Genomic DNA, 72089 nt, shown 5'->3' with positions numbered 1-72089 from the left:
TCTGTCAGGATTACAACTTGAGAAATATGTTGATGTAATGCATCATATTTGACAGTTTTCCACGTTATGTTAATGCTTTTGTGTTATCACAATTAAAAAATGTCATATTTCACCTCATGAATATCATATATTAATACTGCAAAATGTTGTTTCCAAGAAAACATTAATACACAAAAATGTGTGTTAATTATTTTGAACTATTTCTTAAAATTGTATGTAAACTTGATTTGAACTCTGCATAATCTGTACTCTTTCTCTAAATTGAAACACACATTGTGCCACAGAGATAAGTAGTTGACATTTGTATTTTCTTTATTCAGTACTATCCAGAATGCTGATGGAAGTGCACCAGTGCCAAGCTTACTTACTCAACTGAAGGTAGTTCACATTTTTGTTTTCATTTTTTGTCTTTAAAAGTGAAGCATTGTTCACCACTAGTGACTATTGTCAGTCCCATTTGTTTAATGCCAAGCAGTGTGCAAAAGATGATGCAAAAAAAATGCTTTTGAGTATCTTTTTTTGTGATGTTATCTCAACTTTGTATGTCTTCTTAAATGAAAATGGCACACAAACACCACCAGATCTAGATTTGAATCTTGATATCATCACATGAACATGACACACTTGAGCCTGTTTTCACTACTTGCCACAGATAGCATACATATTTATGAAGAGAACATTGCTTATATTTACTCAAGAGATGACATTGTATCTATTTGCATTAGAGGTCCTACATAAGCCTTCACTTGTGGTTGTCTTATTTTAAATTCTAAGCAGATGTGCAGATGACTGGTATATTTGTAATGGTTAAGCTACTCATTCCTTTCACAATAGCAAATAGTGTTTGCAATACTACAGTTTATTTTTCTGACCTTTCTTTTGTGAAATGATTACACTTTTTATCTTTGTCAGACATGAATTAAATATCATTTGGATTTATTTTTATATGTGTTTTTATTATACTTCATGTGAATTACAGACAACTTGCTACTCAAAGGTACATTTGGAATATAAGCATTTAGTAATACAAATGTTATAAAGTGTTTCTCTGCTGAGTCAGTCAATGTAAGGCCCTAACTTTTTTTAACATCTATTCTCCATGACACACCCTTCGGAAATGCAGGATAGCAAAACACTTAATTATTTCTGCAGTAACACTAATCATTTAGACTTGCAAGCTAGTAACACTTCTCATCTCTCAGTTAGAGACATCTAAATGTATTTGGACTTCAGGCAATAGCTCAAGGAATACCTCTTCATCTAAAGTGGAGCTGCACTCACACAAGTCATGTTACATGAACCCTGCAGTTCTCATACACCCCTTTATCCCAACCCTTTATACCTATTTTATCCTTGTTTATCACATCCATTCATTCATTTCTTCATTTAATGCCTTTTAGTCATTCTATCTCCCTCTTCCTTTTGCTTCTCTCACACTTCCCTCCTTTCTATTCCTCTTCCCTCTGCATGCCTATTTCTCTGTTACTCTGACTTCTCCCCATGGCACCCTGTACTGCAGCTATTTTCCCTTACCTCTTTTAATGTCTCCACACCTCTGTATATAACAATATGCTGATATTCTTTTTGTATAAGCCACCTCAGTTATTATGGCTACATCTTATCCAAAATGCTCTGCTAATCATAATTCTATTTTTCCATCAACATTTTGTCTTTGTAAACTGCTTCTTGCACTAAACGTTGTAGCATAGTTTTGCATCTGTGAATATGAATATGTTTTATAGCATAATCTTGTATCTGTAAATATGTTTTGTTGACTTCTTATGTGATCCTATTCACCCAGGCTGTGTCTGCAAATGCTCCCACTGAGATCAGTGTACTACACCAGTAAACAAATGTGGATAAATAAATAAATAAATAAATGCACATTATTGCTCTGCTAGAGCACATACCTGGAACGGTATAGATCCTTCCACCATGTTTACCTGCCCATCACTTAGTGAAGATTATCTTATTCATGATTGCTAATACTTTGATGCCTGATTTGCATATTCACAGTGCTCATAGGGATGAGTCTGTACTATATAAGCTAATCATATAGGTAAGGCACATAATATCATAATAATGGAGACCATTTAGATCTACACACTTTTTAATACAGCCATTTGGCTTGGATTACTTTTGTCAACATTCAGAGCTGGTTTTCTATAATGCATGTTTCAGTTTCTTTCAAAAGTATTTGTTTTGACATTACTGATGCATAAATTTCATAATACCGTTGTTTGTAGTCTACCTTGCTTGTCCATTGCTGTTGTCACTGCCATGCATATCAGTTATTTGTTTTAATTAAAAAAAAATTATTCAAATAAATGATACCTGCCATTATAGAAACATTTCTGAAAGAATCTGAAACATGTTTCAAAAATGAGTTGTACCAGTATTAGCAATGGCAGGGTTTTTACATTTGTAATCCAACAACTGTATTAAGCCTATGATATGTATTTGTCTGCCATCAATACAAGTGAGTACCCAAATAACTTTATTACTTTTTAATTAAGTAGTAATTTCTTTGTAATACTGGTATGTGGCATGATGTCACACATTGCTGTCATCCTTACAGACTTTTGTCCATGCTTTTAGTTTACATAGTTTTTGGGATGAGGGTTACATTTCTGTATTACCTTTGTGTGTACTCCTAGAGAGCCTTACATTTTAATGTATTTTGTGTAAAATGTCTGAATAAATTCTTACATTTTTTGTTTGCTTCTTTTTATGCTTCGTCTCATACAGGGCTTTGGCCTTGAAGACATCTGGTTCCATAAAACTCCATACATAGAAACAAAGAAACAAGTCATCACACAGGCACCACTGTAACATGAGCCATTCCTGCGAGATGGGCCAGATCTGAAAAGTCCTCCCCATGACTGTATCTGGGAGCAGGTTGTCAACAGCATTAATCCAGTTGGAAGACATGAGCATGATTACCGGAAACTAAGACTATGTGCCAGTAATATGACAAACATAGGGCAGCTGCAATTGCCTGGGAATGGATAGCTATAGGTGGTGGTTCTGGTAGCAAACCACCCCTGACTGAGACAGAGGCATTCCTATCCATTGGCAGAGATCCAGGCAACTCATCAGTAAGTTTACAAAGAGTCATTGATGTTGGTGCATAATGATGGAGGACAGCCACATTGTGACTACTGCTTAACTTCCAGGTATGACATAGATGAAATATTTTCTCTTATGTGTTTGTGTGTGTGTGTGTGTGTATATACACGTGTGTGTGTGTGTGTGTGTGTGTGTGTGTGTGTGTGTGTGTGTGTGTGTGTGTGTGTATCTGTCTTAAATCAATCTCTCTCTGTATATATATATATATATATATATATATATATATATATATATATGTGTATATATATATATATATATATATATATATATATATATATATATATATATATATATAAAGATATCTATATATATATATATATATATATATATATATATATATATATATATATATATATATGTGTGTATATTTATCTATATATATAAATGCATATAGTGAGTAAGAAGAGTGGGGAAGAGGAGACACTATGAGACAGAGAGGGAGACAGAGATAGAGTGGTTCATAGGTACATAGGTGTGTACTAGGCTAATGGCCCTGGAGTCTTTACAAGCCTAGCCCATAGAAGTGCCCTGGCATTGTGCCACCTGACATTAGTTCCTAGTGCCTCTATCAAGTAGAACCACTGGAGTGATCCCCAGGGTAAACATTCTATTTGCCATCCACTTATCGAGATTTCTGTTGAAAAGGGACAGTTAGGTGCTCTGCTTGACATGTATGGGAAATCTAATCCAGAGCATGGGCAGTCTCTGAGATATGAACCTGTACCTCCAGCATGTTCTGTTGAATGTAGTAATAAGATTGAGGTCTCTGCAGTGTGTGGTGTGGAGGGATTGGGATTTCTTTAGATGTAGCATTTCTAACAGAGCTGGGTCAGACATGGCTTTGTAAGTCAAGCAGAGATCGCCTCTTAGTAGATGATATGAGACAGAGAATAGCTGGAGTTTTCTGAGTCTGTCCATGTAGGACATGAGTTTAAGGCGTAGGATCCCCTTCAAGAGGTACTTTTGTGGTCTTTGCAGCTGCTGCTGCAATATCTAGTGAGGTACATGCCAAATGGGGCATTATACTCAATGATTGGCCTAATGAGGGAAGATTAGAAAGAGATGATGACCTCTTTCTTCCTGGATACAAATCCCTTAGTAATGAGATGTGCCACACAGAAGGACTTTCTGACCACAGTGGCAATGTGGAGGTCAAAGGAGAGGTTGCTGTCAACCTGTGTCCCCAGATCTCTTATAATGCCTTTGGTGTTCAGTGGGCTCCCATTGATGTGGTAATTAGTGGGAACTGAGTTTTTCCCAAAGGGGATTATGACGCATGTTTTGGCATTAATCTTAAGGCCATGGTTTTGACACTAGTCATTGATCTCAGTGATGTCTTTCTGTAGGAGGTCTACATCACTTGGAGAGTTATTAATGGCTCCCAGCTTGCAGTCGTCTGAGAACTTGGTCTGCCAGAGTCCCTCCCTGTTGGCCTGGACTTCTGAGAAGTAGATGCCAAACAGGAGAGGAACCTGGACAGATCCCTCTGGGACTCCACTTGTGACTGGTTGGCAGTCTTACTTGGAGTCCCCTACTTTCACACTGTGGGTTCTATCTGTGAGCTAATCTGCAACCCATCTAGTGATATAGGGGTTGATGCCTAGTTTGGTGAATTTATCAATAATTCCTGAGTAGGGAATGGTATCAAAGGCCTTGGCCAGTTCGAGGTAGGCTGTATGAACTGCCTTGCTATCATCCACAGCTCTGGTGACTGACTCAAAGAAGTCAAACAGGTTGAGCAGGCATGATCTACCTTTCACAAAATCAAATTGTGTGGGATCTAGAGTTTGGAGATTCCCTATATCCTTGTTAATTAGATCCATGATGATTCACTCCATAGCCTTACATATCAGACTCATCAGGCTAATAGGATGATAATTCCCAGGGTCTGTAGTCACTCCCCCTTTATGGAGAGGGATGACTGTAGCAGTGCACCATTTGGTAGGGACAAAGCCTGAGGTGAGGCTGTGATTGAACAGGGCACACAGATGTGGTGCCAGTTCACTTTGTAGTTCATGTAGAACACATCCAGGAATATTGTCAGATCCCATGGAAGCTGTATTCTTGGCATTGGATAATGCAGCTTTAACCTGTGCTGCAATAATGCTGGGTGCCTGGCATTCCCCTCGTATTGTGATTGGCCCTTTGGGGGGGGGGGCAAAGTTGGCACAGAATCTCTCGGCCAGTATATTGTTCATATCTGTTGGCTCAGTATAGGAGGTACCATTGTGCAGTAACTCAGATCAAACCTGGGTATTGCCATGGACATTTTTGATATAACTATAGAAGGTTCTGTGGTTGTTTTTAGTGTCTGCCACAATTCTGCCTTCATAGCTGGCTTTAGAGGCTTTGAAGAGGGACCTTAACTTTTTATTGAGGCTAATAAGGGAGTTTTTCCAGTCGAGACTTCACCTTTTTCTGCAACAGTTTCTTCCATCTATTGTAGAGTTTATTAATTGAAGGAGACCACCAGATTGGCTTCCTTTTTTTGGAGGAGAGTGTCTAGGTTCTGTTGGGTATGGCTAGTTCCATGCATTTATGTACGTGTTCGTACAGTGCACTGGTGTATGATTCTGCAGTCATGCATTTATTTTCCATTGACATAGGTGCTGTGAAGTTAGCCACCTCTGTTTTTAGGAGCCCAAAGTCAGCCTTAGAGAAGTTTTTCATGGTGGTTACCTTTGCAGGGGGTGTGAGTGAGATGTGGATTTCCATGGTAATTAGTTTGTGGTCGGATCTAACTAGGGAGGAATTGACTATTGGTGTAGAGCAACAGTTGCCCATGTTAGTAATAACCAGGTAAAGAATGTTGCTTCCTCTAGTGGGGGTAAGAATGAGCTGGTCCAGGGCATTGGAATTGATGAATTCCAGGAAGCTTTGGGCTAGTGTATTGGTCCATGAGTAGTTTTCCCAGTCGATGGAGGGGTAGTTGAAGTCACCTAGTATGAGAGTATTGGGTTGGAACCTAATAGTTTTCAGGGTGCTTAGAAACATGGAGTGAGAGTCTTGGGATATGGTTGGGGACCTATAGCAGGCTACAACCTAAATCACCATCTTACCCAATGTAAGTTGTAATTGAAGTATCTCAGATGCATTATGCTGGGCTACTAGTCTGAAGGTGTGCATATCCTTTATGAATATGGAGACACCACCACCTTTGGAGCGTCTGTCCCGGTTCTGAGGCTGGAAGTTGTGGAATGAGTTATAGCCTGGTAGTGCAGGGGTGCTATCTGCTGCTTTAAATCAGGTCTCCGTTACAGCACAAATGTCAATGTTCTCTATTTTGTGGAGTGCTTCAAGCAAGTGCATCTTGAGATTTAGACTTCTATCATTGAGCAGCATGACCCTCAGAGTGCATTTATTTATAGCTGTTACAGTGGTAATTTGGCCATTGGAACAGCACCTAAAAAAGGCACTGTAGGAGTGATAAGAGCCTTAGCCAGCATCCGGAAACCCAGGAATGGCATGGAGGTCTATCGATCATGTCATCCCAATCAGACAGATACTGGATCCCCTTAGAATGACACCAGATACTTAGCCAGTTTGTTGAAGTCAATCATTTTCTGCTTGTACTGAAGTATCATTCTGGGCAATGGTAGGATGCTGCTCAGGGCTAGGGTCATATCTGTCTGGGCCACATAATCCGAGAGCTCCTCCATGTCTCTTTTCATGTAGTCCAGGGAGGTGCATTTCATGTCATTCACACCCACATGGACAGTGACAGAGTCATACCTGTACTTGTTGCGGAGTGACCTGAGTGCATGTGTTATGTGTCAGATTCTGGCACTTGATAGACAGCTAACTGTTACCTTCTCCTTATTCATCCTAGTGAGTGGGACATGATGTGCCTCACTCTCGAGTCACTTATTATTAGTGTATTGTGCAAGCTGTTTTGCCTTAAGGGCTTAGGTTGAGGGGCACACTGTGTAGGTAAACTATATGTCTTGTGGTTTGTGCTGTGTTGTGGTGGTTGAGTGCATTTCTGCCTTGGAGGTCTCGGCTGTTTGGGTAGATTTCTGTTGACAGCCTCCATGAAGGTGGGTGTGTGGTTTGTGTTTTTATGTGAGAGCTGTGGTGGTGGGTGCTCTGAAGGGCTATGTGTTGCATGTGGTGTGGTGCACATGTTGATCTTCTCCTCTTGATCAGCTATTCCAGTCTTCGCTTGAGAGTGCATGGCTTCCAATTTGGATTTATAAGAGCATCTCTCACAAGTCTGAGGGCTGGGAGGTAAGACGAGAAGGTTGTCTGTGTACATGAAGCAGTTGATACACTGCCTCAGAATGCCCAAGTTCACTAGGTTAATAGGAGAAAGCACAGAGCCTGACCTTTAGACATGCCAGGAGGGATGATCATTATTACTAAGTACTAGAGCTAGTTCCTTATATATTCCTTTTACAGGAAAAATGTCACTCGAAGTGTCTGAGTCTGTACACAGCACTGCCAAACACTTTAGGGGAAAATAATACATATACCCTGAAAATTTAAGGCTGAAGTATTTAGGCAAATATTCTGAAGTTAGAAAGAAATCAAGCAGTACTTACTGAAAAATAAAGAATTAGCTTGTCAACAATGATGAAAAGAGGCGAGTTGCATGAATGGCTACTGCCTGGCTACTACTAATGCTGGTCTCAGCACAACATCACTCTGTTGGGATACAGTACTCCTTTGCTTCTTCTCTCACCAGAAGCAAAATGTTAGCACCAATCCCAAGAAGAGAAGCAGGCCATGGCCTGTTTAGTGATCCACAGTCTTGTTCAAGATGATGCAAGGGTCTGCAGGCTTGTATCCTTTTTCTGATATATGTCTCAAATAGCAACCAGACCAATCAGGTACATTAAGCAGAGACACTTACCCTCCAACCCGAAAGAGTCAGGAATCAATGCACTCTGCTCTTGCCCTCACTAGGATCAGAATATAAGCACAGATTCCAAGCTGTGACCTATAAAACAGTTATTAAGCTTGCTGGAGATCAGCAGTCTCTAGGAAATAATGTAACTGCACTCCTTCTCTCACCAGGAAAAAACAGAAGCACTAATCCCAAGATGACTACTGAGAGGCAGAATGTGTGCTCTCCAATAACTGGCAGTCTTGCAATAGATGCTTAAAGGTAAGATGAAAAAAATGGTTTATCCTAAACATTGCAGTGTGCACTAGAGAAGTTAGATGTGAAAGTAGGTAATGTAAGCTAAAAAGTTAAGTTTTAGTGGAGAGTCACTATTTTTAAAACACAAGATAGACTGAAAGGGAGTGGTCACTTCTGTATTCTGGTACTATGGAATACAGCAGGATGGCCAATAAATTTAAATAGTTGAAGGGGAGTGATGTCACAAAATGATAATTGTGTGCTTACTCACACCAGTTAGTAAAAGCAGAGAAGAAATGACATATATGGTCAAATTAACATAAGGGACAGGCAACTAGAAAGACAGTGGTGTTTAAGAATACAACAGTAACAGAGTGGAAGGGTGGGAATCATTTCTGTCTGAGTCACAAGAGACAGAGCTGTGGTCTCTTTTTAAGTTTTAACATGCAGTTAAAAGCAGAATACAAGTAAAACACAGTGTAAAGAAAACAAATCACGTTATACAAAAATAGAAAACGTCAATAAAGTAATACAAAATACAACAAATAAAAAGCAAGCTAACCTTTCTCTCACAGCAAACTGTAGAAGAGTCTGGGTGAGCTTTTCCAGTGGTGGGGAAGAAAACTGTGGAAAAGATATTTGTATAAGATGTTTATTATTAAGCAGATGTAAAGTGGATTGGTTTCTGGTTATTGTGTCATTTGCATTGTAATACTTATCATCTGTCTTTCATCTCAAGTTCTTCTCTCTAGGTACCTCTGGTACTGATTTTGCATGACCTGCTGCACAAGGTTCGCACTTTTTTCTTATTGCTATACATAAAGTAGATTTATGTATACATTAAAGCCCTGTTTAATTGTGATTGTATCTACTATTGCTTAAATTGCATTTTCCATAACATTAATTTGATCAGTTTTTATTCTTTTTCTCTCTTTGTTGTTAATTACTTGTTGTCAAAGGTAATTCTTCCATAAGCAACATGGAATTCTTACAGCCTTATGTCAGAGTATCAATAGCTTCTGATTATAATGGTGATAATGCGGGACAATCTTGGGGTATAGATGATCATATTGTGGCTACCACATCCCCTGTCCATATTTCAGGCACAGTCAGTATGCATATTCATAACCATAACATGGAGCCCTCAGAGATAGTACAGGTTGATGGTGACAGAGTTGTTTAGGTGTTACTCTAGTTGTAAACCTCAATATGTCTCCTCATAGCCATTGTGAAGGTGAGGTACCACACAGTGTATTGGTAGATGTGCTTGATGGAGGCCTACTGTTTGCTGTCTTCCCGATGTTGGTGTGTCAGTAAGTGCCACATGACATATGTGTGTGGATGTCATGGAGGCACAGGTACATTCCACCAGGGCCTTAGAAGAGATAGTATGAGTACTAAATGTTGTTCTTTGACTTGCATGACTGTCTGAACCATGTGCATGACACACAGGACAGGACGAATGACATTTTGGATTGCGCAGTATCTCTAATGGAATGTCGGATAGGGCGGTTATCACCATCCACATGGCTGGAAAGGAGCTTCATTATCAGGTGTTTACTGACATGACCATGGAAGATCGCACTCCCAGAGTGGCAATACTTCCACTGCTCTGTCAGTAGTTGAGGTGTCCACACTCAGACATGGTGGACCATGTGGTCATGGTCCTGGATATTGTCATGGTGGCAGGTTATCCAGCAACCATCATTCACAGTCACTTAGCACCCAACTTTTAGCTAGGGCCATGGAACAAGCAGTGCAAGTCCTGGCAGAGGTAGTTCTCATGGTCAGGAAAGATGATGGTGTATTGACTATGTTACCATGCATGTCTCTCACCTGTCCAACATGTGGGCACGTAGTGCTAACATAGGCACTTTGACTGTGCATATGCAGCCCTACATGAATTAAAGATCATCTTGCCCATACCAATACACACACATGCACATACACACACACACACACACACGCACACTTTATCTAAACAATTGCTACAGAATGATAGTAGTCTGTTGGTACTGGCCCAGTGAATTGTACATTTGCTGAAAAACTGATTTCTTGCACAGACTCACTTCTTTGGTATCAGGCTGTTTCCTCCCCTTTGCACACTTCTTTGTGATTTTGGGTTGCCTGTGTCTGAAGCACAGAGAGGATAATTAATGCTTACTTAGTCAGATACTTTCTTCCTTCATATGTATCGCAAATCGTTTCATTAATATTACTTTTCATGCTCAATTATACACTATTTAGTATTATTCTTACTAATTCATTATTACTAGTTATGAATTATTGCTTGCTCTTAAACTTGAGTAAATGATGACTGACACTGACTTGCTCATTGTTGTGATCTACATGGGTCAAATGTAATGCATGAGGCACATTACTGGGCAAAATCATAGATGTATATTACATAATCACTCATGACTTACTGATACCATTACTGCAGAGTTGAGACATGTTTCATCTTATTGACAAATAAGTATTTACATATGAAAGTCATTACTGAGAATTTTTTTACATGTTCAACACTTACCCTGGATAATACTGTGGCTACAAGATGTATCCTTGGGGTTGAATCTGTCTGATGCTGAAAGAACACAACCACTGCATGGTTAAGTAAAGGCTGAAGACATTTTAATATTTATTTACACTTAGGAGCTTCATTTTTCAGTTAGGTAGTAATTGTGTACTCTGTTCTTTGTCTCTTAGCCAGATCCATGGTATACTGAGTATGCCTACATCTACAAGCACCACCTGCAGCTAGTGATTCTTCCTTATACCCCTCACATGTATCTACTGGAGCTGTTGGTCCTGCCTGTGGTCCTGAGAACTGTGGTCCTAGGCCTTGCTATCCATGTTGAAACTGTTCTCTGAGAATTACATTCTCCAACATGACACAGTATGTGAGCATTTTGGCAGAGGTGGCTCAGCAATGCATCTCTTGATGTGCCTAGACAAAAGAACCTTAATTTGAGCAAGACAATTACACATTCTATTATATTTCTAATTTGAGCACGGGCATTGTTGTATCCCTGCTCAGTGGGGTTGCATAGGTTTATCCTGGGTGTCATGAGTCAAGTATCTAGTGCATAACCTGCATTTCCCACTTGATACCCCTGTGGAAAGTCACCCTTAATAAAAATGTGTGTACAGGTCCCAGGTGTGCCATATGTTTGGATCTTGCAAACTGCTAGGGTTACCTGCACACATACTGTAGAAGATCCTATGGGCATTATAGGCAACCTGGCAGTTAAAAATAAAGTCACTTTCTCCCATTGGTTTCATTCTATCCTTACAAAAAGAAAAAAAAAAAAAAAAAAAAAAACATGGTTACAACTTCTTTATCATAAATTAGAGACTTCTGTAGTTTTGTCATTATAGTCATTGATCTGTCCTTAACACCATCGATCCAATAATGTACCTTAGAAAATGGGTGGATTGCAAAATCAATAACCTGTTGGAGAACAGACATTCTCAAAGAGGGTATTAATATATAAGGACAACCCTGAATCAGGTCTGCTGCTTTTCAGCATCATATTAAGTCCTCATGAATTGTGGATTGAACATATATACCTGCCATATTCTTTCCCTCACTACACATGTCCATTTAGCATACATCGGTGAAAAAAAAAAAGCTGCAAATAAGCAGTTACAAAGAGCTGCCACCCCCCCCCCCCCCCACACACACACACACACACACACTTGCTCTTCAGGGCATTTAGCAAGGGAGGGGCAATAAATAAAACAAAGCTAATGCAGTATTAGATGGACATGTGTGAGAATGAGACATGGAGTACATATTTATGTGAGTGACAGAGATAGAGACACTGTGTGTTTGTTAGTGTGTGTGCTTGTGTGTTTAATTAAATTAGACTTTATCCAGAACTTATTTGCTAATTAATTTCAGATAAAGCTAACAGTAATGAGTAATGTAATTCAGATGGTGTAGTGGTGCAGCAGTAGCACTGTCACCTCTCAGTAAGAGGTTTTCCGGTTTGATTCTTGGCTGTGGTGGAGTCTGCATGTCCTACCTATGTTTGTGTGGGTTTCCTCCCACATTCAAAGACATGTGTCTGGAGCATTGCCCTCTACTGAAAATTAGCTTTGTTTCAGGTCAGACTTTCCTCGTTAACAAATAGTAAATAAAAATAATCAGGGAACATTTTAAATATTTCCCTAAACCATGCTTTTTCTGAACAATAAGAAATATGAAAAATCAGAGGTTTTAAAGCACAAATCAGAAATATGAAGCAAAATCACATACATTCTACAATATCAGTGATGGTGAGGAGGTATATGAGGGAGAAGATGCATTCCTTTCAACTGTATGGCTTTTTTATTATGTTGGATACAATGAGACATCTGAAGTGTAGACAGTCAAGAAACTGGCTGTAAATGATGTGTGTGTGGGAGTGGATATGTCTTTCTGTGTGTATGCACATGTCTATGTGTGTGTGTGTCTGTGTATATATGTGTGCATTTGTCTGTGACTCTGTATGGGTATGTAATAGTTTTTCAATATGTGTGAGACATTGTCTCTCTCTCTAGCTCTACAATTGTTACTGTGTGTATATATAAAACATAGTGTGTGTGTGTGTGCGTGTGTGTGTGTGTGTGTGTTTGTGTGTATGTGTGTATAGATATTAAATACATATTTTATATTCTGGATGTAAAAAATGCCCTTCAACAGCAATTACATATGATCTGCAACTATAAAATATTAGATGCAAGAACTATTTTGCATCATAAGTATACAAAATAATGTACTGATAGCAAACAATCATAAGCCAGTTTAACGGCCTTTTCTCTAAGCATAATAATGCCCTTCAGGGTGGGCATTATTGGAAAAATAATTGACCTTTCAGGGGTGAAGAGGCCTGATGCCACCCTGAGCAGTCAGTTACTTCCATAATAATGTCCACCTTATTGAGCATTGTTGCTTGCTCAAAACCAAGGCAATCAAACTTCACCTGGCCTCTCCCAAAATTAAGCCCACTCTGGACTGACATTAAAATAAATCTATTATAATCTACTGGCAGTGCAAAACTTCATAATGTTGTCATCAATCCAATTTATCTATTTTTCTATGTACATATCTATCTAGGTTTCATGAATGAAATGTAAGCCATTTGTTGCTGAAACTCAGAAATCATATAACAAAAAATTGCACTTATTGAAGACCAGTAGCATCCAATAACTAACTAAATAAATGAAATGTGAAAACGTGAATTTGAAGGGCTGAGCCTCCTGTGCCTGTACCTACCTGCTAATTTACCATACTAACACTGAAAACTGTAGATTAGGAAAAGGAGAAATGCTTGTGATATCATATTCTTGATCATACAGTTTGCAAACTTGGAATTGCATGTTACTAATCAAACATGGTGATGTGATTCACTATTGTGCCAGTTCTAAGCCTGACACCACCTGTCTGCCTGTCTGCCTATCTATCTATCTATCTATCTATCTATCTATCTATCTATCTATCTATCTATCTAGCTATCTATCTCTCTATCTTTATGTCTGACTTTCTCTTTTTTATATTTGAAGATAAGCAGAATGGCTCATAGGCCTACTTTCTGCTATGTCCCATTGTAGTAAAACCATGTACCATGAAGATCCCTACACTGACACAGACAGTAACTCAAAAACTGCAACAATAGAAATGACTGTGCAGTGAACAGTAAATCAAAAACAAAACATGCCGGGACTGACATTGAACCATCAGTGAACATTTACTCTGTGTTACAGGTTAATACACTTAGACATACTGTAAAAACAGAAACAGACAACTTGTACAAGAAGCAGAAATTGTGCCATAAGCATTTTAAAGTGTTTAAAAATCAAAAGAGCTTCAAAAGAATGACTACACGTGAGTTCCATATTATGAGCTCAAAAGAGTAAGAGGTGTCTGCTGCAGCATTCCAGAATGTTGAGTTATTGGATCAAGGTTAGAGGACCCATGTTGATTAGCAGTATAAAGGGATATGAATGGCATGTTTTTCAAGAGTGAACCTATGTCCTGCAGTGCTTTTGGTTTAAAAGCCTATAAAAATAAAGGTACATTTAGGACAATGATGTTTTATACAATGAGAAACAGACTTGTTTTACTTACATGAGCAGAATAAAATTACTTGGAGCATTCAACACAAATGTGTTAATTTTATTCACTGGTAGTTGCAATCTTTTGGAGCTAATAGTATTGTCAGCTAATATAGCTGTCAGGATATTTTATTTAATTTATTTATTTCATCTATTTATTTAATTCTGTATGTAGATATGTATGTATGTATTTATTTTTCTATATCGCTTTGTTTTGTCTACCAGCAAAGTTCATCTAAACACAATCCCCCTCTTTCGTGGAGGCCTGTGTAGAAAAGCTTTACATACATAATGTTAAAGAACAATACATTTGGCTATCAGATTTTTACATTTTATGCAAATACTTTAGACATTATATGCACATGATAGTAATACATAAGAAACTATATATTTTATACTACAGCAAGACATAGTAATACAAAAAGATTCCAGTTACCCTTAGTACATATTAAATACATTGTAGGAGTGGTTTAACAATTCTACAATTTCAGTACTAAGGCAGCATTCAGCAGAATTGTAAGCAGAGTATATGTAATGGTGGTAGTCTGAGATGGTAATCATAGTCCAGAATGTAACAACAGCATAGACAAAAGTCAAATAGGAATTGTTTTGGTTTAGTTTTGAAGATGTGTGAGTATTCATTGAGTCAGTTAGGCAGTGAGATGACGTTCTAAGCCTTGGAGGCATGGCTAAAATAAAGGGCATCTGCAGGTATGTTGTTGGACTGTTGAACCATGAGGACTTGTTTATCACTAGAATGGAGCTGTCATTTGCGGTGTACCTTTGTTAAAAAGAGCCTAGTACAGGGCACATCTTAGGGTGATGCACTACACTATTTTCTACATGTAGTTGAGAGAGAGAGAGAGTAAAGTAATGGGGTAAGTCTAGCCTCTAGCCTGCTGAGGTGCTTAAGGACAATGCAGTGGTGGGAATAATAAGCTTTGTTTGATTCAGATTTGTCTATTTTACTGTAATATTGATCTTCCTTGCTCTTCTGTGTGGACTAGAGGTAGGTGAAAATTGGTGAGGCATATAGGAGTGTGGAAAGACGATAGAAGGAAGTGAGAGTTGGCATGCTACTTTTGCTGATATAGTGTTTAACTGTATAAGAGACACAGCTTTTTGATAGCTTGTTGAATTGACAAGCCATATTTCAAGTTATCAATAGTAACAGCTAGCAGATTAGTGTTTGAGACAACTTCAATTATTGTGCTGTTAGATGAGGTGATTTTAAAGGGTCTATATTAGATCATCAAAGTGTTAATACTTCAAATTGTCTAATATCAACCTGAAAACAGCGAACACTGAAAATAGCAAAGCAGCAGATAACCAAATTTTTTTCCTAGGGAAAGAATTTGGTTGTCCGTTTCTGTGGCTTCACTATTTTCAGCACTGTGGTGGAAAGTTACGGGTTGGGTTCAGGTAAGTGTGCGATTGTGCGGATGTTAGGGTTACGGCGGGGTATGTGAATTAGGGTTAGGGCGCGGGTGAGGTGAGTGTGCGGTAGTGATAGACTTTATGGTATGTGAGTTAGGGTTAGGGCGTGGGTGAGGTGAGTGTACGATAGTGACAGACTTTAGGGTTAGGGCAGTGTGTGTGAGTTAGGGTTAGGGCGCGGGTGAGGTGAGTGTGCGATAGTGACAGACCTTAGGGTTAGGGTTTGGGTTAAGGATAGTGGCTAGATAGTACTGTATGTACAGTTTAGTATAGGATTATATGTAGGATTTTAAGTGTGTGTGTGTGGATTGCTGTTTTTTTTTTTTTGTGTGCTTGTGTTGTGTGTGTGTTTCTCGGAACAGTGATTTTTTTCCCAGGGAAAAAATTTGCTGTTCTGAGCTTTCAATGTTTTTAGATTTCAAGGTTAGAAGTTCGAGGATGTGGTATTCGATGATGAACTGTTTCGTTGAACAGATATAGACCCAATTTTAAAGATGGTTTTGCAATCAGTATTGGACTTGTGGGAGAAGAGGAGTAGTTTTGCCTTCTTTGGATTCAGGGTGAGGTCAGAGTAGGTCAGACAAATGTTGATGGAGGAGAAGGAGTCCAGGGCGAGCAGTTGAAGCTGTTTCAGATTCTGAGTTGAATGTATAAGAGTATAGTAATCAGTATATTGGATTAGGTTGGCATTTTTATAGAGGTGTGCAAATTGTTACTAAAAATGTTGAACAACTAGGGCCCAAATATTGATCCTTGGGGTACACAGACTGATACTTGTAAAGAGGTGTAGTAGCTTGATTGCCACTTAGCATGTGATCTGTATGAAAGGTAGTTATCGAGCCTGGAGACGGTGGTATGAGACAGGACTAAATTTGCTAGCTGAGAATATAGCTAATCATGGATGTTGTATTAACGACTTTTGGTAAGTCTAAGAATAGTGCAGATACCATATTGTCTGTGCTATATTTTTGATTTATGCTGCTTATGAAGTTGTGTAATGTAGCATTAGCATTTTGATTTGGTCTGAAACTGTACTGGGTTGGAAAAAGAAATTTTTCTCAATGATATGTTTAAATAGTTGAATGTGGATGCATTTCTCCAGGATTTTAGACCACGGGGAAAGTATGTCTATGAGCCTCTAGTTGGAGGGTTTAGTGATGTTGCCTCATTTGTGAAGAGGCAGAATATAAGATTTCTTCCAGAGGGATGAGACAAAAGATTCCTGAATATATCTGTTTATAAGAACAGAGATAGGGCATTCCATGTCTTCAGCAGCAGTTTTGAGATAGCTGTCTGGTAAGTTATCAGTAGCTAAGGTGGCAGGTTTAAGTTTGAGGTTGTACTACTTCATGGAACAAGTGGGGATATAACTGAGGAAGAAGACACAGGAACTGTTCATAGCTTTTAAAGTAATTTTGTGGTTTGTCATTTTTATTTCTATTGAGTAATGAATTTATGGTGTTTATGAAGTGGGAGCTGAATACAGTGACAGGCTGTCTGGATCCATATTGGCGCATGGTTTAGACTGTTGTAGTAGTGAACTTTATGTAGTTTGACTTTTTTGTAAGATTGTAGAGGTATCTAAAGTTTTAATATCATTATGGAGTTTGATTTCGCTGTCAGATTTTCAGGTCTTATCCCTTTCATGGATGACTGTTTCGGAGATGGAAGACCGCTGGGAGCAGTGTTATGCTTGATTATCTTTCTTCTAATTGGAATCTGATAGTTTATCTCATTAAGGAAAGTTTTATTAAAGGAAATAATGGCATCAACTAGAGGAATGGTTTTGAGTATATTCCTTTTAATTGATTTCAGAGTGGAAATGAAGGTGTTGAGATTAAAGGTGGTTAGATTACTTTGGTCTATGAAGTGATGTTTTCTGGATAAATAGGCAGGGCTTATAATTGCAAAGGTGAAGAATTGGTTAATAAGTGTATCTGTTAAGGCTTATGATGATGATATATTGTTTGGATTGATAGTCAATATCTAGTCCAGAAAGGTTTGTTTATTTTTGGACTTGTTGATCCTAGTTGTGGTTTGGATAATTTGAGTGTAGCCAATAGATTTAGTGATATGTTAGGGGACTCAGTCATGACAGAGGGCTAATCTGTGTTTGGGTCCCCAAAATAATTGTTTCCTAAGTAGTGCTTGTTACTATCTGGGAGAGTATCTTCCATGGTAGAGATATTGTCTCCTGGTGAGATGTGTAAGGAAATGATACATAATTCTTTTGTGTGCTTAGTTTGAAAAGTGACATGTGGATTTCAGCAATCTTGAATATCAGAAGATTACTATGGTATCGATATATATATATATATATATATATATATATATATATATATATATAGAGAGAGAGAGAGAGAGAGGGAGAGAGACAGAGATGAACAGTATTGTAGAAAAATATAGCAATGTCTCCTTTCTTCTTTTCTATATGATCAAGTCTTTAGATGTTGTAGCTGATATTATACAAATGAAAGATGAAGTGCTGCTTATAATAGGTGAAAAGACAATGAACAAGTACAGTGGTAAATCTGGAGTGTATGTAGATGTGAAGTAGACAGTTGGAGGATGAAACTGGAAGGTGGAAGAGTTTACTGCACTGTATGGGATGGTAAAGGAGAACAGAAAGTACATATGGAGGGAGGACTGATAGGATAACAGGGATAGAATAGAATAGGTACAGAATAGGAAGGAAGTCTGACAAGATACGTTATTTATAGAGAAGGAGCAGTGCTAAGGTATGGGACTATGGATTGTGCCAGTAACAGTGAAAAGGACACTGTGGGTCATACTATTCTGACAGAATAACTGATGGAAGTAAAGTTAAAGTGATATTTATAGAACAGAGTGTGACAGATTTAGAAGGTGCTGCTGTGAATATTTGGAGAAAAGTAATAATACACAGAGTAGAGCAGCACATATAGATGAGTTTTGAATATATAGCATATAGATTATTAATAGTGACTAGAGATTGATGGAGTAGTGCTATGGATAAAGACGTATGGGGGTCAGAAGAGCTATGAAGATCTTAATGCAATGATTCAGAGAGGAAGGAGCAGGTTAATAAAGCAGGACACAGAGTATGAGGGAGAGAGAGATTTAGGAAAAGTATGAGGTGGCTAAATGCAGGCTATATGTAGTGTTGGGAAGGTATAAGAATACTTTGTTGCTGCACAGAATTGGCTATATGTTGTTGTTAGTTTCTTGTATAATATATGGTATAGAGATGGCTGGAGGGGTGGAGTCAATATAAATGCAGAGTATGAGGGGGGTGGGTAGGAAATGTGGGTAAGGTAGGGGAACAGTGTAAGCACAAGTGTAGCAAGGGCAAGTGAAATCGGTCCCAACCCTCTTGAACTTGATATAAACTAAAAACAACCAGTGAAAAAGATGAATAATACAAAGAAGGGCCCCTGTAAGGCTATTGTTGAATGAAAACAAAAACAGATATTAAAAGCAGAAACTGTTATTGCAAAGTGCAAGGAAAACAATCAAAAGTATTATACTAGTAAAGTAATAGTTTGCTTTTTGTTCCATGAAAATGTAAGGTTTGTACTAGCAATATAAGTTGAATCAGATAAGGGGGAGAGGCCTGCCTCTAGCCAAGTAAGCAGTTTTAGTTCTAAAGCATTAAAGCTTATTATAAAATATTAGCATAAAAATCAAATATCATGACACAGATATAGGACAAATCAGTTTACTGCATTTGACAAAGAAGACTATGGGTATAGATAAATAATTGTGGGTAAGAGGCTGCATTGCATGTAAGATTGTTTTAGTGGTACAGAATTGTTGCTGAAATGTTAAATGGAAATTGCGTAATAGCTTCATTGCAGAGTATGGTTTAGAAGTTGTAATCATTTTACTGTGAATGCAGGAGGGCTTATATGTATGTAATTCTAACATTATGAGTGCATATCTCAAAGAGGGGAAGGAAGTAGGTGGAGTAGTGACTAGTGAGCAGTTTCTATAAATCTATTGGTATGGGAGGTGACTGAGGAATTGGAGATAGGATGGGAGTAAACCAGGCACAGCTACCTCACCAGCAGGAGGTAATCAGTGTGGCTATGCTCAAAGTAAAAAGGTCAATAGCTATGAATTATCATAGAGGCATCTGCATTAGAGATTTCTTCTGCACTTAAAATGTATTTAGAGAAGAAAAAGATAGTCATTTTCAAAGAATGCTGCTTAATATAGAGTATAGAGTATTTCTGCAGTCTGAGGAAGTTCATATCTCAGTGGTGCACTTTATATTGTAAGCTGTGATAGCTCAAAATACTTGGGGTGAGGCATGGATGCTCATAAGGGAAAGTGGAAGGAATTTATATTCTAGGAATTCTGGAAGTAAGAATGCAGTACTTTCTGCAGTACATTAAACTGAATGTTGTACAATTATTTGTCATAGGACCTATAGTAAATAAATGTACCAAATTCAGTATATTCTACGATGGGAAGAAATATTTCCTGTTTACAGGAAATTTAATGTCCTTGATATGAAACATACATATTTTGTAACAAGTCTTCAGGAGAGCAGTGAATGCATAGACTGCCTTGACAGCAAGTACAGTAAAGCAAATGAGGTTCCAGTCATATATCTGAATTATTTAATTGCATGCAGTAAGACAGTGTAAAATGAAGCTATTGACTAATTTTGGGGGATGAATCTAAGCCGTAAAGTATATATTTTTTTTAAGTCTAGATTCAGACTTATTTTGTTGAATATTAGTAGGTCCTCTGATATGTTTTTTATTAGATGTCCATTGCCTTTATAATGCTATGAATTTGTTTTTAATTCGCTCAAGTTCTACAAATGTAGGTCACGGTCTTACCTCGGTGAGGTGTTTGCCTTTTGATTATGGTTATGTGTCAAATGAGTCAGCTTATGTAAGAAAGTATGGTGTGGGAGTTAAAACCTAATACATAGGGATAGAGACGGGTTGTCCATTACTGCAAAAATATGTTTTTAGTCATTATTTTATTTTATTTACTATCATTTACCATTTGCTGACTGGAGTACAGCACTTATCTGGGTGGATCATGTCTAAGTGCATCCCAGTAAAAATGATTATGCAGTAATAGAAGACAAAGTGAAATACATAAAAATGCATGCAAAAATATTATGACACCACTGATATCTGCCTAATGTAATGGGAAGTCTATCTAATTCAATATTTGGCATGTGAAAGCATTATTACAGTAAAGTAGAGAAAGTAGAAATCTTACAAACTATCTAATACCTAGATGCATACAGTGCTATGTACAGAGTGATTGTAGGCTAGTTTTGGCTGTAGTGAAAGGAATGATGATAACATGAATAGTGGAGGATGGGTGAACAGTGAGTGAAGCAGAACAGAGTTCAGTAGAGATGAGTGCTGTGAGGGTGCAGAGATGGTGGGGACTAGGTGGAGTGAGAGTATGGAGAAGGGTACAGGATAGACAGAGGAGAGAAATCAAAGTTAATCCAACACGAATGTCCTAAATGTTAAATTATGAGATGAATGTAGGCAGGTACAACAGAGTGAGCAAAGTAACGTTATTGAGTTAAGTAATGGCCTTGTGGAGAAAAGCATTTACACGCAGCTGTTGTGTGTATGAATTTATTAAGCTGATGTCTAAAACTGGGAAATGAGATGATTTCTTTAGCTTACCATGGAGGGATTTCCATATGGGAGGTGTCATTACTGAGAAGTTTCTTTTTTGATGGAGTGGAGTTTCATGAGTGAGGTGTAGAATGCTGTGATATAAGGTTGTAGGAAAATGAAGCAGTCTTACTATATGGGTTTGTGGACTAGGCAGTCTTAGAGAAGAATATTTCGTTCTCTAATGGGAAGTCAGTTGCTTTAATAAGGACTGACCAGTGGAGATCTCATTAACGGTGGAGGGAATAATGTGATGATTCTACAGATTTGATAGAACAGGGGTTGCAGGGAAGAGGGTTTTTTCCTTGAGGTATTGGCAAATAAAGGGATGCCATATTCCAGCTGTGGGAGGACAACTCTTTCGAACTGTCTACCTTAAAGTGACAGAATGTGTGAAAATTAGGTCATTTACTTCATATTTAGTATTGGGAATACAAAATTGAAAGTGCAGGGATTGGTCGTCACATGACAATGGATTTGAAAGTATGTTGTTGTTTGTAAGTGAAATTTGTGGATAAGTCGTACTGTCTAGTTTTCTGGTATTGTGGAAGGTTTTTGTCTAGTGCTGAAGAACATGCTTTTATTAATTAATTAATTTATTTATTTTGTGTATGTGTTCAGTATGTGGCTATTGTGAGAAAACCACTGTGATAATACATTTAATTCCTTCTCACATTGCTTTTGATTGTGGACTGAGAGAAGTGGGATCTGCAGATCAGCATATCATCTGTGTACATAAGAATGGGGTCATGAGGTAGATGAGCAGGGAAGGAGTTAATGAATAGTGAGAATATTAGGGCTGAGAGAATCAATCCTCAGGTTACTCTTTTTGCAAGGAGGCACATAGAGAGGATCAGTTCATTATATTTACTTTAAAATTTCTATCTGTAAAGAAAGCCTGGAACAAGTGGAAGCAGTCTTGGCTTATGCCTTATGTAAGAACTGATTTAAGGAGTAATGAATGGTCTAACAGATGAAATGATTTGTTGAGGTCTATAAAAAGTGTACCAGTAAGATATCATTTGTCCATGTTCCTTAATAATATATTTGACCAGTGTGTAACGAGTGCACATTCTACCGGACTAAAATCAGTGCTGGTGTGGGGAGTGTATGTTTTTTTTTCTGATGCAGTTTACAAGGCTCTGCTCGACAGTGGCACAGGAAAATAATTTTCTTGGGTGGGAAAAGCCAGGGTACCTTTTTGGCTAGGCTTGTATAGGCTCCAGGGCCGATAGCCTAGTACCTACCTATGAACCAATGAATCTATAAGACGAATGAGGATAGTTTTTCCCAGGATTTCTTTCATGGGTGGCAAGAACAGAGAATGGCCTAAAGACTTTTGAACTTTTTGGGTTAGGGATTTTAGTAATGGTTTAACAAGGGCTCTCTTCCGTACAGCTGACATAGTGTTGTTTGGGATGCATAGGTTGCATAGAGAAGTGGTGGTGTAATGTGTTCTTTACTTTGGATGATGAACCAAGAAAGTGGGTTATGTGAATCGGGAGAGGTATCTGAAGGTGTTTAAACTATAGCTTTTAAGATATTCTTGGTGGTTATTTTTTGAAGAGGGAAAAGGTAGATGAAGGTGGGGGAAGTTTTTGAGGAATTTCTTCTTTCTGTTTTTATTATAATGGATCAGTCATTAAGGTATTTCAATAAGTGGTGTTAGCAGTAGATTTGGAATGATCCAGTCTGTGTATATTTAACCCCATATGATAGCAGTTCTGTTTACAGTCATGGTGACTCATTGAGTCAGTCTGATATACTACAGCATGGGGTACTACTTAATACCTCCACAGGCATGCTAGCTCAATGAGTGTAGGAAGTCCTCATTTAATATTTACTGTATGACACATCTGCAACCCGGTCCCAGCTCTCATTCTTCACTATCAGAGGGAAACCAAATGTAACATATTCACCTAGGACATCTTTTTTACTCACAGTATTTATGCTGATGTTTTTATGGGTCTATATTAGATAATCGAATGTTTAAAAGTCGACACCATATGATCAAACTTTCAAAAGTCTGAATATCTAATAAAAAATAAAGTAGACAAAACACCTACTGAAGCTATTAAGCAGGTGGACAAGCCTGCAACAACCCCCCCAATCTTTAAATTTACCAACTTTGAGACCACACTACAGTACAGTAAAGGGAAATCTTCCCTTACGGAGATCTCCGTCACAATGTTCGAACATTCAAAAATCCGATCATATGGTGTCGACCATATGACATTCGGAATTTTGAATGTTCTTACATTCAATATACACCCTGTTTTTACATCAGATTCAGCACCCCTCCCAAAAAAAAGTAACAAATCATCTGAAACTTTGTCCGTATTCCATGTGTCTAGGCTGGAATATAATTTATATATTAAACGCCTTCTCTGCTGATGTAGATGAAATTCTTTTGGGATAACTAAAACTATTGCAGATGTCTCAGCTGTTTTGTGCCCAAACATTAGAAGTAATTCTATCAGGGACTGCTATATTCTCCATCTACTGCAAAATAATCACCAGTGTAGCTTGTTTTTCACCTTCATTATCTTTCATTTTAACACCTTACTCATATCATTGTCATAAACTTTAGAAAAATGCATTTTTATTCATGTTGCTGACCACCTAAAGAATCCCAGCCCTCTTTTAGCCAATCTCCATAGTTTTAACTCATGCAATGTCTTCCTAAATGTTTACTTGATGCACTGACTATCATGAGGACAAAAGTTACATTTAGATTACATGATATTTCTCCATTCCAAAATCTGTTCTTTCCACAGTCACATAAGGTTCCCCACTTAGTCTTCTTCTCTTCACCTTCTACAGCACTGTCATATCCTTCTAGGTTGTAATGCTATATAATTGCAATATGCGTATAGCCAGCAACATCACAGAAACTGGGACACAATTACAAATTAACATCAAATAAACTGGGACACAATTACAAATCAGTTTAGAAGCACTTCATTCATAGTAATTAACACAGCTTTGTATCTGAATACTTTCAAAGCAAGCACTGTGATCTTTGAAATTAGCAAAAAACTCTTAGGGACACAGGTGGACAGCAGTCTCACCTTCGATAACCACATCGCCACAACAGTCAGAAAATCCTTCTATGTGGCACACCTCATCACTAAGGGCTTTTCATCCAGAAAAAAGGAGGTCATTGTCCAACTGTATTCATCCCTCATTAGACCCATTATAGAATACAACACCCTGCTTGGTATGTACCTTTCAAGACATCTTCAACAACTGGAAAGGCCGCATAAATACCTCACTAAAAGAATCGCAGGCCTAAAGCAGATGCCCTATGCTGACCATCTAAAAAAACTCCAGCTATACTCTGTCGCATATCATCTACTCAGAGGTGATATCTGCTTAACATACAAGGCCATGTTAAACCCAGAGCTGTTGGACATGCTACACTTAAAGAAATTCCAATCCCTCAGAGCGACACGTTCCAGGGATTTATACCTTGTCATCACAATGAACAAAACATGCTGGAGGGATAGGTTCATGACCCAGAGACTCCCCAGACTCTGGAATAGACTGCCCATACATGTCAAGCAGAGCATCTCTTTGGACCTCTTCAAAAGGAACCTTGACGATTGGATGGGAGATAAGAAATTCACCCCGGGGATCACATCAGTCACCCTGTTAGACAGGGGTCCAGGTAAGTAAATATTGTGGGAAGAAATAGCCAGGGAATTGTTATGGCTAGGCTTGTATAGGCCCTAGGGCCAATAGCCTAGTACCAACCTATGAACCTATAACAATCATTAACTGTTCCAAAACCTAAATCATTATGCATTTTGTTCCTCCAAAGATCATTTCCTACATAGGAATGTTAGTTGCATTATGAAATTCTGAGCATCATAACTGTTTCTCAGAATTGTGAAACTGAAAGTGTGAAGGGAAGGCAGGTACATTTTTTCATAGTCAGAGATCACAGTATCTCAGATTTTTTGACCTACTCTTAGGTAGAGCTCTCAGTGGCAAGGAAGTCATGGCACAAACCTCCATATCGGGTCCCCCTTTGAAAAGAAAAAAAATGTATAGGCACATAACACCATTTTTATTTGCTCCTGTTTTTTAAATTATAATTTATTTTTATTCCATGAGGACTTGCTACAAGATCTAATGTTGCACTTCTGATATGGAGAACAAAATGATTTGTTAAAACTATGAACAATGAATTCACATTTGATCCTTCTTTCAGAACCATTTTTCTGTCAATCATTCATATTTAAGGAGTATGTTTCTGAGATTAAGTAAATCAAGAATACTTCTATATTGTCACACTTTGACCTTTCATGTAACTGTTTTGCACTCTGTACTGCTCTTCTTCTAGATAATTGGACTGAGGATATTCAGGACTACTAGTGACATGTACAAAGTCCCATTATTTTGCAAATTTCTGAAATAACTGCCTCGTGAATTGAGTACCATTGCCAGAAAAAAGTTTGTGTGGTCTACCATGAACTGAGATAAAAGCCCAATATCCACAGGAACATCCAACAGACCACTAAATGGCTAAAAATGTTAATAAAAATTGCAACAAGTTTATTTGGTAAGCGTTTTCATGGTGTAGATACACCACTTCATCAGATCTATTAGTAACAAATTAATCTGCTCATATATATCTGTAGTAATTAAAAACAACCAATCATAGATGAAAGATCAATAACTTGAACAGTCCATCCGTAAGAAGACAGCACATCACTACTACAAGTTAAAAAGCAGCATCCCAAAAAGTTATACAGTACATTCATATTATACATAAAAACATATGCTACATTGTTAAATTTCATATACACACACATATATATATATATATATATATATATATATATATATATATATATATCTAAAAAGAATTTCTTCTTAATTCATAGGAAAATAATTAATTATCTTATTTCTTAACCAATGGTCTGGATTTTAACAAGGGTTTAAGGGGCACCCTGTCATATATATATATCTGTAGTAATTAAAAACAACCAATCATAGATGAAAGATCAATAACTTGAACAGTCCATCCTTAAGACAGCACATCACTACTACAAGTCTCACTATCCATCTACTTTCGGTTGTCTCTGTTAAGTCCACAATATCACCCCCTCTTTTACTTCCATGAATCATTTCAACAACCAAAAATCTAAAGGTGTGTGAAATATCTGTTTTATTCACATGTTTTGCCAGGGCATTGGTACAGTCACCATTTCTAATTTTCTGCATGTGTTCCCTAATCCTATATCTGAGTTTCTGTTGGTCTTGCCAATATAAAAGGACGAGCATGAGTTGCATACAGCTAAATAAACAATATTCATGCTGTTGCAGCCTGCTCTAACATTAAACACAAACTCTGTTTGAAAATCCGGATGTATAAATTTATTATTAGTGTCAATCTGCTTACATTGATTAAAATTAAAACAGGGAGTAGTACCTCTCTTACCACCCGGATCCTCCATATCTCTCCTCTTCTTAGGATAGCATAAAAACTGTTTAACTGACTTCTTGTTCTTGTAAGAAAAACAGGGCTTATTACCTACAATGGGACGTATATCCGGATCTTGTGTTAAAACAGGCCAATACTTCCTAATAATATCTGTAACTACACATACGTCGCTCGAGAATTCAGTTGGCACACGTACATAATTAAACATCCTTTTCTTATTGCAGCTCAAATTATGTGTGGTTGAAGCACCCTTCTCTGAATAGCATAGTTTCCCAACATTATACATGAGATATCTTGCATTGGACAGCATCTCACGGGTAGTAGAATCAGTATACCCCCTCTCAACAAACCTCTGTTCCAAGTCACTCAGTTCAACATTAAATACTTCATCCTCTGTAGTAAGCCTAGAGGCCTGTAAGGTTTGGCCTTTAATACATTTGTAAAAATATGCCTGGGATGCATACTACTTCTGTGCAAAAGGTGATTCCTATGACAATCTTTCCTATACATCTTAGTGGATAATTTTCCAGTACTATCCCAATATACACATAAATCAAGAAAGTTCATCTCATTATAAGAGGAACTCACCTCAAATGCAAGAAAGTTTGTTGTGCCATTGATAAATTCGCAGAAGCTCTCTAATTTGGCTATAATGCCCTTCCACAGCAGAAACAGGTCATCCACAAAACTTTTGTAGAAAATCATCTGATCCCATCTGTCTTGTGATAACACATATTGATTTTCCCAGCTGGCCATTACCAAGCTGGTGTAGATATTGGCACTAGAAGTTCCCATAGCTACGCCTTCTTTCTGTAAATATATATCATGGTCAAACATCATGACATTATTTTCCAAAATGAGCATCATAAGCTGGCATAATAAATCTATATGTTTGCCTTCATAAGTTTTGTCAACTATTAAATGTTCACGCAACATGTCCATGCCTTGCTAATTTGGTATACATGTGAACAAAGAGCGTACATCTAATGTAACCAACAAAGTTGTCTCTTTCTGTAAGTCAACATCCTTATTATAATTAAATAGATCTTGTAAAAATTGTCTCGAATATTTAAGAATGTATTTATTCTTGTCAACCACGGGCCTTAGGTTCCTCTCCACAAACAGTGATAGATGTTCTGTCACCCAGTTCCTCCCGGAAATAGTGCGTCTCAGAGAGGTTGTGACTGGGTTCATGTGGAATTTGGATAGTCCACTTATAACTGGTGTCAGGGGTTTAGATACTCTGAAATAGTTATACAAATCTAAATCTATAGTATGGTTCAAAAGCATGTCATGTAAAGTATATTCAACATTCACTATCAATTTTCTAAGCTCTGCTGGACTAATCAATTTATAAACATTATTATCGCATAACATATCTTGCATAGTCCGGTTATAATAGTCACTGTCCATGATTACTATTGGACCACCTTTGTCCGCAGGTTTTATTACAATACTTTGATCCATTTGTAGGCTTCTCAAAGCCACATTTTCCTGCTTGTTCATATTACAAAAATTACCTTTTCCACTATCACCCAACTTCTCAAATAATTCTGCTTCACACAACTGTGAGAAAACATCCATAGTAGTATTACTCGATGGTACAAACATACTGGGTTTCCTGTACCTGACATTGCCAAAGTCTAAATCATTTTTAAACAATTTTAACAAAACATTTCAATTAAACATTTTTAAATTGAATATAGTTTCAGTTACCTCAGTTCTTCTTGCAGGTATAAATGAAAGTCCCTTATTCAATAAAGTAGATTGCACCTGGTTCAATGTCCTTGAAGAGATATTACATATCAAATTCTCTTCGGACCTTTTTGCCCTGTCTTGTTCTGAGTGTCTTGGGAGCATCTCCTTCTCATCTGGTTTCTGTAAAACTTCCTCGGTTCCCTGTCCGTCGGTTGTAATGAGTCCAAACGAATGGGTAGTGTCTGAAAAACTGGTGCTTCATCATTCTTTGGAGAGTTCAATGTCATCAAAAAGCTCATCTTTGTAGTCAAATTGGTACATTTGTTTCTTCCACTCGCAGTCATTTTCTCAAGTTAGCTTTTCTTATTTAAACTCAGGATGCCATTAACTACATCAGCGTCTGTAGTAAAGGGGTGGAACATTAGCTTTCCATTTAGCCCCAAGCCATTCCTCTGCAGATGTTTTATTACGAGTGGAAACAGCCGTTACATCACTCGTATTATCTTGTTTTAAGGTGGTATGGGCCCCCTCCAATTCAGCTGTGTGGTTTCTAGACCAAACAAACACATGGCTCACCTTAAAAATCATTTATGTCCCTCTGTAGCTTACCCAGTTTCTGCCTCATCAATCTACTTTCAAAAATGTGAACAGAGTCCAGTATATTATTCAATTTCTCCTCTACCAACTTACATGGATATGCAAAAAATAAAATGTCTCTCTGTGAGACAATATTCTGCATTATCTGAGTTTCCTCTTTGTTACTGAATTCTAGAAGTAAATGAATATAATTAAAGCTTACCTCTAGATACAGTTGCTGCCACCTTGACAACAGCTCAGGTTGTTGCTCACCATAAGTGGGCATTTTAAGTGTTCTTAGACCCCTCAGAATTACTTTGTTCTTAAGACATGCCTCAAAATGTGCTCGCTGTGCCTGTATCTTCTTAATTTTATATAAGGAATCTTCAAATCTATGCACATATCTCAAAAACATAGATAAATCGATGTTAGCATACTCATTAGTACCATCATTATCAGTTTGTACATTTTCCAGCATTAGGCAGGGTTTCCTCTTAACAAATTCCATCATTTTAACAGAGAAATTCTCAATCAGTCCTTCAGATGCTTGTAAATTATGGCTCAAGTCATTCCCAACTACATTGATAGGGCAAACTGCCTTGTTAGTACTAATTTCTGCCATTGCTACCAACCACAACCTAAGAAAATAGAAGTATACAAACACAAAACAAGTCGTAGTCAGTAGAACAGGGTCCTAGGATAAAAGATAAAAGCACAATTGCCACAGGAACATCCAACAGACCACTCAATGGCTAAAAATGTTAATAAAAATTGCAACAAGTTTATTTGGTGAGCGTTTTCATGGTGTAGATACACCACTTCATCAGACCTATTACTAACAAATTAATCTACTCATATATATCTGTAGTAATTAAAAACAGCCAATCATAAATGAAAGATCATTAACTTGAACAATCCATCTTAAGAAGACAGCACATCACTACAACAAGTTAAAAAGCAGCATCCCAAAAAGTTATATAGTACATTCATATTATGCATAAAAACATATGCTACATTGTTAAATTTCATATATATATATATATATATATATATATATATATATATATATATATAAATCATTTCTTCTTAATTCATAAGAAAATAATTAAATATCTTATTTCTTAACCAATGGTCTGGATTTTAAGGGGCACCCTGTCATTTAGACCTTTCCCTTTATCTGCCCTGAGTCTCACTATCCATCTACTTTCAGTTGTCTCTGTTAAGTTCACAATACCACTCCCTCTTTTACTTCCATGAACCATTTCAACAACCAAAAATCTAAAGGTGTGTGAAATATCTGTTTTATTCACATGTTTTGCCAGGGCACTGGTACAGTCACCATTTCTAATTTTCAGCATGTGTTCCCTAATCCTATATCTGAGTTTCTGTTGGTCTTGCCAACATAAAAGAACGAGCATGAGTTGCATACAGCTAAATAAACAATATTCATGCTGTTGCAGCCTGCTCTAACATTAAACACAAACTCTGTTTGAAAATCTGGATGTATAAATTTATTATTAGTGTCAATGTGCTTACATTGATTACAGTTATAATAGGGAGTAGTACCTCTCTTACCACCCGGATCCTCCATATCTCTCCTCTTCTTAGGATAGCATAAAAACTGTTTAAGTGACTTCTTGTTCTTGTAAGAAAAACAGGGCTTATCACCTACAATGGGACATATATCTGGATCTTGTGTTAAAACAGGCCAATACTTTCTAATAATATCTGTAACTACACATACGTCGCTTGAGAATTCAGTGGGCACATGTACGTAATTATTCATTCTTTTCTTATTACAGCTGAAATTACATGTGGTTGAAGCACAGTCCTCTGAATAGTATGGTTTCCCAACATTATAACAGACATCTACTGCATTGGACAGTATCTCATGAGTGGTAGAATCAGTATACCCCATCTCCATAAACCTCTGTTCCATGTCACTCAGTTCAACATCAAATAGAATGATGAGAAATGACGTTTCAACTTAGTAATAACAGTAGTTGAGGTTAAGTTTGGTAGCAGATCAATCTCAAACCAATTTGAATAAGAATCTACCAAAACTAAGTAGTGGTGATCATTCCACTCAAAGATATCAGTTGTTAGAGTAGACCAAAGTAATTCATGAATTGGATTTAGCTGAAGTGGTTGTCTTTGCAAATGCGGTCTAGTACTATTGTATATTGAACAAGAAAAAAGAATATCAATGTCTTTAAGTAATGAAGGCCAAAATACCAGTTCTCTTGCTCTTCTCTTAGTGGATGTGGATCCTGGGTGACCATGATGCAAAATCTGAATATATTCTTGTTGTAAGGAACCGGGAACAACATTTTTAGGACCTTTGAAAATAATGCCATCTTCCATCAACAATTCAACTCTGTAAGGAAAATATCCTTGCACCTTAGGTGATACAGTAGATTGCTTTGACAGCCATTCGACATTAATATAATGAATGAGCTTCTGTGAAACTGGATCAGTCTAAGTTTGAACTCTTAACTCTTCATGTCTAGTGGTGGAAACATTATGCACTGACATCACATCAAAGTCAAATGTTTTTGGCTCAAGCTGTTCTGTTGTATTTTTAGGAGATCTGGATAAGGTATTAGCCAGATAAAGCAACTTGTCTTTAGTGTAGACCAATTTGAAATTGTACTTTTGAAATTTGAGCATCATTCTTTATAATCTCGCTGGAGCACAATGCATAGGCTTATTTAGAATAATAAATACAGGTTGATGATCTGTTTCAATCTGAATAGCTCGACTATAAATATAACCATGGAACTTGGAGCATGCAAATACTATAGCCAAAAGCTCTTTCTCAGTTTGAGCATATTGCATTTCAGTTTGGATTAGTGTTCTAGATGCATAGGCTACTGGTCTGCCCTCTTGAAATATAAGTGCACCTAGGCCAAATTTTGAAGCATCACAGGAAAGAGTGACTGGTTTGTTCACATCATAATATCTCAATGTAGGTGGAGTGACAATCTTCTGCTTAAGGTCTTCAATACCTACCTTGTCTGGCACTGACATTTCTAGAATAGTTGCTTGCTTGGCCGGGTCTGGTCTCAAGCCTGTACTTGTAAACAAATGATCCATGTACATAACTTCTGGATGTCTGAATTTGCACTTCAAAGGATTGAGCTTTAATTTCATTTCATGTCCTCTGTCTAGAACTTTTTGAGGTTTCTGTGAAGCTCTGCTGGACCATTGCCTTCAACCAACAGATTCTCTACTATTGTGGCACAAGGATAACCCCAAAAAATTTATTCAATTGCATGCTGAAAAACTTCACTTGCAGAATTTTTTCCAAATGGCATCCTGAGGAATCTGTATCTGCCAAATGGAGTAGCAAAACTAGATAGAAATGATGATTTGTGATCAAGCATCCCTTGCCAAAATGAACTGTTTGCATCCAAAATAGAAAATGCAGTGGCATTCGGTATTAGAGCTGCAGCTCCTTCAACTTTGTGCATAGGATGATATGGTCTTTTTAATGCTTTGTCCCCTCTTGGTTAATGCGTATTGTGATTTAATCTCAGCCTTTCTTGTGAGTAGCTACCATGGATGATACCCATTCAGTTGGTTCTATGACTGGACAAATCACACCTTGTTGCCCCATTTTATCCAGCTGAGCTTTTACTTTATCTTGCATAGCTATCAGAACTCTTCTTGCTGGTCTGACTACTGGACTGATCTCTGGGCCTAACTTCATGGAATATACAACTGGAAGTTTGCCCAATTTGTTATCGAAAACATCAGCATACTCTGAGAAAATGGCTTTGGAGAAATTGGAACTCGGAACTGCACAAACATGATGAACTTCTTCAGCAGAGGATAGCAGGTTCATTCTTAAACTATCTTTTAGACCAAATAAATATTGTGCTGGTCTTCGGACTATGTAGAATAACAAGTTGTAACAGTTCTTGGCCAAATAACATGAATGTATCACTGAACCTTTGGTTTAAATTTCTTCATCTCCATAAGCAGCATGTCTCACACTACTAGTTACATTGAGTTGTTCATTAGTTCTCACTTTTGCAAATGTCTGCTGATATAACGTTACACTTTGACCCAGTGTCTCCCTTGAGCTCTGTGGATTTTCCATAAACACATGGTGTACAAAACACTTCACTTCTTGTTAATAAGTTTACTGCATCAATTCTTTCACCAAGCACTGATACACCATCTACATAAAAAGCTGAGTGTTTCAGTTCTACATGATCAACTTGCTTTTTAGTCTGACCTTTCTTTACAACTGTGTGAGGCTTACTTGACTTACAAAACCTGTGGAAATGGTTAAATTTTTTACACTTTTGACATTGCTGACCAAATGCTAAGCACTTCTCTCTTTTAGACTCATGATTCACACCACAATTGCAACAGTTAACAATAAAGCTAGATATGGGTTATGCTGATTCACATTTGTGTTGCATTGAGCTGGCGCTGGAGCTTACACTTTTCTTGGAGCCTTCTAGAAAACCTCTTGGCTTCTTAGGAAATCCTGTAGCTGCCACATGCTTAGGCCTGTTATTGTTTGTCACGTGTTGCATACTGTCTACATGTGTACTGGAGCCAGCTGAACCCATGCTTTTGTCACTCATAAGCATACTTGTATGTTTTTCTGTCACCTCATGGATTTGACAAATCTCTATGGCTTTACTCAATGTTAAATCAATGTCACGATGTAAAACCTTTCTCACAGCAGCACCATTAATACCACATACAAGCCTGTCCTTTATCAGTTTTATATCACCAAGCTGACACATCTTAACTCTGTTTCTGAAGTCAGTTATATAAGCTGCAAGTGTTTCTCCTGGTTTCTGATCTCTTGTGTGAAACAAATGCCTCTCTAACGTAACATTCGTCTGGGGGTTGCGCATTTCTCTAAACATTCAGGGTCTTCCCTTGATTCAGATTGTACAACAATATGGTGGTCTGCGCCTTCTCCTTCATACACTGCTGGTGCATACACAAATGAACACTCTCTTTCTGTGGCCTCTTTCCCTGCTAGGGTTAGCAAAATGAATGCCCTGGTGCATGCATCTCTATCTGCATAAGCTGATTGTAAGAAAATATTGTACTCTTGCTCAAATATTTTCCAGTTTTCTGTAATATTCTGATCAAACACAAGTGGTAGGGGTTTTGAAATCCGTCTGTCATATTAACACATACTAGCAAAGGAGTTTTGCGAATAAGCATGAACATACACACATACACATATGCAGAGGTTTCTGGTATAAGCAGAAGTTGTCCAATGCTTTCAAGCACAGAACTTATATTTTCATTGGACTTATCGGAATCATGCAAATGAACAAACTTGTAGTACTTTCGAATAACTGAGCTTTGCAAAATAATCATCTCGGGTTTCTCAATACTTAACTGAACTTTGCAAAATAACTTTTCAGACTTTTCAATACTTTATTGTTCTTTGCGAAATAACTTTGCAGACTTTTTGATGCTTTACTGAACTTTGAGAAATAACTTTTCTGACTTTTCGATGCTTTCAGAATTTTATTGTTAAAGGTAGAAATGCTAAAGTAATTTGTCATAATATGTTATAGTGGTTACTCTATAGAAACATTTGAGAACTTTATGATGTGACTGAATAGCTCATGATCACTGTAATACTCTTGTAATATCATCTTTTGCAAGAAAACACCTCTTATCAGTGTAAGAAACATGTCAAGTAATTGCACAATGTGAACATATCGAACATCTGTTGCCCAAAACTCAATAACTTTCAAAGTAATTGTACACTACACTGAAATATCCCCAAAATGGCAATACGTTGTTAGGCAACTCTTTACAGTACAAGAAGCACTCTGTAATGGTGGCACTATACGAACTGACACACCCAGCACAAGAACTTTTCGAAATAGCTATACTTTACTGAATTGCACCAAATAGTTGCACTCTGCACAGAATAAACTCTATGAAATACATACACAGTAATAAGTACACACTGTAAGCCATTTTGCACACTCTGAGATACTTTGAATAACTTTATTTACGCCCTTGATACAATACACAGTCATAGCTATGCCCAAACACAGCACTTTGCCCAAACACATGTAGTCGCCTTGCTTTATTTTGCTTAATGTGCCCTATTCTTTTCTTATTCTAATTGTTTTGCTCATTAAGCCATTTTTATGCCCTATGTACTTTTTTGTGCTCGTTTTACTATAAAATGCCCATCCCTGCCTCAAACACACTTGTTTTACTTTAAACCTGCTCATTGTTGTATGTTTTGGCTTTTCCCGGTTAGGGGTCGCCACTGCGGAACTCCGGTCCGCTAATGATCGGCAGTAGATTTTTACGTACCGAGTTGCCAGCCCTGACACACAATCTTCAATGAAGGTACGCCCATTCACGCATGTCTCCACACAGAAGATGCTTTAGCTGAGAATCGAACAGGACAACGTCTTACTGTGAGGTGACAACGCTACTGCAACACCACCACTGCAGTTTTTTTAAACCTACTCATTATTTGCTTTAAACACACTTGCTTTGCTTTAAACATGCTTGTTTTGCTTTTCAGTTAATTGTTTCATCAAATACCTCTATCTTAAATATTCACATTAGTTAGCAATCTTTTTGTACTTTCCATTTGCCTGATATTGCAGTTTGTGCCCTTGTAATACTCCTTTATTGTCTTTAGCATTCAGTAAATAATTCACTTTATTTCAAATTACCTTTGATTCTTTTTGGTTATGTTTGCCCTCTTTTCTCTCAGTTTTACCTTTGCTGTCATCTTTGCCTTTATGTGTTTTGATTTTTAAACCTTGGAAGCTGCTTGTGTGAATTAAACTTGGATTTTTGCATCAAAGAACAATTGACTGCTGTATTTTCCTCTACTTGTTTGGAGTTCATTACTTTTTTTCCTACCTATAAGAATTCAAGATGCCAGCTGGTAGGCACATTCTTGTTTTAGTTCAGATGTGAAGCATTTAACTTATTTATAAACTGTAACTGGATTTCGGCAAATTGGAAAGCCTGCGAGGTTATTTACAACATCTGCTGACATTTATCTGCCAATTGGATTCAGCCTAAATGTTTATTACAGATCCTGACTCTGATTTATACTGTTTAAAAATGTATGCTTTTGACATGTACAGTACAGACACTGGAGCAACTGTTCGTATTGACGTATTGCTCTGGTTTATTTCTATTATATATTTTTAACCTACTCTGTTCTGCCAGAACCGATGAACTGACACTTTTGTTTGGTTGCATTGCAACCTCAGAATATGACAGATCCCTTTGAGAACTTTTGTTTTGTATGTTGTGCATTGTTGGTACTGTTCCAATGTTTAATGCCATTTGTATCATCTGTTGGTGATTTCTATTTCTATAGTATGTCTCTTTTGGTTTATTGACTGTATCTGCAGTTTGCCTGTTTGTTTCAACAGATTAACTACTATAAGCATCTTGAATGTATAATTTGCAATTATTTTTACGTGAGTCAAGATGAAGTTAAGAATAAAGTAGGGAAACTGTGAATTATTTAATTTGCACCATCATTATTATGATATTTTACATTTTTAAAATTATATGTCTGTAAAGCTAGTCATTAATTGTGGCAGGTGGCTTGGCCTTTAACAGTAGGTTATGTTTATTTAGGTCAAGGATGCAGGGAACATTATTGAATCATTATGGGCCAGATTCACAAAGGCTTGCATGGAGTCTAAGAGTAGAGTAAGACTCCAGCAAGCCAACATGTCTGCCGAGCGATCCAGGAACAGCCGGCAGGGGTGTGCAACTGAGCTCTCTAAACTAGTCCTACATGGACAGGGCTGGGATATGCAAATTACCTCAATTGCAGGGGAAAGCCATGCAAATGAGGTAAATTTGCGATCAAGGAAACCCGAACCTGTCCGAATAGGAGTAGTGTTATCTGCAGAAATGTACTCAGTTGATGACTGAGTACGGTTTTGCAAATAGCAAAACAGAGCCCTGTCAGCAGTAAAAAAAGCATGCATTCACAGGAGGATGCATGCCAATGGCCAAAAATGCAGCCATTGCCAATGGGAAGTGATGCAAATTAAAAATAAAAAAACTTTTTTTTTTTAATCCCGATCTCCGGGGTTTAACCATAGCACAGTGCTGCGCAAACGCGCTGTGCCCTAAAAAGCAGTAAATGAATAATTAAGATCCAGAAATGTGGATTTCATAGCTAAAATGAATTTACAATGCAAGGGAATGGCAGGCTGAAGACAACATGGCCACCGAGTAGAGGTTGCTAAGGGGCGAAGCTCAGTCTATGAGATGTAACTAAGCATTAGTAGGCAATCCTATGCAAATGAGAGTTATGATAGTGAATCACAAGTTCACATAGCAAATGAGCACAGTTCAGTGGAGTGTAGGAGTAGGATAAGGGGAGTAACAGAGTAGAAGATAGGTGACATCACGAGGGGGTATGTATAAAAGGAGTGCAGCTCATTGGAGCAGAGTAACATGTGTCAGCTTACATTTACATAATAGTGAAAGAGGTGTGTCAACAGGTAGACCAGGTAAAGTCAAGAAATCGAAGGTGTATGCTGCGGATAACACCAAAGTTTCTTGCTGAGCGTGCATGCGCGCGTGTGTGCGCCAGTAAACCTGAGTAAGACAGTTTGTGAGCGTGCAAGCATGTGTGCGCGCGTGCAGGCTTGAGTAAGCATATGTAAGGCTGTGTAAACAGTTGTAAGCGCATTTGCGCCGGTGTGTGCGCATTTTAACAGGAATAAGCAAGTTTTAGTCCTTGTAAACATGTGTGCGTGCGTGTGAGGTGGTGTGCGCGTGTTTGAGCTTGTTTGCGCGGTGTTGCCCCCTGAGGAAACAGAAAGGGAAAAGGAAGCACAACAAATAGTAGGAAGGTAACCAGGGAGTACTAGCAGAGCTAGAGGTGAAAACAATCGGAATCAGCCAATTATACAGGCATTACACTAGCCCAGCCCAGCCCAGCACTCAAAACCCAGCCAAAAACATTCCAGTATGTATTTCTCAGACACACTGCAACACTGCAGTAAGCTAATAGAAGTGAAAACTGGAAAAGCTTCACTGAGACAAAGAAATGTTAGGGGCTGCCATTGCTGTCATAAGACGACATATGCAACATGCTGAGGGTGGTGACAATGCAAATGCTGCTGAGCAACCCACAGTGAGGCGATGGAGAAGAGTGTCCAGGTCTAGGGTCACCTACCAGGGGCTACATGAACTGGAGATAGTGGAGCACTATAGAGTGGACAGAGATCTCTTGCAGCAAATTGTTGAGCTGTGCAGACCACGCCTCACACACAGAACCAACAGAGGGGAACCCATCCCAGTGGAAACCAAGGTATGTGTTGGCCTAAGAATATTAACAACAGGTACCTTACAGAGACCAACTGGCGATATGATGGGAATTTCACAGGCATCAGCATCTAGGGTACTGCACCAGTTCCTGAATGCCATGGCAGCACATGTCAGTGATCATGTATATTTCCCCAATTCCCATGAGGTATTGGCCAGCAATATGCATCTCTTCCAGCAAATAGCGGAATACCCTGAGGTCGAGGGTGCAATAGACTGCACGCACATTCGCATCAAAGCATCAGCTGGTGAGTGGGGTAGGGTCTACTATAACCACAAGGGTTACCCCTCCATCAACTGCCAGGTCATGTGTGATGCCCAGGGCATAATAATGAATGTGTGTGCTGGCTGCCCTGGAAGCTACCATGACTCCCATATCTGGCATCTGACACAGCTGTACCAGACATTTGCCAATGGGGTCATCCCTCATGGTCACCTAGTGGAGGATGCTGGATATGCACTCGAGCCGTGGCTGATGACAACCATCAGAAATGCACACACACCTGAACAGGAATGCCATAATGAGGCACACGCACAAACACGAAATGTAATCAAGCGTGTGTTTGGGCTGCTCAAGTCATGGTTTCGGTGCCTGGACACATCTGGTTGAGCCTTGCAGTACTCACCAACTACATGTACCCAAATAGTCATGGTATGTGCTATGCTACACAATATGATCCTGCGAAAACAGCTGCAGCAGGAGCAGCATAGGGCCGGGCACAACAGCCCCCACCATTGCCAAGGCCATCACAGGCAGAGCGTGACTCAGAGGAGGAACAACCTGAGCCTGCCCCAGTAGGCAGAAGGAGGTGTGCCCAGTATGCTTTGGCCTGGCTCAGTAGGAACCCTGGAAATGATACCTCTCTCCGACTCGCACATATAGTAAAAGCGATGCCTAACTTGACGCTACCTGTTAACAAACATGTATAGGGAGTGTAAAATGTGCATCCGACATAGGCAGCCCTGCAGCACCACCTGAGGCATGATTGCTATGTGTTAAGCAATATAAAGTACTGCTAAACAGCTCTCACCACTATTAAGTATATGTGAACAAAATTGCACACACTAAGTAGCACAACTACATGCAATGTTCAGCAATATTGTGCACTGTCCAGCAATGTTAGGCAACATTGAGCAATGTTGTGCAAGTCTGGTCAAATGTGGGTATAGTTCATCAAAAGCAGGTTAACAGGTTCATATTTGCTTCACTTTTCTTGAAGCAGTCTGTTCTGCCATGTATGAAAATATGAAGCAGTGACAGTCCTCGAACCCTGGATACAGTGCACTACAGTCAGAGAACAGAACCACTAAACCATGATAGTAAGTCAATGGTCAGTTAGCATGAAAAAATGTTGATAAGTCAATGCTAAGTATCTAATGGAATCCCTGCATGCATAGCATAATCCCTGTTGAGTCAAGACACAAAGGTGAGGCCTGCAGTAATAATAGAACCTGATATGCAACACACATATAGTATAAATGTTAATATTGATAATGTTCACACATATCAACAAATGTAGTGGACCTCAGACAGCAACATACTGCAAGGTCACACTGGGCATGCTCACACACTTGAAATTATGAGACAAATGTCAGGCAACAAAACACTGAAAGTCTGAACTGGGCATGCTCACACACTTAGGTCAAGTTTGAGTACAGCAGTGGGCCACACATATCCCACACTTGCAAGTGTCAACCCAGGAACCTCGCACTATTCACCAATCCACCATGTGCACACAGTGATATGACAACAGGCACAATATAAAATAGTGAAATACTGTCACAATCAAATATGTTATGCAGAAACCTAGGTTGTTCATAGAAAGTGGTAAAGCAAAGAAGAAACAAAACCTGCAATCAGTACCATCACTGAACAATGTGCATCCTGAACATTAGCATAGGTTCAGAGGTTGAAACTAGGCTATTCTGCCCTAGGGTATGTAGAAGCCTAGGCACAGTGTATTTGTAGTCTGCAATCATGCTAGATCAGTAGACTGTGCCTGTCAATAGTAGGTCACACAAGATATCTCACATATGTTCATTTCATTCTGCCTCTGTCTAGCAAGGACCCATAACATATCCCAGGGCTAAACATACGATCACCCATCCACCTGTGAAGATGTCACCTGTAGGTGTTCAGCGTGGGTCTGTGCATATGTGTACTGTGATCACATTCCTGAGTGAGTGGAGCCTCTGTGATGGTAATATGCCCCTCCAGCATGTCCTATTAACATCATTGCTCATGTACCTGTCCCTGGAGCATGTAGCTGTAAGGGACTTTGATATCCTCACATGGAGCCTGCCCATCAATGCTGTAATGGACATGGCATTAAAGAAAAGGCACAGACTGCATCCAAGTAGGCAGTAAGCAACTGAGGAGAGCTGGGGTCACGATAGCCAAACTGTGCATACCATCTGTGTGAGTCCCTAGATCCACTTGGTATGTAAATCTGTGTACATTCCAGTTGCTGCAGGTGCTGGGTAAGGTACATCCGAAATGGGCCATTGTATCCAAGCATGTGCCAGGTAACTACAGGGTTACAATGACCCCACCTGATCTGGATGTAAAACTGTATGGGATAAGGTTGCCTAAATAGAAAGGGTGTCAACATTGGCAACATGAATGTCATAGGCAAGAGTACTAAGTATTCATGTCCACAAATCACAAACCACACACACTGTACGTGATGTATCATCACCTATGTGGTAATGTGTGTGCACGATGTTACTACCAAAGGTGATGACTATGCATCTAAAGTAAGGCAGCTGTAGGCCATGGCTCTGGCACCAGTCAGCCATCTCTGTGAGACCCTTTCTGAGGATGCCTATGCCAGCTGTGGAGTTGAATATGGCACACAGTTTGCAGCCATCTGCAAACATGGTCATCCATATTCCCCCTGTGTTAGCCAGTATGTATCAGAAATATGTACAGAACAAGAGAGGTCCCAGGACTGAGCCCTGTGGGATGCCATGTGTAACTGGTGTATAGTCAGACATGTCACCTGCAGTGCTGACCATGTGTGTGCTATCCATGATCCAGTTAGCAATCCAGATTGTGACATATGTGTAGATATTGAATCCAATGATCTAATGTGTAAAGGCCAAGTGGGGTATTGTGTAGAAGTGGTGTGCAAGCTCCAGGTAGGCTGTGTGGACAACCCTGTGTATGTCTATGGACCTGTTAACTGTTTAAAGACATCAAACATCTGCAAGAGGCAAGATATGCCCACAAGAACACCAAACTGTGTAGGATCCAGTGTCTGTAGGTTCACAATGTGTATGTGTATGTGTTCTATGATGATACACGCCATAGCATAGCAGACCAGGATAGTTAGGCATATATTGTGATAATGTCCAGGGTCCCTTGTGGCACCAGCACTGTGTAGCGGGTACACCATAGCTGTACGCCATTCCATCGCTACACATCCTGTAGTAACTGTGATATTGAACAGTGACATAATGTGAGTGTGAAGTTTGTCATAAATCTTGTGTATGCCACAGTCTGGGACACTATCTGGTCCCACTAATGCTGTGTTGTCTGCTATGGAGAGGGTAGCACACACATGTTCATCTGTGATGGCAGGGAGGCTACACCCTGTTGTGATGGACATGTGCACTGCAGGGGGGATGGTGGGGAAACATTCCCACAGAACCTGTTGTCCAGGATGTTTGCAATGTCAGTGGGTTCTCTGTATCATTTGTAATTATGCAGTAACTCACAGCATATCTGTGAGTTCCCACACAGGTCCCTGACATAACTAAATAAGGCCTTGTGATTGTTCACAGTGTCTGTTGCAAGTGTCCGTTAAAAGTGGGCCTTAGATGAATCAACAACTGATCGTAGCTATACCATAGTACTGATCAGAGATGCCTTCCAGATTGTGATTGTGCTCCATAATGTAGTAGCCTCCTCCTGTCCATGTACAGCTCAGTAATGGCCGTGTTCCAGTAGACAGGTCCCCTGCCTTTGGAGGAGTGAGTCTTGTAGTTATCTGGGATAGCATGATCCATAAATTCCAGTAGTTGTCCATAGAATGTGTTTGTAAAGTATGTAGTTGTCTGAGCCGTAATTAAAACTGTCCCAGGGTCATGGAGGGATACCACCTCAGGTTGCACAAGTGTGATGTTTGCTCATGAGAAGTATGTCACTAAGATCACATAGGATGTGTGTGTGTGTGTGTGTGTGTGTGTGTGTGTGTGTGTGTGTGTGTGTATGGGATATGTATGTCTAGTGAGATGAAAGTATGTTCCGACCTTAACAATTACAGGTATACCTCTGTTGTGGAACATAGAGTCCCCATGTGTGTGATGATCAGGTACCACATGTATAACCCCCTGTGGGTGTGGTGACCAGGTCTGCCCTAGCATTTGAGTGTAACAATCTTAGCAACTGTTGTGCGTGGGTGTCACTGCTTGAGTAGTATACCCAGTCAATGTTTGTGTATTTGAAGTCACAAAATATAATGGTGTTTGGTGAGACCTTCACATTCCCCAGTGTTCCCAGGAATAACGACTGTTGTGCCCATGTTTGGGAGTGTGGTCTGTAACAGTCTACGAACTGAAATGCAGTTTTGACCACTCTCAGTTGCACATGTACGTTCCCCAATGCTTTGTGTACTGCTACCAACCTGGAGGTGTGTGTATGAATGATGTATTTGGAATCTCCCCCTATTGTTGTTGTCCAGACTGAGTCCTGTGTCTGAAAACCATGGTATGACATAAAACATGTTAGTGCTGCTGTGCTTTTGTGAGCCTGAACCAGGTGTTTGTTACTGCACATAAATCGACAGATTCCATACTGATGTGAGTTCTGAGTGCATGCATTCTGAGGGTTAGACATCATTTGCTGAGCACCATCACTCTCTGTTTCCTGTACACTGTAACGTCTATGGCTGAGGTTATGTCATCTGACCCTCGCTTCAAACAGCCACTATGTGTGTGTCAAGAGCCTAAGGCAGTCTGTGAAAGCCTAGGGGTGACAGCTGCATGGCGTCCATAGCGAATGTACATGGCATGTTGAGCATGTAATCCCAGGCTGACAGACACTGGATCCCCTGTGAATGACAACAATATGTTAGGCAACTGTTAAAACTGATCATGTCATCTGTATACTGTGACATAGTACTTGGTGAGGGTAAGATGCTACACAAGGTCAGGGTCAAACTGTCCTGGCCTACATGATCAGAGAGCCCCTCTTGTCATGTAGTCCAGGGAGGAACATCTGAGGGTCTACACACCGGAATGCTCAATGATGGAGCCATATTTGTACTTGCAGTGGACTGACAACAGTGCATGTGTCATGTGGCATATCCTGGCACCCAACACACAGCAGAAAGTGACCTTCACCTTGTTCAGCCTGGTGAGTGGGATGTCAGTGTGACCGACAATTACACTCACCTAGTACAGTTGTATGAGGTGTGTTGTGTAGGCCTAATGGCAGTGACTGTGTGGCACAATGACTTTGTGAACTATGTGATGATATGTGTGTATGGTTGTGTGTTAGCAGTTGTTTGTGTGTCTGCTTTGGATGTCTCAGCTGCTTAGACTGAGTACATTTAGATGCTCCAAGTAAGTCATTGTGTGTCAATGTATATGTTTTGCTGTTGTCATAGGTGCATGTGTGACTGTATTTGTGGTGTGTGTGGTTACCTTCACCACCCGATAGACTGTGCCAGTCATGGCTTGGGAGAACTCAGCCTCCTGTCCATCTATACAGTTGCACCTCTCACAGAAATCTGAGTTTGTTGGTAGGAGGACAGTGTTACCTGGGTACATAAAGCAGTTGTAACAATGCGTCAGAATTCCAATATGCACCAGCTGGACTGGAGAGTACACACAAAACCGACCTTTGGACATGCCAGGATATGATGATGACATACACTGTCGACTGATCACAAAGGATCAGTAGTGTGTCAAGTGTGTAAAAGAGTATAACAGGGTTTTAGTGTTCAGGTTTGTTGTTGCTGTGGAAAGATAAACTGCAAAGGAGTACAGACAGAAACATTACACCTCCTTTAGCTAGGTGAGAAATATTGATGTACAGTCATATACAGTGAGTCTGGGTCAACTGTACCTGACTGACAATGTCAGCATCCTGTCAGACAGGCCCATACATACATACCCACCTCCCAGTGACAAAAGGCCCTAACATCGTACCAGGAGATATCACATGTAGAATGTGTAAACTGGTCCGCACAATGCCAAATGAATCCCATCATGTGGATAACAATGTTTCCCCATATGTGTCATAACAGGGGACAAACAGACACTGCACCCGAACAGTCTGTTGAGCCTCACACTCTCTACACGATCTTACACCATTGAATGTGTTACAGCAACATGTGGCACACCCCACAAGTGTTGGTGCACAACACACCATGGGAACTATATTCCTATAAGCCTACAAAGTCCAAAATGCTAGTCCATGGAGTCCATCATGATTGCAGTCAGGAACAGAGATATTGTAAACCGACAAACACACAACACAAACGTCTGTGGTATGTTAATGAGCACATCATGTTCCCCAAACCTGCTAGATATCTTGCAAGGCAGCCACCCAGGACAAACATCACTGACAGGAGCAACACAGGTCCCACATAGACCTTGAATAGCCCTTTACCAACATCACAGACACATGTGGTACCCACAAAACCTACAATCCGTGCATGAATATGTACTGTCATATGAAGGAATGGTAATATGTCCACAGATAGATCACACCAGGTATGAATTGTGTATTCCTGTTCAAGATGTTCACACCTGCTGACCCACAAGGTTCATTTGTGGGATTGCATAACACTACGTGCACACACATAACCATGTCCAGTCTGATGTCAGCAACCTACAAACATAGCATGTGAATAGCAACCACACAATAAAGCATGTAGCGTGTTGTGTTAATGCATATTTCACTAGTATCATAACATCGTTAGGTAGGGGTTTGAATGCTGCAATTGCTGAGTGTGTGTATGTGTCTGTGAAATTGGCTTTGAGAGGAGTGGCCTTTTTGGAGACTGTGGAAACACATTAGTAGTGGTGAATACCTCTTTGCCAAGTGTGATGATGTCAGCATCCTAAAAATAGAGCTTTGGAAATAAAAGCTCATAGTAAAGCAAATAGCATGTTGTGTTAATGCGTATTTTACTAGTGTCATAACATAGTCAAGTAGGGGTTTGAGTCCAGCAAACACCAAGTGTGTATGTGTGTGTGTGGGGGGGGGTGATTTCTTTTGGGAGGAGTAGCCATTTTGGAGACTGTGGAAGCACATTTTAAAAGAGGTACATCCCTCTTTGGAAAGTCTGATGATGTCAGCATCCTACAAATATTCAAGGAGAACAAAAATCACCCAGTAATGTATATAGCGTGCCATGTTAATGCGTATCTCTCCAGTAGCGTAGCATAGTGAAGTAAGGGTTTGAATCCTGCTGAGGTTGAATGTGTGTGTGAGACTGCCTTTGAGAGGAGTGGCCTTTTTGGAGACTGTGGAAATACATTAGGAGTGGTGAATCCCTCTTTGCCAAGTGTGATGATGTCAGCATCCTAGAAATAGAGCTTTGAAAAGGATTGGTCCCAGTAAAGCAAATAGTGTGTCGTGTTAATGTGTATTTTGCTGGTGTCATAACATAGTCAGGTAGGGGTTTGGGTCCTACAAACGCCAAGTGTGTTTGTGTGGGGGGGTGTATGTGTGTGATTTCCTTTGAGAGGAGTGGCCTTTTTGGAGACTGTGGAAACACATTTTAAAAGAGGTACATCCCTCTTTGGAAAGTCTGATGATGTCAGCATCCTACAAATATTCAAGGAGAACAGAATCCATCTAGTAATGCATATAGCATGCCGTGTTAATGTGTATCTCTCCAGTAACATAACATAGTTATGTAGGGCTTTGAATCCTGTGAATGTCTGTGTGTAAGACTGCCTTTGAGAGGAGTTGCCTTTTTAGAGACTGTGGAAATTCATTAGGAGTGGTGAATCCCTCTTTGCCAAGTGTGATGATGTCAGCATCCTACAAATACAGCTTTGGAAAAGAATGCTCCCAATAAAGCAAATAACGCGTCGTGTTAATGCGTATCTCACTAGTGTCATAACATAGTCAGGTAGGGATTGAGTCCTGTAAATGCTGTGTGTGTGCCACAGGTGGTCAATGCAGTCTGGGTTTTGCTTTTACTACGGTATGACATATGTTTCAAACAGTATGTGCATTGCACACATCGGGTATCTGTGTGTCAAATAGATTTTTGTACATGTGACCTCAATCAGTACATAGGTGTGAAGCCTGCATACTACATGAATACATTTGTAATCTTCGACAGATTGTGCCGCTGCTTCTCAGATCATAGGCTACATATGTATGTCTGCATCAAGACCGGCCAATGTCGTGACCCGTGGCCAAGGACATCCCGGCCACAAACATCCATGACACGTACTGTAGAGTACTGTGAGTGAGGGTAATTGCTGGGGTATACGTCAGACATGTTCTTACACAACAATGACTGGCAATAATGGACAGTCATGATAGGTGTGCACCAGCCCTGTGGATATGCATGCAGTCCCCTAATGTGTTATGTGAAACATCGAGGGACCCCACAATACCTATGGATATGTGGATACCATGGGACAGATTACATAACACGTGTCTGTCTGTACACATTGGTACCCAACATACATGTTCAGGGCTACCACCTATGTGGTACTGTCGGGATAGTATGTATAGTAAATGTGGACGACCATGCTATAGATGGCGTACTGCTATACAGCATGTATTGGACAACAGATATCTGTCTGTATGATACCCTTGTGTAGGATATGCGTCCCATCCGGGGAATACAGTGTAGGCCAATGCATGCATTACCAGATGTGGATGGACATATCCCTAGTATGTTTGCATGTACCAAAGAGGGCTTTATGCCACACAGGTGTGGTCCCAGGCACGTGTGGCGGTCAATACCACTGGTTACTATCATAGTATAGTACTGGAAGGATCCAACTGTTACTGAGTTCCCTACAACTGTGAGCCATTTGTCAGGACATCATCTAATGATTGGTTATAGTCATGCTGTTGAGGTAGTGTATGCTGCCAAACTGCAGATCATTGACAGATATCAACGGTATCACCCACAACATAGTGCCAACCCATGTCATACACACATGTGTACCCATGTTAGTACATATCTGTAGTAGAATGCATACTGGCCATCGAAAGATACCATGAGATGTTAACAATGTGTAGAACAGGGTATGTCGCACATCCCACGTGTCCACTATGCACGTACATGCAGACAGTGCGCACACACCATGTTCACAGATGTACACCTGCTAATTTGTAATGCACACATCACACATGTACTGTCCACTCACTAACACATGCTGTCAACACTGTACACTTCATCCAAGTGGCACATGGGTGGACAATGCATACTTGGTCCTAACACTGGTGTAAACAATTCTACAATGACTATCAGAGCTGTGATGCATAATGCCTGATCAGATATACCTACAAGGATATCAGTACACCTTCCTGTTGGCAACTTGCTACTATTGCTACACTGCTGTTATGTCACCCTGTGCATCAGAACCATTTTAGCCTATCCCTGCATCAATGTGACAGATGACAGGAGGTGGCACAGGCGTCATCATACGCACAGGGTGTATTGTAGGTTTTCCAGAGCCAGACATTGACCCATCCAATCGGCATGTGTGTGTGTGTGTGTGTGTGTGTGTGTGTGTGTGTGTGTGTGTGTGTGGGACAACAGTACTGCATGGGCCAATGTTGATGTAATCTGTGCGTGTATGTGTGAGCCCTAGTTGTATGGTAAATGTGTGTGTGTCTGCATGCACACAACTCCACCATGTGGCTGCCATATATGGGTGGTTGTGGGACAGCCACAGACTGTACCTGCTAGCCTGTACAGATCACTGTCTCCAGCCACAGACACCATACTTGTGCCAAGCAGGGGTGCTACAGGCAGTATCGGGTACCAACTCTGACTGGGTGCTATCATCAGAGGCAGAGGTATGATGACTGGACCCATGTACCTGCTGGGACTGGCCAGCACCACGTGCATGTGGCCTAGTAGGATGGTCAATGGACAGGGCAGCCCCAGCATTGCGGGCTGGTACTGCCACTATGGGAGCGGCTGTGATCTATGGTCCGTCCGTGACTAATGCCAGCTGATGCTGTTGCTGGCATGCATCCCCATCGGCCACTCATCCTTCCCGCACGGTCCTGGCTCATGGCTAACACATTGTGGAGGATATCTAATGTCTCCCTCCAATGGCTATCAATGACCTCGGTGTAATTCCGGATGGCACCGGCAAGCAGACCTCCCAACCGTCCCGAATTCCTCGGTTTTTACCGAGTTTTAGGGTCCAAATGAAGGGGTGCCACGATTCCCGAGTGGCACCCCTTCTTTCCCGATTTTACTTTTCTTTTTTAAAAGTTTCGCGCTGTCGGAGCTGACGTCATCGCGTGCGCAATGACGTCAGCTCTGTCAGGCTACCAGCCAGTCGGAATTGAGCTCAAGGAGCTCGCGTCATCGTTTCCGGCTGGCTGGCGGTTAACTTTTAACTGCGAAGAAACTGATACATCATACAGGTAAATGGATGGCAGTAATATGGCAAAAAAAGGGTCGGAAATTCAATTAATGGCAGTGAGCGGAGCCGGGATTACTGAATGGCGGCGGAGCCGGGATCAATGAATGGCGGCGAGCGGAGCCGGGATCAATGAATGGCGGCATGAAGAAGAGAGGGCTGCAAGCGGAGCTGGGATTAATGGCAGTAGCAACAGCATGGAGAGTGGAGAGCGTAGCCTGGATTAATGAATGGTGGCATGAGGAGCAGAGGAAGAGCACTCCTCAGGGTAAGTGTGTGACTGTGTGCGTGTGTTGGCTAGAGGTATTTAGGCTCAAATTCTGTACCTTATTATGGAATGTCAGCCATTATTTACTTCTGTTTTCTCTTGACATATAATCTGATGATTAGTGGGAGGTGAAGCCCCTGCAGAAAGTAATAATTTTGCTGACATTGTTTGTTTTGGCAGCTGTGGTGTCACCCTTTTGTGTTTCTCTATTCTTAATTGAATTTCCGATTAAATGCTACTTCTCCTCCCTGATGAGTCCAAGAACAGAAACTAATAAAAGGGTTACAGGGGCTTAGTAATTCATTTAGCTCTTCAGTGGGAGACAGTAAGCTAGGCTAGCAAAGAACAGCTTTGCAGATTCATGTAGCACAATTCACTGCAGGTCAGAGATGATAGGTAGGAGGCATGAGGGATTGTATATTTTTGGCATAAGAAGTCAAAGGTGACTTACCAAGTAAGCTAAATTTGCAAAAAAAAAATGTCTGTATCCCTGGGCTTCATATTATGATACTCCTAAAAGTCTGCATGTTTCTTGGCACTCTCAATGATTTCCAGTTGTCATGATGATTTGCTGGTATGTAGCATTTGCTTGTATTTTGAAGTTCAGTTTTATATTATTATATATTAGTTTGTACATAATTCATGAGAAAATATAAGCTTTTTTTGTTCTCTTAATCTTGATACTTTATTGCTATGATTTTTTTTCATACATTGTACAATTGTCTTTTGCTTATGGTCTAGCTTTTTCCTTTCAGCTAGGAAACCCACAACATTGTGATTAAAATTAAATACACACACACACACACACAAATACAGAGAAAGTGCTCTGCTTAGGCACTGTTTGAATCATAGAAAAGAAAGTAAAATGTTAGCCCTCATTTGGGACTTGAACACAAGACCTGCATATGGCACTGACTTCACTGCTACTGGTCAAACAGATGTTAAGGGAAAACTCAACACTTAAGTGCCCAAAGGTCTTGTTGGTCCAGTGTTGGTAGTATCTTGGATTTGAGTAAGAATAACATTTCCTTTAGCTACTATGATTCTAACAGCACCTAAGCAGAAAGCTTTCTCTGTATTTGTGTGTGTGTGTGTTTGTAATTTGGTTTTACCCAGAGATCACTGATCCAAGACCTATTTCAGGCATTTTAAATGATATGGTTTATCTCATTTAGGCAGTAACTCATTTAAACGTTTCACATTAAATATGCAGAGTAGCTGAAAGTACCAGGAAGTAAAGCGCACAACAAATTAAAGTTAATTGTTAAGTTTGACAGAACAATTCTGTGACTTAAAATGTATTGTAAATGATAGTACATGATACATAGTGAAACTGCCTATTGAATAAATTGGAATTGTGTATGACATCAAGTGTGCTTAAAGATAAGCTGTGCAAGATGGAACAAGAAACCACCACAAGCTTTATGCATTCTCATACCATCTTACCTGAGTATGTAGATAACTACTGCTAAAGTACAAGATTTTCATGGCTAAAAGTCTTGGAAGGTGAGAGATGATTTAACTGCAGTTTTAAATCAAATTATTCCAAATAATAAAAGCTATGCTTCTGACCTAAAACCACCTCTAATGTATGTGCAGTGTGATTTTTTTTTTTTTTTTGGATCAATGAAATGCTTCTTTCCTGAAATTCTGCAACAGAAAGTACTGCAGCTACTGTATTTTTGGGTACATTTCATGAAATTTTATTGCATTTTTCTTTTTGTAAACAGTTAATATATGTGCCAGAGATGAGACATACAACGAATCTGCATTTCAAATTAATTAAAGCTGGTTTGCAAGAGAGGGCTTTAATTAGCAGGTATTGATACCAGTCTGTAACAACTATGTCTGAACACTCCCTTTCTTGATCCATCGTGTACTTCGTGTGTTTGTGTCACTGTCAAAGGGATTGAAGTGAACTATAACAATATCCTCATGAAGGTGTGAGTTTCAAGGGCAGAGAAGTTTTAATGCCAAGTCTGTTTTCATTGTGAGACAGTATTGCTTTATAAGATGTCTGTTAGTGTTTGTGCATTGATTGCTGCAAAATGTAAAAATAAAATCCAAGTAATCATTGTAGAAAAGAAGCAGTATGCACACATTATTGTTTATGGTAAATGGGGCGAACTAACCAGGTTATGGGACATTGGAAATGGCTGCAGGGGGACTCTGGTGTCATATTTTGGTTGTCTGTCCTTCAGTTTGCGTTTTGAAAGTTGGTATCCCACAATTCCATTGGAGTGGGTGGGGTTAAGTAATTATGCATGCAAATTAGATGTTAATCAGCGTACAGATTTGTACCTATTTTTCATGGGCCTTGTCCAGATTTTTGATGTTTCCAGGTTGAGAGGTATGCCGGCAAGGTCACGGATGCTGTCATTGATAGCAGTGTAATTGGCCCTCTGCGCCCAAGTCCCTGTCGGGTGTACCATTCCATACGTGTCTGTGCCTGCATTACAGCCCAGAACATACTGGAGGTTGTAATACCTCCGGGGGCACGTCTGCCAGGGGCAGTACGACCAGTGGTGCTCCCCCGAGAACCCCTGGACATAAACCTATGTGGTACCATTCTGGTAATCTGGCTATGGCTGCTGTGGGGGGATGCATGTTCCATAGGTACCACACTCTCCTGGTCAATGCCAACTGTATGCTGTCCCTCAGCTATGGCCATTGGTGACGGGGGATGTATTAGCAGTATGAGTGTGCGCATAGATGGGGTTGACCACTGTGTACTGTTGATTGGTGGACCAATGACAGACTCTGTCAGACCTTCCTGTGCCACAATACATGTCTCATCATCTCCACTATTAGTGGCGGTGACATTAGGTTCCCTGCTACACTCAGCCACTCATAACACAGCACCTGTGGAAGGAAGACAGGAAACACACTTTACAATCTGTACATGATGTTAGCACACATGCACACGTGCACACATGAACACATGCACACATGAACACATGCACACATGAACACATGAACGCATGCACACATACACACATGCACACATACACACATGCATCCATGAACACATGCACACATGCACACATGCACACATGAACACATGCACACATGAACACATGCACACGTGCACACATGAAAACATGCACACATGCACACATGCCCACATGCACAGAAATACACTGCTCACCACAGCACATACACATGCACACACACCAGCAATCCAACACATACACAATAGTGGGTGATGGTGGGTGACAGTATCTCAAGGCAAACAGTCACCACACATGTGTCAGTAGGCAAACCATGTGTTGCTCAACACCATGCAGTGCAAGTGTAGATAGCCCTTTCTAATGACATTATACATGGCTTCGATGTATGTGTGTAGTTGTGCAGTGATTGGCTACACCCTGGAACACAATGTGTGCATGGACATTACATTGCTGTGCAAGTATTATCTGCTCTGCAATGTCATGTGCACCATCACTCAATGGTATACATACCATGGCTGCATGTGTCATCTGTGTGACACATAGATTGACATGTGTGATGACAGTGTCTGTGTCCATATCACATAATAGTGGGCACAGGTGTAGCAAATGCATGGAATGTACAGACATGGGATGAGTAGGACATGTAGACGTGAAGGAATCCCAATGCACGACATGGACATTGCACAGTGGTTATGGTGCGTGTGGGACATATTGCAGATATGTTGTTGCCAGCCATGACATGGCATGCTACATGACTGTGACATTAAACACCACACATACCCAATGTGTGTCATGTGACCTATACAGCCAATAGCATTCCAGGACATATATGTGACACTTTGTACAGATGGCGGCTATTGTGCAAAATGTGTATACTAGCATATGTAAGCACACACACAACATGCTATGCATGGTGTGTATAGGTGCATATGTTTGCACACACAGAACAATGAGGTGCACAGCAATGACTGCCATGTGTAGTACTGTGGTCACTGTAACTGGATGGGGTGTAGTACCATGTGTCATCATCATCATGCATCTTGTGGTCACTCACGGATACTACTGTGTGACAGACCATTGCCTAGCATGCTGTACCTGAACTGCAGTACCGTGGATACATTCACTATTACACAGCCACTTTGTACATGGGTGTATGAGGTGCCCAGTAGGGAGCATTGCCTAACATGACTGTGTTATGTGTTGAAGACTGTTGCACAGCCCCATGATAGGCCTCTACCCCTGAGGTACATCATGTGTGTGTGGATGACATGTGGGATACTGACGTGTGACCTTACAGTGGGTGTGTGGTTATGCCATATGTAGCATGACTTTGTGTACTGCATGTGATAAATGTCTTATGTTATGTACAGGTGTTGCAACTATGCCTATCCAATGTGCAGTACGGGGTTGCCACAACTGTGTGTCATGCTCTGTGTATTGCATGTCATTGAGGAAGCTACTGACATTACTGAACTGTGCAACATCTCACAGCAAACATGCATGGCATGCATTATGCGTAGGTGTGTTACGTGTACATGGCCTACACCTCACCTATGACATGCATATTTCATTATCAACATTGCAGATATGACACACTCATCAGCATGGATCGTCACACCAGAGGGACCTACGAGAATATGAGAGGGTTCATCAGTGGCCACAACTGTGGAATTGCTACAGTGGGTATGCTAAACTGCAGTACAACAACAGTCAACAGTCACAGGTGTAGGGATATTATACAAACTATCCTTATTGCACAACAGTAGGCAGTGGAACTGCTAAACACACAGTACACATCTCACGTATACATAATCTAACAATACAGTTAACTGTAGTCGACAGATAGGGCATATTACCTGCTTGCTCCAGGTGGATGTGCTGGGAGGCTCTGGCCTCCATTACAACTCATGTCTGAGGTTGCCGTAGCTGTTGTCCAGGAGCCACCATGCTTAGGAGAAGCTCCTCCGCTCTGGTGAGGGGGGGATGTATGGCCTCCGCACCACCTGTGGCAAGCTGCTGCCTTTGGATATCAGACGCACGCCGCCGGACTTGTCTAATTAAATCACTGCAGTGATGGCGTGCCTGCTCATATGTCTGGTTATGCATGCCTATGTCATTTATCCGATTAGCAAGCTCCTGCCACAGTGCAGTCCGCTCCTGCTGGTGCTGGCTGGTTCTGGAGAACAGCATGGTGTACTGCTGCAAAAGGCTGTTGACTATCACCTCTTCCTCTTCTGCAGTGTAAGCTGGATTACGTTGGTGGACCATCTGGCTGAAAAAGATATGAACAATATGTGTGAGACTGTCCCGTGGCACACTTTACACCTTTACCCACAGATATCACTTTACTGACATATATACCATCCTACTGTCTGTCAGTGGTTACACATGTTCACTAACACTTATTGGTTCTCAGGCCACAACTAACTAACACTGTCTGGCAGACTCTATATATCACACCACTATACAACAGTACCTGACACACTGTTTGTGACACATTGCACAACCTCAAGACAGGGGTGTATATCACACCAATGCATGAACAGAGATGTCATCCATTGCAATGGATGTAATGTACAGGTACAGTAGTACCACTCAAACACCCTAGTCAATGATGCCATAGCCCTGCCTAACAGATGTGTCCAGTTGTTACTATAGGTGGCATACTGCTGTAACAGACTATAGATGTTGCTGGATACACACGTTAACCCTGTAACACACATATGATTGCAGCCATTGTACAGTCATAATCACACACACATCAGGCAAACATACAACGCACCACTGTATGCCAACACAGATGAGCATTACCTGTGTACCATATGGTGCTGTGTACCACTACTTACACACCCTTATTCCTGCAGTCTGTCCTCTGTGCAGACTACAGGAAACACACATGACAGTCTTTCCAAGCAATGTGAACGCACACCATACTGTGCTGTTTAGCCCTACAGCTTCAGGTAGTACTACAGTTCATATTGGTGATGGATTCACCTGCAGTACCAATCACTAAGCATACATGTATTGCTTTAGCCTACAATGAGACACCACATTCATCAATGGAGATCTACGTCACATCATATGCCGTACTACTATGTCTGCCTAACAGTACATTACACATCAGTTGCTGTCCTCACAGCTAGGTTAGGCACTACCATGTCAGATACAACATCACACTAAGCTATCACACATTTACACACCTTGCACACATTCAGCGTTACACTCATTCAACCTCACATAGCAGCTATTGCATTAAGTACATGTGTGAGTGCATAGTGTCATAGGTAGATGATATGCTACTGGCCCTAGGGCCTACGGCAGCCTAGCCATATGCTACCCTGGCCTTTGACACACGTATTTTGATTTCACTTGACCCTGCCAACCTGAACCACAGAGGTGTTTCCTGGGGTGTATTAATAATCTCCCACACAATCATTAGGGGTATTTATAACAACTGCTAAGGAGGAGCCTTCTTTCCTATTGCTATGTGGTCTATTCCAGCGTATGGCATATGTCTGAGATGGGAACCTATCCCTACAGCATGTGCTGTTTAGTGAGCTGACACGGTTTAGGGCCCTAGTGCGTGTAACCCTGAGGGGTTGTGATATGTTGCCATGGTGGTTGTCACCCAGCTATGGGTGTGACATACCTCTGTATGTCCAGCAGAGGTCACCTCTGTGTGGCCAGTATGCAATACAGTGTAGTTGTGGTTTTGTGAGTCAGTCTGCATAGGGTATCTGTTTGCGGACAGTATTACCCTTTGGGAGGTCTGTCTGTGGCCTGTTCACCTGGTGTAGTTGTCATGTGAAGTACATACCACACAGGGCATTGTGATGAGTAGAGGGGAACTGTACCCTATACTTCCATAGATGACACACCTGTTGTCATGACACATACCACACAAACAGATTACAGGTGTAGTGTGGCACTGTCTTTATCACAGTGGAGGCTACTGTCCACCTGTGTCCCATGTTCCCTTATCACACCTTCACTGTTAGGTAGATCTCTGCCTATGTGTTAGTTAATGGGTACACTGATTTGGGAAGGTGGAATGGCACTGCAGTATTAACACTTGTCTACAGTCGATACCTTGTTCACCACACACCTGTTGTGGTACATATGACCCCTTGTCTCTGTCTCTCTCTCTCTCTCACTCTATATATATGTATGTATATATATATATATATATATATATATATATATCTATATATATATATATATATATATATATATATATATATATATATATCTGTATATTTATATATATAGCTATATATATATATATATATATATATATATATATATATATATGCCTATCTATACACATACATGTATACATCCATTGCTGTACACATGGATGTACATATAGGCACATGTACAGTCCACCTTTCATGGTGGGGATCTCACTTACGTGACAGTTGTGGGATGTACAGGTATGTGATTACATTGCACGGTGTTGTGCAGAATGCATGTGGGTGTCCTCAGCCCTTGTAGCATTAGCAGGCCTCACTGTCTGTAACACATCAGATCTGACAAATCTGTCCCAAAGCATTTAACCACCACATGACATATATCAACACTACCATAGCTGGCCTTAGGCATAGGCCTACTGGGCGGCCACCTAGGGCACCGCTCTAGCAGGGGTGTTTCCACTATTTATGTGGACACAAGGATGGGGGCATCAGGAAGTATGGTGGGGGCACCATGGGTCCCTTTTGCCTAGGGCACCAGTTGACCTAAGGCCACTCCACCGCACTGCATGCTGTCTTCTAGGCCACAAACTACAACCTACATGGATATATGCACATATCAACATTCACTGACAGATAGCTGTCCACCCTTCACTAACAGTTGCAGTATGTCCCTTGCCCTATGCACATGTGCAGATACAGATATGTACATACTGCTGCCACACATGGATGATTTGCAGTGTGTGGAGTACTCTTCGGGAACATCTACAATATGCCAACATATACATTTGAGTTACATACCTTACCTTTGTATTTACCTGCTCCGTGTGTTACGGTTTTGTGTCTTTTTTTTTTTTTTTTTGGCTGGTTTGATTTGGGAATTTGCTCTCTATTTCACCTTCGGTCTTTTTTTTTTTGGCTGGTTTGAATTGGGTATTTGCCCTCTGTTTCACCTTTGGTCTTTTTTTTTTTTGGCTGGTTTGATTTGGGTTTTTGCCCTCTATTTCAGCTTTGGTCTCTGTTTTTGTGTGTGTCTCTCTCTCTCTCACTCTCTGTCTCACGACACCTGCAATGATATAATTGCATGTGTGGACTGCAGGTACAGCCTGCTTTTCTAGGTATCTGCACTTGTGCATGTGACAGCCTCTGCACCAATTGCTGCCCACCATTCAGTAATTGCATGCAGCCTGTTGTTTGGTGATTGCATTACTCACTGTGATTGCAGCCCACTGATATAAAATGCTAGGTTAGGTAGGCATAGCCCTTTCAGATTTCAAAGGTGGGGCCCATTCTTGTTTGCACTGGACACCGTTGTGTCAGTCTGAAGGTTGGTATCTGTCTCTTATCTGATGCTAGTGTTGCAGCCAGTTATGTGCATGTTGTACTCATACCTGCATGTTGCTGCTTCCTGTACACACATCTCAGTATAGACGTGTACGCACCCCTCCAAATGCTAACACAGGATACATGGGAGTATGTACATTTTTCTCACTTACACAATTAACTGCCATACAAATGTGGTTATTGCACTGTATTCCTGTGGCCAGTGTTTATCCTGGTCTGATACTGTGCGGTGTTTGTAAGGTGCTACTGTAACATTATTCCCTGCTAGGATGGCTGGTTCCCCTTTCACAGTCATGCCATGCAATTCTACAACCACTGCTGGTAAAGACACACAGAAAAGGGTTTGTGTTATACCATTCCTAATTTCTATTTACATTCCCTCATTGTAATGCATGATATATTTATTTCAGAACCAAGTTATTTGTATATCTGCTGTGGCTTAGTGGCAATTCATGCAGTCTATTGTGTCAGTGGTCTGGGGTTCGAGACTGTCAGAGGTTTTTTATTTTGCTGCTCAGCAGAACAAGGGCCCTGCCATAGAGTGACTAAGGCACTTTTAAGCAGTAGTAAGTGGGTTTGCATGGGTTTGCGTGACGCTTAGCTAAGCGCACACATGCGCACACTGGCTTAATCCTGCTTACTACTGCTTAAAAGTGCTTACTCCCGCTAACCCCCACGCTAATTTCTTTGAAAGAAAAGAAAATGGGGCGATAGGAAAGTGGTGAAAAAGGGGGCACAGAGAGGGAAAGACAGTAGGAAAACAAGCTCAGGATGTGCAGGACAGGTGTAGGGAAGGTCCATATCTGCCCATTTCTTCGCCAGCAACAGCTGTGCATATGTTGAACATTTGGAGTGATATTTGAAGCCTTCCACCCCTGAGAGAGGGGTGAGGACAACATAGTTTGTTGTACTGCCAATTAGAATTATCAGTATACATGTCCATTGGACATGTGTGCGAAATGGGACGCTATGTATGGGGCGTAATTTTTTTTCGGGTACAGATTGCCCTTTTTTTTTTTTCAGGGGAAAGTGGTAAGTGAGGTAGAGGAAGTAGGTATATTTGGGGTGGTAGGTTGGGTAGGTAAACAGACAAGACAAACAAGGTGCATACAGGGGCGGAGTATGACATATGGGGTGGGTAAACACAATTGACGGGGATGGATGTTTGGAAATTGCAAGCCCATGAGCCCACAGATGGTAACAGTGGGACTGATATCCCCACCCATGTGCAGTCACCACTGGACCTTCACAGACCCAAGGGTCACTGTGCTGGGGGCTGCGAAGGAGGGGCAGGCTCACCCGTGAGTTGCGCCACTCTCGCCTAGCGCTGGCGTAGGGGATTAGCGACTAAATGCTGGATCTCACTACGCACCACAACCCGGACCCTTCGGAGGGTGACAGGATGCCCTTCTCCAACCACGCTTGCAGGGGGGGTGAGCTCCATCCCCTGCAGTGCTTCCACCCGAAGGTGGCACAGGACCTATGGAGGAGGGTGGCCTGGGCTGGGCACCAGACCTGCTGGTGCCAGGTACAACTGCCAATTGAGGTGGGACAGGTGGGTCCGCTGGGACTGTCCTTCCCATACGTTCTGTGATTAGGTGTTTTTAATTACAACATAGGCAACAGCATTCCAAGTTAGTTGTAACAGCATGCAGCAATATTCCCATTAACTCAACACACCAGGGTTACAACAGTTGAAAAGCAAGCATAACACATGCATGTATTGAACGACAGTGGACATTCCAACAGCATGCAGGGATGATTGGTGGCAACAGGCCACCAAGATTGTGATGTTTTAACAGGGGATATGCATCAAAGTAGTGCAGATTTAAATAACAATAGGACATATGTCCCAACAAATGTTATGAGATTACACATACCCACTGAGGTGTGGAATTGCATTGTTTATGCACATGGAGTAGGGTGTAAAAAGAAACCTCCATTAACATCTTATTAGTACTTTAACTGTACACTACATTCCTATTGACTGCAGGTGTATATCCCCTACATGTATTCTTACACTAAGCAATATGCATTTATTGCGTTATGGGTTTTGCTACTTCATTATATACCTGGCCTACACTGACATGGTAACTGTCCAGGATGCAGATGTTACATACTTGTATTAAATTGACTTGTTTATGTATGTGTCTCTTGAGTCGAGTCTCATGCCAATGGACTAGGAGCCAAACCATATATCTTGACTCCTCGATGCCCCAGCTTTGCGCTCGAAAGCGTGTACCTTCTCCAACACCAGTCATTCTAACTGCAGATGGGAGCTACAATCGGTTATGGCGAGTATTCCCACCTCTGCGGCTTAAATATGCCGCATTTCCCGCACTTTTCTGTGTTTGGCCATTTTTGTATATTCTCGGCTGACTGCAGACATGCTTAGCAATGGTTAAGCAAACATTTATTACTATATATATGTTAACAGTGGATGTTTTTCCTAAGTTGTCGTGGCTTAGTGGTTCAGTACTTTGGTTATGGTGCACAGTGTCCTGGGTTCAAACCTTATCATTGTATTTTATTTTACTACTGTCCAGACAAGCTAGGGGGCGTGGCTGTGTGTAAGCAACTTTGCTCTACGTTGCTCCACGTTGCCCGATGGGGCGCTGGTTGGCGCGGCGTGCACCTCCGCGCAAACCGATTGCACTGGGTAAAGCGCTATTTAGCTTTGGGCAACTATTTTGCTCTGGGTAAAGCGCGATTATCTATGAGCAACTACATTGTGCTGGGTAAAGCGCGAGTTAGCTAGGGGCAACTACATTGCACTGGGTGAAGCGCTGCTTAACTGAGGGCAATTTTATATTGGGATCCTTTAAAATATTTATTTTATTCACTGATACATTGGCCATTTCACTGCTTTTTAGTTATGTTTAAACATATATGTTGGGTATTATTCCATATACTGATTTAAAAAATTAATATGAAAGGGAGTGGTGGGACTCGAACAGTGAATGCCTCTTCTTTGTGCAAACGCTCTACCATTACGCTATTGCTATTTCGTGTGATTTGCATAAACATTCTTTCTCATTCTCTTCCATGTGAGAATTGCTGATTGTAGCTAAGCAATGGGCACACACGCGCACACACGCAATTACGGGAAGCTATTTTGGGTATTTAAAGAAAAAATTATGGTTATGCGTTTTAGATGTGTGAAGGGGGTTTACATTATCAGGCAGTGCGGTGTTGGGTGCAGGGACATTTGAGCGGACTCACTCTTGTTTATTTAGTTTATTTTTAAACACTTGCAAGGGCGTGGACATTTGGACTGCTCGGCAGTCGGACACGCCCCCTGCTTTCTTACATGGTCCGTGTAGGGCTTACGATTGGGTCAGCGTGTCTTCATGCATATTCTTGGCACGCTGACGTCATACTATTCAACTGCAGCCTCTGAGTAAGACTTATTAAGTCTTACACGGAGGATTTGTGAATCCAGGGGTATGATTTTATACTTTTACCTAAATTATAGCATTTGTTAAATGACATATATTACTTTTACAACACTAACAGTCAATGTCAGTAAACTAAAATAATGATTGTCAATCGTCCTTTCCCCATCAATGTAGTTCACAGGGGAGCGGGGAGATCGAGATCTATGAGCAGGGGCAGGACGAAGAGGAAGTGGTCAGCAGATGCCCAGGTGAACCAAAACCTCAAGAAAATGTGGGAGAAAACTGAAAGATGTTAGTGCATAACATTTCCTCCCACCCACTCACGTCAGATGAGTTAGGGGTACTATCCAAGGGATTGACTTTTATACCTAGTTGTGACAGCAATTATGTTGATACCTTAGTACAGTTTAAGTTATTTATTAGGAATCTGTGCCTTAGATTGGAATTTAAGGATACAGTGCAGGTGTTAGATGGGAAATTGTTTAAGAAGCCTAGTGTGTACATGCCAATGGTACCACCGATAGTAGCTGCTTTCAGTAAACTAGTTGAGAATGATCTGTATGACATGGAAAAGAGAGTGGGAAAGTCCAGTAAATGAAAGGGCAATTTAACTTATGCACAGAGTAGAGCCCAACAACAACTGAGGAGTGATCCCTCCCTTGTCATTAGACCTGCGGACATGGGGGGGGGGTGCCCTGGTAATTATGGATTCTGAATTCTATGATGAGGCAATGAGGTCTATGTTATCAGACCAAAGGTTTTACAGTTTGGTGGAAGGTAAGATGGTGGATATACATGTCCATAGAATACAGATGGTTTTGGATGATTTTATTAAGACTAATGTTATTATGAATGAGTTGTATGAATATTTGTTTGTTAGTGATCCCCTCCTGCCAGTGATACAGGGTCTTCCCAAGATCCACAAGGACAATGTGTGTCCACCCATGAGGCCCATTGTTGTGGGCAGGGGGTGGATCACGGAACCATTTTGGTTGTATGTTGAGAGGTTCCTGCGCCCAGTGGTTGACGCAAATGTTTATGTTCTAAGGGACACAAAACAGTTCCTGTTGGATTTGTATGAGTCTGTGAGATCTGTCCCCGTTGATCTTCCATATTATTTAGTCACGATGGATGTTCAGTCCCTATTCACTGTGATACCAAACAAAGATGTGGTACAGTTGGTGTCTGATTACTTGAAGGACAAATCTGGATTAGATAGTGATGCAGTGGATTTGTTAGCTTTGTTTTTGGAAGTTGTGTTAGAGAACAACATTTTTTGTTTTGGCTCTCAGTGCTATTTACAGATGGATGGCTTGGCTATGAGCACTTCTTGTGCCAATAGCTATGCCAACCTCTTTATGGCTGCATGGGAGACCAAGTTCTTGTTTGGTATAGGTGATTTTTCGAGGAACGTGATGTTATATAGGCGTTTTGTAGATGATGAGTTTTTCCTGTGGAAGGGCACGAAAGATGAGTTATCTCTCTTCCTGGAGAGACTTAATGGTTTAACGTAATATCTGAAACTTACCCATGAGGTTTCTGAAAATTGGATTTCCTTTTTGGATGTTTATGTTCAGAGATTGGAAAGTGGCCTATTGAACACAGGAGTGTATAGAAAGGAGTGTCAACGTAATTCCTATCTCCATAGACGCAGTATGCATCCAGGTTACATCTTTGGTAATATTGTGAGGGGTCAGGTATATAGGATGTCATGGTAAAATCCCAGTCAGGATGGTTTTGAGGCAGATGTTAGGGATTTATTTGAGAGGTTTAAGAGCAGGGAATATCAGACATCTGACATGGAAAGAGGATTGGCAGACCTCATTAATTTGAGGGAACAAGCTGCTGCACCCTTTTTCTCTGAGACTGGAGTGGACCATGATGGCCCCTCCCAGGGTGTTCTGGCAGGGAAAAGAAATCATGGTTTCAGAGTGTCCTTATATTATACTAAGGATGTACGTAGGTTGAAGGATGTGATTAGATCTCACTGGGGTGTGTTAACACTGGACCCGAATGTGTGGGAAATTGTGGGGGCTGCCCCAGGTTTTGTCTATAAGAATATATCAAATTTAAAGAAATTGCTGTGTTATCCTGTTATGGATGGTGGAGGTGATAGGGTTGCTGGTACTGTACCCTGTGATAGTTGCAACTATTGTTGTTCCATAGACACTGATGTCCATTTCTATCACCCTGTCTATGGCACTAACCATGAAGTTAGAGTTCATGCCAACTGTGAATCTACACATGTTGTTTATTTGGCCTCCTGTGGAGCCCGTGCTGCGTTTTATGTAGGCAAGACGGACAGGAGGCTGAGGGACAGGATAAGGGAACATCTCTACCAGATCAGGATTCATTCCACTGTCAATGCTCTGTCCAAACATGTCTTGTCTAATGATTCCACACATCTTTTTTGTTTTAAAGTATTAGATCTTACACACACTAGTTTTAGGGGGAGGGGTGTGAGGGGTAGAACTGAGAGTAATGAATCTAAATGGATTGTTAGACTTAGAGCAGATTTTTTTCCTGGACTGAATGAGAAAGTACCATTGAGACCTTTCCTGAAGTCCAGGAGATTGAAGTGATGTGTATGACTGTGCTTTTTACATATATTATGAGAACATTTTTATGAGTGCATTTTTATGAGAGGATTTATTGCTAGTGTTGTGCAATTAGTATGAGTTTATGCAGTTTTTTGTTTTTATGCATTTCTATTCATGTTTTATGAGTGGTATAGGCATTTTTATTTTACTATGGTTAATGTATTTTAGAGTAAGCACTTTATTTATGTTGTGTACTATAATAGTTGCACTGTGCCTTTAATGGTTTATCTGTTTTTGCACCTTTTTTGCCATATAAGGGTGTAAAGGGGGGGGTTCTTTTGGTCTGAAGAAGCCTATCGAGGTGAAATCGCTTACCACATCTCCTGTTTGTATCACAATAAATCCGAATTTTGAAGTACATGAAGCAGTGGTTCTTTCGGCTTTGTTTCCTGCATTTTGGTTAGTGCTGTGTTTACTGCCTGCATAGCTACTGTGCCTTTTATGTTAGTTTATGTGCTAGGACTGAGTTTGGCACAAGTAGCGTTAGTCCTGTGAGGAGTGATATTTCTTGGACTTATATTTATACTTAAAATAAAATTGCATTTGTCTGTCTGATGGCATTTGGGGGAACGGTTTAAGAAAGACTAGACATAAAAGAAACATTAAGAAATATTTATGGGATCTCTTGTACAAAAAGCAAACCAAGCAGAAGGAAATACAGGCTATTTTCAGGAACTGCAGTAGAGCAGTCTAAAGAAAACTCAGAAATGTTGAAGGAGATAATAGTACTGTAGCAGATAGGTGTCAGTTTACTTGTAGAATTTGAACAGGGTTGCTAGTGCTCCAATGGTTTGATAAAAAAAGGAAAGTTGTATATCAGACACATTAAAATGCCTTTGTTGAGTTAGTAGTAAGATTACTGTTTTACATCTCCAGAATATGAGTTCAATCATGACCACTAGTCATTATCTGTATTGAGTTCTGTATGTTCACCCTATATCAGCTTGCTGTTTTCTGGATATTCCAGTTGCCTTCAAAATGTATTCTAGTTGATTGGCTATGATAAGCTGATTATATGGTGTATTTCCCCTTATTAGTGCAGACTATGTTGTGGCAAAAATAATCCGACAAGGCCCAGTTCCTTACCCAGTCAACAATTAAAAAGATATGCTTTTGAACATCTTATTCTTTTGCAGCAGATTTGTAGAATGACACATCCAAAGATTACCTTACTCTTTGAATAAGTCTATTGATTTTTTTATTTACTGCACTTACCTCATGTGGGCCCTAAAATTTCATTAAACTCCTTGGCTGATATGTTCCCCCAAACACAGAGAGTTTGCTCTGAAGATATCACTGTAATCCTGATCATTAGACAGCCTCAGGGAGATAAAAAAAGTTCCTAATTATTTGTAAATGATCTATAATCCTCTAGGAAGTTTTGAAGTCTGAAATCATTAATTTGAATGCCATCTTCATTTTCTAGTCAGTGGTGAATTGATCAGAAAAAAAATAGTCTATAAGCAACTCACTGCCTTTCTAAATTTTTGGTATCAAGTCTGCCCATAGAGTCCACAGACAAGATAATGTACTGATTTCATTATCATATATGATGCATTGTACAGTATGATGAGTTATCAGTTAACTGGAACTACCTTCCCTGTCTTCAATAAACTGTTTGATATATTCAAAGAATATGTCATTCCTCCATTCACTGAAAATGTACAACATAGCAGACAGAGCTCTTTACTGATTTCCTGTCTATCTGAAGGGACAGTATATTGCCTGAGATGCAACAACAGCATGTATGAACTGGCCAACATATCAAATGGTGCTGCTTAAAGTTCAAATGTTCTCTCCATCAGGTATGCCCCTTCTGTTTGTGAATCATGCCACATGAAATAATACTTTAAGAAGACATTAAAAAATGCTAAATAAACAAAATTGACTATTGCAGCTATAAAATCGGGTTTTTGAAGTGAGCAACCCTGTGAACACATCTATGCGGGGCTTTGCCCTCCATACCATTTTACTCAAATAGGCCAACTTCATTGTTGCATAACAATAGAGGAAAGGACAAACACAAGACAAATGAAACTCTGTTCACTTTCGCCATCTGCAGTACATACTTGCAAGAAACGGGAAACAACCTACATTTACAGTTCAAAACACCAAAGTTACCAGTAACCACAAATAACAAACATTAAATTGACATAAACAAATAGGAACCTTAATTATAAAACAATCTTGAACTAGGGCTACAGTGACATAACAAGAATAGAACTAGTTTCACAGAAAATTCTTCTTGACATTGTGGTTTCTGTAACAGTGGATCAAATAAACCTGCACTCTACAAAACTGCATGCTAGTCTTTTGCATATTATATACTCACAGAGAAACTATAATGAGTCCAAAATTACTCAGTATACAGTATTTATGTGATCATGATGCATGGGTTATCTAAACTATCCTTTACTTTACAGTACTATTACTGAAACACTGTTTAAAGAATAAAAAGTTGAAATGCTATCTTGACAATTCTTAGGCCATGAAGAGACCGGAAATAATATGAATGCTAATAGAAGCCAAAACAGATGAAGCAATGATCAAAAAGTTAGTAAGAGGTTATTTCAGGGCCTGGGAAAAAAGAAAAAGGACAATAAGTGATATGGAAAATGGAAGGACACATGAGAGGAACACTTGGGTATCCAGCTTCTGGAATGTAAATGGCAGAAAATTTGCTTAGGCCCAAAAATAGCAACCAAGTCTTGGACATTTCCAATATTTGGATGGATCTGTCTCCACAAATAGTTTTATACCCTGGCAAGGCTGTACATGATATTCACAGCAATAAGTTATTTTTTCAATGGGTAGCTGGGAATATGTGTTTTTGTCACATTGCCATGTTGATCACTTATTCATAAAAAACACAGTAGCAGTTGAGGGGACTGCACAAAACCAGACTACCATTGCAAATAATCTGGGAAAAATGAACTTGTAACACTATTTGTTTTCCTAAAGCTTTTATTTATTATAACTTTACATAGCTTAGTTGTTTCCACAAAAGAACTGTATTTGTAGCAGGGTTATCTCCAGGGAATGCCACTGTCAAACAATCTCACCACTTGAATTCCTTCTACTATGACAAACATTAGCATCCTTCCACATGTGAAATGTTTAGACCACTGAATCCTTCTAAAGTTCTTAAGCAAAACATCACTCTCTTTCACAGACTTTCTGGAAGATGAACGTTCAATACAGCAGCTCATCTGTGGAATAGCATACATCTCCATCTGTGCCACTGCTGTAAACAGAGCCCACAGTCTACAAGAAAGCAAGTGGTAATAATCTAAAGCAGTGAAACATCTTAATGTTCTTTCTCTTTAAGCCTTTACTTCAGTACTACTCTCCACTGTTTCTCTCTTTGTGACTGCTACATATATGGGTGAATTAGAACAGTGAAATACCCAAAAAATACATAACTAATCTGCAATTTTTTTAATGCACTACTGCATTATCTGTAAATATTCACATTTGTGCTTTTGTTGCCTTTTGTCACCAACAGCTCTCTGTATATATGTGTGCATTGAGGTGTTTTAGATATTGTCATTTTTGGATACAAAGTCCTACTGGTAAGGGAATAAAAGATGCTCATATCATTAAGACTACTTAGCATCTTTATTGAAATACCTCACATTTTCTATATGATTACTGGCATTATCATCCATTTCCAACTAAAGCTAATGTAACATGCAAGAACATTTATTTTATTTTTCTTTTCCTTATCACATTCTCTGAAAATTCACATTTTAAAACACATTTATTTATTTGTGTGTTAACCAGGGGAGAACACTGCTCCATTTGGTCTTTTTTCAGACTCAGCCCAAGAGCATTGTCTAGAAAAGTGACTTGCCTCAACTCACACAGTAGGTAAATGGAAGATCAATGCTAAGCCAAAGGAAGTAGTTTCCTCATATCTTTAATATGCACACTAGCTGCCAAATGTATAGCATATTTTAAACTACATTATGCTGTAATTTCTAGATCATTTATTATGTATAGTATTAAAAGCTTGTTGCTAGTTATGTAATGTTGATGCTCAAATACCTAAATTAGGTTAGTTTCATCCAAAATCTCATCATATTGAGTTTTGTGCTGAACTAATATTGTAAATGTCACTGAATCACACACACATACACACACACACACACACACACACACACACACACACACACACACACACACACACACACACACACATATATATACACACACACACACACACACACACACACACATATATATATGTGTGTATATATATATATATATATATATATATATATACATACACACACACACATACATACACACACACATATATATGTATATATATATATATATATATATATATATATATATATATATATATATATATATATATATACACACATATATATATATATATATATATAAATAAAAATATATATATATATATATATATATATATATATATATATATATATATATATATATATATATATATATATATATATATATATATATATATATATATATATATATATATATATATATATATATATATATATATATATATATATATATATATATATATATATATATATATATATATGTGTGTGTGTGTGTATATATATATATATATATATATATATATATATATATATATATATATATATATATATATATATATATATATATATATATATATATATATATATATATATATATATATATATGGGTCTACTTCACTTGACCTAAAACCCATTTGACTGACACCCATTTGACCAACAATCAATTGACTTAAATTTCATTTGACTGACAACTCATTTGACTGACTCCCATTTCACCGACATTTAAGACAGTAGGTTTTCCTTTACCTGTGACTTGCTTGTGATAAAAAGAATTACTGTAACTTACAGTGATGACTGTTAGAATTCCAATAGTTATGTAGAAAGTAGAGTTGTAGTGTTTTTAAATGTGGGTTTGTCTCTTTACATTTTTATGGGAAGTATCTAAAGTAATTTGGCAAATGTTTTGTGCATTCCCAGCAGTAGTGGCAGCGTGTAGAGAACTGTAAGGCAAGTTAAAGGTATATGCCCATTTCCCCACTGTAGTGCGATCTTGGAGTTAGTACATATAATTAGGGGGGTGGGGTGGGAGCACAGCCCCACACATTGGGGTTGTAGGAGGTGCAGCCCCCCCACCTAGTTTTGTTGTACATTGTCCTGTTTCTGTTAACAGGTTTAGTAAGGAGTTTTTAAGTTCTGGAAAGGGTTAGTTATTGGTGTGCTAAGTGTGATTGTCTACAGTTTAAGATTTAGTATGTTGAAACTGAGCATCGTAAGTTGTCGGTGAAATGGGAGTCAATCAAATGAGTCATCAGTCAAATGAAATTTAGGTCAGTTGGGTGTCAGTCAAATGAGTTTTAGTTCAAGTGAAGTAAATCCATATATATATATAAATTTCCTATGTTGCAAACAGCTACATATGTTCTCTTGATGCTTGCATTGCATTATTTGATCTGCACCAATGCACTTTGATGAGATTCCAGTATGGTCTTCAGCTTTTTGCAATTAACTGCTTTATCTATTGTTGTTCACAGGGTTTTTGTTTTACCTGTTGCTAGTTTGTACAGTAAAGCTTATGCAAATTGATGTAGACACATGTCTGTATTATTATCCTTAATCAAATATATATGTTTTATAACAAAATATTATTAGACTTGAATAAACCACTTGGGTTTAACGTACTGAGTGATAACACTCAGTTCCAAGAATGTTGTGCAAAGACTGACCAGTCAGATGGAAAACACCACTTCATAAAATAATGAAGCATTTTGGCAAATGTCAAACCTAAAACTTCTTACTCCATTCTTGACAAAGCTAATAATTTCTTTTCAGTAAGAACCGCTTAATTAGCTGTTGCCTAACCTAACTTCAGATAAACTTACTAAGCACTTCATTCACAAGTCATCGGGGTCTACTTTATTAGTTTCCACTCCAGTGCTTGGCAGTGTCTTATATAGACACAGATGCTTTGATCTGACATTTTCCTTGTAAAAATACCCTTGGAATTTCACCAATACCTTGTTGTACACAAGGCAGCTAGTTTGCAGTGACAGACAGTGCTCTCAGATTTGCAAACCAGATGCTCCTGACATTATTTTATATTCTCATCCAGTAGCAGCTGCTGGCTTAATATCAAAGGGGGGGGATGGGACTGCAGGAGACAGCTGAGTGGGTGGAGCCAAAAAGAAAGCAGTGGGCAACTATAACCCTGACCATGCTTACCAATTTGCATAAAATAAGTGCTCAGTCACTGTTGCTCATGCTGAAAAGTCTACCAAGCAGTACTAGACTAAAGCACAACTCAGAGTTAATGAGGTGTTTAGATACTGCTGTCATACCTCTAAATAGTGAAATAGTGGTTGGTCTTGACTGTATGAAACTATTATGACTACACACAATGTAGCAAACATACACTGTACTGTATGAAGTAATCTGCATTTTGTACACTGTACTGTATGAAGTAATCTGCATTTTGTACACTGTACTGTATGAAGTAATCTGCATTTTGTACACTGTACTGTATGAAGTAATCTGCATTTTGTGCAATGTCAAATGAAAAGTAAGGAGATTTGGAGACTGCACTGCACTATCCTAATTTATTATTCGTGATTCAAGGTCACTCTAATGCCTAATGTGCCAGTGATTCTTAGAGAGAGTCCATACAATTTGCTATTATAGTTACCACAGCTGGAAGGTTACCTGTATATACAAGTTGGTCTGAAGATTTACCTTTGCAGCGTGTTGCAAACAGTGTTTCTTAGTTGTTTTTGTGTACCTGAAGAGAACCTCTGGTCTTGTCTGGAACACATCTGGTCATTCTGTATTTGATTCTTTTTTTCCTTTTTCTGGACACAGAACAGGGACCATTTCAAGTTTCTCAAGCAAACACAGTAATCACTGTATTCTGAAGAGCACATTGCTAAAGCATATAAAAGCTTCTTTTGAAGACTTAACATAAGAAATATACTACAAACTGTACTTCATATTCTATTTCTGCACTCGAAGAGAAGCTGTGGTCTGGTCTGGAATACATCAAGTTATACTGGATTTGTTTTTATTCCTTTTTCTGGACACAAAAAAGGGAGCATTTCAAGTTTCCCAAGCAAACACAGTATTCATGTAAACTTGATACCAAGTAAGTACTTGTAGTATAGTACCAAATAAGTGCCTCTGTTGTGGTCCTCTGGGTATTTCTCAGGTTTCTTACTTGTACATAAAGTCCATTCATCTCTATTTTGTGCAAACAAATAAATAACTCTTTGTGTGGAGTTTGTTATTCTCAGTGTTAACTCCTTTCATATGGAAAACATAGCCAATGGATTATATTTATTTATCATTTTGTTGACTGGGATAGTCTGACTAGGACAGAGCATTTTTTCAGTGGAGGCCTGGGGAGAAACACTCCAGATGCATGTCTTTGGATTGTGGGATGAAACCGGAGTATCTGAAGGAAACCCACATGAATGCAGGGAGAACATGCAAACTCCACACAGAAGGCACCCAAGCTAAGAATTGAACCAGAGAAGCTCTTGCTGTGAGGCGACAATGTTAACTGCTGCACCACTGCACCACCACAATGAAGCCCCATTGTACTACAAGGAAACATTTAAATTCTTTCCATTGTTAAGAAATACCTTTCTGCCTCAGCAGTTGACACTGGTGTGGTGGCTATAATCAACAACACATTGTAAATCACTGAAAACACACTGGTTAATGAGTTCTCCACCAAGAATTTTAACATCTTGACTGCACTGCTGCTTGCTGCAAAGTCTTCATGGCAATGCATCACTCAAAGTTCCATTTTAAGTTGTCCCCTCAACAGAAATGGATAGTTTCCTATTGTTGCTGTGAAGAGATTTCCTGGAAACTCTTTTATGTATGTTGAAAAGTTTTCAGGTAGTAGCAGCTGAGAAGCCTGAAGATGCCTGGTTTGTTCAAATAGTGATGTTGCCTGGAACTTTATGACATCACAAACTTCCTTTGCAGCAATCAACAATGTCTCATGCAATGGTTGGGATCTTGATAGTCCTCGTCTACATCTTGCCAGGATGTTCTCTATCTGTAGGTACTGTTCTGCAATGCTGTCGATATCTGATCTGACACTGTCAATTGCATTCAAAAATATATGTACATCCTTTTCAACTGTGGTTGCATTTGTGGTACAACACTGAAGTTACCTGTACAGAATGTCAATATGGGGCATTATATGATGGAAAACAGCCAGCCAAAATTTAAATTCATCATCTTCAGACATTCACAAT

Source organism: Protopterus annectens, chromosome 5.part1, assembly GCF_019279795.1.
Source record: "Protopterus annectens isolate FY-2018-M chromosome 5.part1, PAN1.0, whole genome shotgun sequence".
Taxonomy (NCBI): domain Eukaryota; kingdom Metazoa; phylum Chordata; order Ceratodontiformes; family Protopteridae; genus Protopterus; species Protopterus annectens.
The sequence above is the reverse complement of the archived record's forward strand: the minus strand, read 5'-3'. Positions refer to the sequence as shown.